Source organism: Panthera pardus, unplaced genomic scaffold (genome assembly GCF_024362965.1).
Source record: "Panthera pardus isolate Hobbes unplaced genomic scaffold, ASM2436296v1 HiC_scaffold_2, whole genome shotgun sequence".
Classification (NCBI taxonomy): domain Eukaryota; kingdom Metazoa; phylum Chordata; class Mammalia; order Carnivora; family Felidae; genus Panthera; species Panthera pardus.
Genome location: NW_026526765.1, coordinates 4670276 through 4731223, shown reverse-complemented (window position 1 = coordinate 4731223; position 60948 = coordinate 4670276). Strand labels below are relative to the sequence as shown.

At 44.9% G+C, this 60948-nt stretch overlaps 1 pseudogene; it reads left to right on the top strand.

The window, feature by feature from the left end:
* The first annotated feature begins 5066 nt into the window (after nt 1-5066).
* Nucleotides 5067-34187, top strand: LOC109267677 (60S ribosomal protein L10a-like; annotated as a pseudogene).
* The last annotated feature ends 26761 nt before the right edge of the window (nt 34188-60948 follow it).

The window sequence follows — 60948 nt, the reverse complement described above, 5'->3', positions numbered from 1 at the left end:
GAGTGAACAAAAGAAATAGGTGTTGTTTTAAGACACTAAGCCTCGGCGTAATTCGTTCTGCATCAAGAAATCACTAAATCTGATTTATGAATAGATTTTATGCTATGGAATGGACTGTATGTAATAGTCTAGAACTGTGGCTTGACTGTTTATTCACAGACACTATTCCTGAAGCACTGGCTGCATGGCCTTGGTGGACAGATGCAATCAGAGCTTAGAACGTCAGGCTCCTTACCTGTAGAGCGAACAGGTTCCATCTGCTGCTTGTATCGGGAGCATGGGTTTCCATATGCAGAGTGGCAATGCCCTTGACAGAGAGCACTCCTCGACAAAGGGTGGCTCCTTGTTTTCCTCCAACCCCATTCCCCACCCCTAGGGGATCGGTGGTTAATTTTTTGGCTTGTTTTCAGAACTGACCTAGACAGGTAACTTGGTGAGAGTCATTGTCTCAGAGAGGAAGGGAGTGCTCAGATTCAGGGGTGGCAGAGAACTACAGTCTTTTGTAGTTTGGACTTTTTTCTTTAAACAATTTGCACAAACCACCTTTCAACAAGAAGATACAGGAATAAAAATATTTTTGGAGAAGTGGTCCAAAGGTCAAATAAAAAATGGATTTTCCGAAGCTAAGTGAATTTCCAAGAAGGGCAGGTCCCATGGCCAAACGTAGGTCTCAGGTTGTTTTTTTCCCCACATTTGCTTGTTGAAGGGAGGGGCTTCATAAACAGGAACACTGGCTCTGAGGTGGGAAATGCGCAGTGTTCCCCTCCTCCCCCCACCTCCCAGGGCCTCTGTGGAGCTCATTCCGTGCCTGGCTGTGCATGGTCTGAACTGGGAGCATGCTTGTCCCTGTCAGCCTGTGGCCCAAACCTCACCTGTGGTGGGTGGGGCAGACACACCAGGAGTCAGACGCCCGTGGAAGCTTCTTGGAGCCAGCCTCCTGACCGGAGGGGCCACTTAGCTCCTTCTTCTGCAGAAAGCAGATAAAGACCTTAGTGACCATCCACTCTCAGCTCGCTCTCTCCTTCTGTGTCAGTCAATGCCAAGGTGAACACTGGGTCAGTGTTTTAGAACTGGATGGGGTCCTAGGTGGCAGGAGTAGCTTTCTGCCATTATCGTAGCTTTGATGGTTAATATTTCCTAAACCTTCTGGTTCACTGTCTTCTAGAGAGGACATTTTTTTTTTTTAAAAATTTTTTTAACATTTATTTATTTTTGAGACAGAGAGAGTCAGAGCATGAACAGGGGAGGGTCAGAGAGAGAGGGAGACACAGAATCCGAAACAGGCTCCAGGCTCTGAGCTGTCAGCACAGAGCCCGATGCGGGGCTTGAACTCATGGAGTGCGAGATCATGACCTGAGCTGAAGTCGGACACTTAACCGACTGAGCCACCCAGGCGCCCCTAGAGAGGACATTTTGAGCACCAAGTGCACTGCAGTCCTTTCTTCTGTGGGAGGGACTCATCAGTGTGCATCATTGCTGGCTTCTAACTCTCCCCCATCCCACTGATGGGCATCTGCTGGTCCATGAATGGCTTTGTGGTGTGAACACTGGGGGTCATACAAGGTGTGGAGGGAGTTGTCTGATCTGTAAAGGTTGGAGCTGGGCTGGAATACATCGTTCCCCAAAGGATAATCTCAGGAATACCAGTGCCAGAGTATAGACAGAAGTTCTCAGGTGGACAGGCCCTGTCCTTTTGCTGCGGGACTTTTTAGAGCCTTTAAAGTACAGTGGCCTGTGATGTTCATGTTGTCCCAAACATTCATGATCTGTGCCTGAGTCTGATGTGAAAGACTGGGGGCCTCATGGGTATCAGTTGGGAAGCCCTAATCTCCAGGGTCTGAGGATGTTATTAAATTAAAAAAATTGCAGAGAAGGACAGGTTTATATTTATCTTCTTTGTCCCTCCTCGTGGCTCTCCTATAAATGGTCTCTGGGGGTTCCTGCTCCTCACTTTCCATGCTACCCAGGCCTGGACTCTGCTTCCTACTGGCTTAGGGTTTCTTCTCTGCTAGAAGGACCCTAATCCTACTGACCTGTCCCTCCACCAGCCTCTTCATCGAACATTTTCCCCTAGTGTCTCATTGTCTCAGAGCCTGGCTCTGCCTGCTGATTTCTCCCTAAGACTTCAAAGATGTCCGTCACCATTGTGCTGGGGGGACTTTGATATCTCTGTGCCTGCTCTGGTGTTCATGGGGTTACCCATGTGGACCCACTGAAGATCTGCAACCAGAGGCTTCAGCTTTTCTCTCCTTGGACCCAAGCATTTGGGAATTTAGGAGTCTTCTTTGGTAAAGAGCCAGATAGTCAATATTTTCAGCTTTGCTAGCCATCTGGTTTCTGTTGTAACTAGTCAGCTGCTACCACACTGTGGAGTGACAACAGGCAGTAGGTAAATGAGAGGGTGTGGCCACATGTGGCCTGAGTGCCATAGTTTTCCAATCCTTGCTCTAGAATATATCATGGGCGCCCTTGGAGCACTCCACTGTTCACCAAATTATTATCTTTCCTCTCAGCCACAGCCTGGATAACAAGCTATAGAACTTGATTTCCATTTTATTTCACCCAAGGATTGGAGCCTATGCCTGAACTCAAACCCCAAGGCATAGGGCCTTGATTCCTGGCTGGCTGTTGAGGGCCTGTGAGTGGAATTAGACAGGGAGGAGATTTGAGTGCAGTATTCTGACTGTTAGGACTGTCCGTCAGTGGAAGCTCATTTGAGAGACCGTGAGTTGAGGGGTCAGTACCCTGACATGGAGGGTGGCAACACCCAGCAATGCTTTCAGGTTACTTTGTTCTGGAAATCAGAGGTGGGTTTTGATGGCCTCGAAGGCAATTCCAGCGCCTGACCTTCTGACGCGGATTCAGAGCCTGGCTTCTCTCCTCCCCACCCCTACGTCCTCCTGAGTGGATCCCTCCCTAGGCTGCAGCTGGGTGTGTGGCCGCTGTGGCTTCCCTTGCCCAGTGCTAACTTGCCTTACTTAATTCCCTCTGCCCAGATCAAATAGAAACAGATGCCTGTTAGAAAAATGAATTGAAACTGGGAATATAATATTGAGTTATTGAGTTATTTTGATGGACTCCAAAGCCTGATGCAGTCACACCTGGCAGCCACAGCCTCCGCTTTGTCTGGCTGCTTATTAGCTTTGGAGTGAGCTATAGCAGAATCCCTTCTTGCTCCAGGGACTGCTTCTTGGCTCTGAGAGCCTGTCACCCTCTGCATCCCTAGCAAATGTTACATGTGAAGCAGGGTGGAGGCATACTGGGCACAAAGCTCTTTTGTTGCCCCTGCTGACACTTCATGGACCTTGTTTGTTCTGAAGTTGCTCTTCTGGCGCATCTAAGCATCTCAGCTGGTGGACATCAACAGATTGGATCCGAAGCACAACGTTGTCCCCGGAAGGGTGTCAGGACTGTGAAGGGTCTGAGTTTTTATCCTACTGGCAAGAGCACAAGTTAGCCTGGCACAGTTTCCTGGAGGCTGGAATAAGATACAACACTCCTGGCCTAGAGACAAAGGAGTTTATTAAACATGGTGGAGAAGTTCCCCTTGACTGCAAGCACCATGGGCACGAGGCAAGTAACTCTGGATGGATGATGGATGCCTGTTCACACAGTAGGTGTTTTATACCTGAAGAACTTGAGCTTAGGGGGCCAGAATCTTTTAGTAATGGCAGTAAGCATGCCTGCTCTTTGGTATGGAGGGAGAGACTACTTCTATAGAGAGTTTCTCAACCTAGGCTTCATGAACATTGTGGGCTGGGTAATTCTCTGTTGGTGAGGACTTTCTTGTGCACTGTAAGATGTTTGCTTGGCAGCATTTCTGGCATCTACGTGCCACATGCCATTAGCATCCTTATCCCAATTGTGACAAGCAAACATACGTCCAGACATTGCCAAGTGTCCGCTGAGGGGCAACATTGCCCCTGATTGGGAATCACTGCTCTGTGGCATGTAAACCATGTTCTCACTATTTAAATATCCTTGAGAAGAATGGGCATTCTTAGAACAAAGGGAAGTCGGTGTCTCTGATCACAAAGCAAGTAGAAACATGAGAGACCCATAAAGAACTGTCTCTCAACGACAGGCAGGTGCATGTCATGTTACCTGGATGGGACTGGATGGCAGTGATCATCAGCATCTGGTCTGTGGCCCAGAGGTGGACTGTAAGACACAGTTATGAGCTGTATACCCGTCCTGAATGCAAGACATTTCTTTGCTCTTATGGATGAACGGAAAGGAATTCGGTAGACTTTTATTTTTACATGTGATTAAGGCCTACTTATTAGTACCCTACTAAGTTATTAAGGGCCAATAAAATCTGGTGTTTCAATCAGACAGGCATCGAATGACAACACTCCAAGTGTTGAAACTCAACCATCTGCTGAGTATTACCATCACAGAGTAAATGTCTAGGATATAAGAATAAGTCTGAATTTTGTTCACAATACGATCATTGTTATTTTTTGGTGGTCAGGTTTTAAGCTTGATAGATTGCTTTTGTGGTCATCCTACTGTGCACATTTGTGATGTGAAGTGTTCAATTGCTTTCTGCTGACAATGGTATAGTGTAAGTGTGATCAGTGTGAGGTTTTGCTGACCATAGCCACTGCCATGAAGGTGGTTTGGTGGCCCTGGTGCTGAGGGTGGTGCCGCCTGCACTGTGTTTTATGATTCGAAATATAAATTTACACTTCAATTGAGTGACAGACTTTTAACATGAGGAAACCATTGGGGGATTTTAACTCCCAGCTTTATCTGTTATACTTGATATTGAAAGTTGATCTTCAGATACTGACAATACATCTAAATAATGTGATTTGTCCACATTGCTGGCATTTTTGTGCTGACTGGATGTGATGGTAACCTGTGACTCATGTGACTGTCAAGCTGTCACGAGTGTAGGGGTCTAACAATGATACTGTAATAGGCATTTGGCTAATTTCCTTCTAGAGGCCAAACATGAGCTAAATAGTAGATTCTGGCCAAATGCTGAGGCTTCTACCTAGTCTAATGAGGACTAAGACAGCTTCTCCTGAGAAACCTGGCTGGTCCACCAACTGGGCACCATGACCAATCTCCCTCTGCAGGTGAGGTGGTCAAGACGGATGGTGCGTTGAGTTGCTTGATGTCTCTCGAGTTGCTTGATGTTTTTACTGGCTGCTCTTCTTGACTTTGATGATAAAATACTATTTATTCAGATTTGTCTTTATTAATATAGGTTTTATTCCATACCTTTTTTTTTTTTTTGTTAACCTGTCAGCATGTGGTGTTGCCATTTAATTTAGTTATATATTTTCTTTTCTTAAAACCCAATATGGAAACTTAAGGACACACACACTACAGTTTAAATAGTATTCCCTACTCTTCCCTTGATCATGGGGTGCCAAGACATTTGGTCAAACATTTTTCTGAATATGTCTGTGAGGGTGTTTTTGGATACGATGAACATTTGAATAGGTAGACTAAGTAAAACAGGTTGCCATCTCTAATGTGGGTGGCCCTTATCCAATCAACTGAGGGTCTGAATGGCACAAAACGACTGCATAAGAAGGAATTTCTTTCACCTTTCTGACTGAGCTGGACATTGGTTTTCTCCTGCTCGGGTATTGAAATTTACACCATTGGCTCTCCTTGTTCTCAGGCCTTCAGACTTGAACTAGAACTACAACACTGGGTCTCCTGTGGCTCCAGCTCGTTGACTACAGATGATGGGACTTCTCAGCTTCCATAATTGTATGAGCCATTTCTTTATCATAAATCAGTCTCTTTCTCTCTCTTGCTCATTTCCTCTATCTCTGTCTCATATTACTCTATTACAAGCAAATATCTGTATCAATATCATCTATGTCTATATCTCCTTTTGTTGGCTCAGTTCCTCTGGAGAACCCTGACTAATAAGAGGGACCATCTAGGGAAATAGAAGTGAGAGAGTGAGAATGTACTTCAGGGAAAGGAGAAACATCAACAAAGGTTTTCTTACTGTATGGATTACCATACAGTAAGGCTGTATGAGACATGTCATGTATGACATGAGAAAGGCTGAATGTCAACCCACTGGAGGCTTGAGGAACCATGATTCACATTTCTTTCAGTGGAGGACAAGTGGCATGAGGACATTTTCCCATGGATTTGCATCTCCCGAGGATTGCCCTGGGACACGGATTTTCCAAACTTCCAAACTATGTCTGTCTGCATGTAACTTACCCAGCACATCTTGCAGCTTTGGGATGCAGAGAAACCGGATGCTGAGATACTAGTGCTCTTAGCCTGGGAGCACTAGTAATGAGATGTAGAGCTGTCCAGAACCGTAGTGCTGAAGTTTCCTGGGCCAGAGGATCAATACCACACAGGTATAATAAAACTACCTGGTTACTTTTAAGATTATAGGGCATAGTTTTATAATATAATGGAAAGCTCCGTGAGGACATAGGGTTTTAAAAAAAGTTTTGTTTATATATGTATCTCCTGTGCCTGATACATAAAGAAAACAATACATTTTTATTGAATGAATAAACATAAAATCAGATGTGTGAGCTCACATTATCCTCTTATAAAGCAAATAATAAGGCTTTTCTGTGTGTTGCCAAGAAGAAGTCTACTTCAGCAGTTTGTTTGTCTCTAGTTCTTCATCACTTGATTTTTTTTCTTTCTGAAGAGGAAAAGGGGTGGGAAAGATGGGCCACAGGTTCTTGTGCTCACCCAGAGCAACTACTCTAAGTCATTCCCACCAGCAGGACTACTGCTGAACTCCAACCAGACAGTCTTCGCCTGTAGGTGGTGATCTTGGAACCAGAGGCAATGAGATACAAGGACACAGGGGGGGTCATTGGAAAGTCCTAACCAAGGGCAATGGGGAACCACTTTATATATTAGGGTGACAAATGTTTGGATGCTCACCTTGCTATTTAATTTTTACAACCCAAATTTGTGATAATCAGCATCTGTAAGGTTTAATCAGAATATGAATTGGAGTGGCTTTGCCTTGTTTTCTGTCTTCATTACTCTTTCTCCCTTGGGTCATCGATGGAAATCTTTCAGTGCACAGGCCAGTGGGATATGAATGCATCCTTTCCCAAGAAACGACTCTGTGTAAGCTTAAAAGAGCTTATTAAATTAGTATGTGAGATATGATTTCATCCACATAATAAAAGCTGCAGCTGCTTTTAAAGAAATGAAATTGTATTGCACATGGTGTTCAATCTTCAGCCCTACCCACACAGGTGCTCTGTTGGAGAGATGCATGGCTCCCAGAGGGCTTCTTCAGGGAGGGACATCAGCAAGGAGACAAATGAGCCTTCCTGCTTTTCATACTATACATGTTTGCTCTTCATTCGTGGAGGTTGGAAGTCATGGATTTCATTACTGCAGTGCATTGAGGGCCAGGGAAAAAAAAATCCAATTTGCTACTGCCTCAATGACTTTGTGTTTTAATCAAATGGATAAGAAAGAGTCATTAACTGATGCTCAGACTGATTAAAATTCCAGTGAGAAGGAAAAGAAATGAGATTGTGACACAGCCTTAGAAGGTCACTTGCTCCCTGGTAGTTCTGCGCCTATAAAGTCTCCCTTGTTCGTTGTTACCATTACTGAGCACCCTTAGCAGCTGTGGACAGTCGGGGTGGCATCCTGACCTTTGTCCCTTGGACAGTGGGGGTGGCAGTCCTGACCTCTGTCCCTGTGTCCAGGGTCTCTGGCTGTGAAGGAAGGTGCCTACCCTTCCTGGGATGATCCAGTGAGTGGACTATATAAATCCCCTTCAATATGGTGATAAAAAAAGTTTCCTTTTCCCTGCACTCATGAATCTTGATTTTAAATCACAGGAACTTTTTAAAGATGTGGCCACGGTACTGATTACCTGTATCCTGCAGGGTCAGTGGAGGTGCGGAAGGCAGCAGCAAATGCATCTGAAAGCACTCTGAAAGCTCTCGAGTGCTACTCAAATTTAGATGCTTGTGATTATTGTTATTATTATTTTTATCTCTCTCATTACTATTGTTACTGCCACTGCTACTATGAAGTTTTAAGATTGCACAAATTTTCCACATGGCTTGTTTGCTTGACAGGCAGAGATCAGAGGGGCAGTTGGTGAATGGGAAGCTTTCCTATGGAAGAATTTCTCGCAGCTGTCTCTGGGTGTAGCCTCGGGGCCCAGGAGAATTCATCCATAGAAGGGAATGGATTCCTGAGCAATTTCACTGATGCCTCCATGAGGAGGTGAAACAGACACTTGTGCCTCAGAGCAAGCTGGTAGCCTGCTTTCTTTGTTCATTCCCTCATGCCCTCCTTCCTTATCCCATTAATAGTGAGTGGCTCCTATGTGTCAGGCACTGTTCTTCCTGAGAGTCACATTTCTCATGATCCAAGAGGGACAAGGAGGAGCACTCATTTCTCAGTGCGTAGCAAGAGCCTCCAAGGGCTGGTAAGATTGGCCACACTCACAGGGCAGTGCACTGAGGCACCTGAGCAGGCTGGGAAGTGGGCCAGACCCGTGGAGACGTGGAGGGGTGGGGGCAGACAATCTTTAGGGAGTAAGCAGGAAATGCATGACTAGAATCAATATCAGAGACAGTTTGCAGAGAGCATGGACAGTTTTTAAAAAGTAAAATAGAAACAGAGGGTATATATAATGGTCAAGCAAAATGCACATTAGACTCAGAGGCCACGGTCAGTGGGAAAACCAAAATAGAGACCTATAGGGTGTAGTGTCCACAGACTTGCTGCCACTGAATAGTGAGCTGGGCTTAACTATGGAGAGCCCTCAAAAAACGAAAAATAGAAATACTAAGGGACCCAGCAATCCCACTTTTGGAAATACATTCAGAGGAAACAAAACCATTATCTTGAAGAGGTCTCTGCACCGCCATAGCAGCATTATTCACAATAACTAAGACATGGAAACAGCCTAAGTGCCCGCCGATGGTTGAATCGATAAAATGTGCCATGTGTGCGCGCTGCGCGCGCACACACACGCACGCACGCACACACACACACACACACACACACACACACACACACACACACACTGGAATACTATTCAGCCATTAAAAAAATTGAGATCCAGAGCACCTGGGTGGCTCAGTCGGTTAAGCGTCCGACTTCGGCTCAGGTCATGATCTCACGATTTGTGAGTTTGAACCCCATGTCGGGCTCTGTGCTGACAGCTCAGAGCCTGGAGCCTGCTTCAGATTCTGTGTCTCCCTTTCTCTCTGCCCCTCCCCCACTCATGATCTGTCTCTCAAAAATGAATAAACGTTAAACAACAACAACAACAACAACAAAAATCAAGATCCTGCCATTTGTGACAATGTGGATGGACCTTGAGGGTATTATGCTAAGTGAGGTAAGTGAGACAGAGAAAGACAAATACCAAATGATCTCACTTATAGGTGGATTAAAAAAAAAAAAAGTGAAGTTCACAGCAAAAGAGATGAGTTTCGTGGTTACCAAAGGCGAGAGATGGGGAGGATTGGAGGCAGATGGCCAAAAGTGCTACCTTCCAGTTATAAGATAAGTAAGTTCTGGGGAGGCAGTGTGCGTCTTGATGACACATAGAGCTAACACTGCTGGATGGTGTATTTGAAAGCTGCTAAGAGAGGAGATGGTGAGTTCTCAAGGGAAAAAAAAAACCACATTTTTCCATTTTCTTTTCCTTTTTTTTTTGTATCTATGTGAGATAATGGGTGTTAGCTAAACACTGTGGTGATCATTTCACAATATATGCAACTCACTATACTACCCATCTTAAACTTATACAGCACTGTATGTTGATTATATCTCAATAAAACTAAAAAAAAAAAAAAAAAAAAAAAGCCCTGGGCTCAGAGCTCTGCAGGGGCCAGTGTGGAAAGGGACGAGCAGGTGGATATCTGGTCTCCATTTCCTGGGTCAGAGAAACAGCCTGTCCAACTCAGTAGTGGGGTTTAGACAAAAGCAACAGGGGCTTTTTCCCTTACCTGTTCGGATACCATCTTGGAAGTCTGTGAACTGACACTTCCACTGTCCCTACCGCTTCTGAGTCTGGAATCGTTCTTGGCTTGCAGTCTTCAGCTGAAACCCAAGTCAGGAGTTGTAATGTCCTGTAGCAGGTAGAGGGACACTTCCTTTTGGAGGCTCCGAATCGCTTGTCTTCCTCAGGGAGGTTCTCATATTTCAGGATTTGATTTAAATAACCAAGGCTCATATCATAACTTTGCTAATTAAAGCAAAATCGATCCCTAACTAGAATCTTATTTTTATTTAATTTTTAAATGTTTATCTTTTTGAGAGAGAGGGAGAGACAGCACGTGAGCAGGGGAGGGGCAGAGAGAGAGAGGGAGACACAGAATCCAAAGCGGGCCCCAGGCTCCGAGCTGTCAGCGCAGAGCCCGACGCGGGGCTTGAACTCACAAACCACAAGATCATGCCCTGAACCGAAGTCAGATGCTTAACTGACTGAGCCACTCAGTCACCCCTAGAATCTTATTTTTATTTTTATTTTTTATTTCTATTTATTTATTTATTTTATTTATTTTTGAGACAGGGAGAGACAGAGCATGAACAGGGGAGGGTCAGAGAGAGGGAGACACAGAATCCAAAACAGGCTCCAGGCTCCGAGCTGTCAGCACAGAGCCCGACGCGGGGCTTGAACTCACAAACCACAAGATCATGACCTGAACCAAAGTCAGATGCTTAACCGACTGAGCCACTCAGGCACCCCTAGAATCTTATTTTTATTTTTATTTTTATTTCTATTTATTTATTTATTTTATTTTATTTATTTTTGAGACAGGGAGAGACAGAGCATGAACAGGGGAGGGTCAGAGAGAGGGAGACACAGAATCCGAAACAGGCTCCAGGCTCCAAGCTGTCAGCACAGAGCCCGACACGGGGCTTGAACTCACGGACCGCGAGATCACGACCTGAGCCGAAGTCGGCCGCCCAACCGACTGAGCCACCCAGGCGCCCCTAGAATCTTATTTTTAAAAAACAGCATAAGAACACTAAAATGATTGTGATGGTAACAACCATCAGGTGGGGAATCGGGCAGGGCCAGAATTCACTGAGCATGCTGAGTTAGCCCTTCTTGCCTCCGTCTCCTCTCTACCAGCCACCTACCAGGGATGCCCTGGGACCAGTCCTTCTGGACCCAAAGCGGGGAGTTCGGTTCTCATGAGGAGGAGGCAAAGAGCACATGGGAGAGAGAGTGCTGTTCCAGCCAGAGAGGTGTTCTGCTTTATTCTTGTCCCAGTGACAGAGTGTCTGTGGCCACCATGTTGCACAAGTGTTGTGTGGAGGGGAACAGCAGCTTCAGGCAGAGACACACTGTGTCAGAAGGGTGCCAAACCTCGGGACTGATAAAGTGTGGTTGTTTTAGGGGCCCCCAGCTGGCTCAGTCCATTGAGCCTCTGGCTCTTGATTTCGGCCCAGGTTGTGATCTCGTGGTTCATGAGTTCGAGTCCCACATCAGCCTTTGCACTGACGGCATGGAGCCTGCTTGGGAGGCTCTCTCCCTCTCTCTGTGTGCCCTTCCCCCACCACTTGTGCTTGCTCTCTCTCTCAAAATAAATAAATAAACATTTAAAAAATGTGGTTGTTCTTCTGTTAATTTGTTCTAACAGTAATAATGGAACATAGCAAGCTCTCACATCACACCTACTCTGTGCCAGGCATTGTTTTATATCCTCATGTGATCGTTGATACAGCTTGCAAAACGCTGAGACTGCCACCTGTTTGCTTAATTCTCCATTCTCTGGGTGACGCATGGTGTGTTTTATAAAATGAAAATATTGTAGCTTTATTTTTATCCATTTTTCTCACGATTCGGGCTTCCATACCAACCTTAACACTAAAGCGTCTAATTCACCCAGGTAGAGAAAATTCGGGGCCTGTAGCTTCTGAGGAACCAATGACCCATATGTGTGATCCTTTCAGATCTGTCTCTTCTCTGGTTACCTGCAAGGCTGTGGATTTGGCCGTGAAGTAGAAGCCCGTTCCTGCAAGGATGAGTTGGAGTTTTGTTCTGTCTTTGAGACACCTCCAGTTTCTTTGAAAACTCCTCCAGAGCATCTTCAGAGCCTTGGGTTTTCTAGTGAAGTTATGGTGGGGGACATCTCAGGGGGTGGATCAGATGGAGCTGAGTAGGGAGAAGTGTCCTCGGCCCATTCACCATCCGGAGGATGGCGGGCCCGTTCATTATGTACCTTCTCTTCTTCCGAAGTCTGAGGTCAGAACTGTGGTAGCCATGTCAAGAGGAAACCACCCTGCTCTTGTGCCTGCAGCCACGTGGGGATGTAGCTGACTGTTCTCCCTCCTGGTCTGTCATGGTACGCAGTGTTCCAAGGAACCTTCTAGGATCTCGCAGGTGGCTTTGGTCAGCCGTGCAGAGAGTGGCTCCGTCTTTCAGGGGTAGACTCACAGGAGCCAAGCTAGCAAGACTGATGCGTGGAACCGGCAGCCTGATTTGTTTAATTGACAGTGAAAATTCTGGCACAGCAGGAGCACAGCGTGGGTGGTTTGAAGTGGGTGTTTGCACACTGTATATCCACAGGCGGTGGAATCCAAAGCTGGTTGGCTGAGTGGTTCCAAGGTGCCAGGCTTGGCATCCATTTCACAGTGGGTACCCTCTCACCACTGGGAGGGAGGCCAAACAACCTTCTAGTGGCCAGCTTCTCTCTGGGTCTCTTCCCTACCTGCCTTCTGGTTGGCGTCCCGTGTTTCTTCTCACATCTGCTCCCTTCTGCTGAGTTGGCTCCAGGAGGCCCGTGGCCCGAGAGCTTCTGCTCTTCAAGGCGATTCCCATCTCTCTGCTCTATTCGTTGCAGACATTACAGACCTCAGGGTAAGACCTCATGGGCCTTCCAGTATCTCAGTTACTGGGAGACGTGTGAACCAGTCCTGGGGGTGAGGAGGTAAGGAAATGTGAACAGTGAAACGGTACGCTCCATTGGAATGCCATGGTGCGTATGTTGGTTCTTCACTGACAAATTTCCTTTCCCTGGTGATTTCCAGGCCTCCCTTGTGGTGCTATCTGAAAATAATCATGCTCATCGCCAGCACGCATGGATGCCCTCATGTGTCAGAGGGCTGGAGGGCACAGGGGCTGCCGAGGAAAAGAACGCCAGTGTTCACAGTGAAGAGGTCGAGGCGTCACAGGAGGCAGCTCCAGGTTCTTGTCCCTGCCCTGTCCTGGCTGAGGCTGGTGATGAATGAGGGAGGGTCCTGGGGGTGGCAAGCAGGTGAACCAGTGTGACAGGATTAGCCTGGAGAAAGCTGACTATGTGTTGGAACTTCTCAGATGTGCTCAGGTGTTTGCTTGCCGTGATTAAAAACCCATTTTAGTTGTTTTCTTTGATATGCTGCCATTCAGTGGCTGAGGTCATCTGACTTTAAGGGGATATATTTCTACCCTCATTGGATGCCTTCATAGAACTCATTTCATTTTCAGTTTAAAAGAGTGGTTCACACATGTTTTTTCCCCCCTTCTGAATTGTCTGTTGTGCAAAGGAAATTGGTTTACCCTGCTGTGAGGGAGGTGTGACTTTCAGTACCACCAGGGATATTTCTAGAGGGTGGCCCCAACTGACACCCTTGGTCCTCATTACTGTTAATTACAACATATCTGATGGGTTATTTCACATCTGTAGCACCTGTCATCCATAGCAGAGGTGATACGGTGTGTGTTTCACTTCTCCAGGGATGTGGGCACCTCTGTGCTTCTTTTTATTTCTTTTTATTATTTTTTTAAGTTTATTTTTTTTTATTTTGAGAGAGAGAAAGAGGTCACAAGCTGGGGAGGGTTAGATAGAAGGAGAGACAGAATCCCAAGCCATATATCCATATCTGTATCTACTTGTCTATTTATCTATCTTATTTATGTACCTGTCTATCTACCTATGTATTGTATGTATGTAGTATAGTATATGAATAGAGTAAATTCTCAGTTTTTGAGCTCAAATCTTTGGACGTTACTTTACATAGAGTGGTTATATGCTATGGGCTGAATTGTGTTCTCCCCAAATTCATACATTGGAACATCAACCACCATTGTCCCTGTATTTGGAGATAGAGCTTTTAGGAGGTAATTAAGTTTAAATAGGTCATCAAGGTGGGTGTCCTAATCCAATAAAATTGATGGCCTTATAAGAAGAGGAGGAGAAAGAGATCTCTGTTTCTCTCCCCACGCCCATGCTCCAAGGAAGGACCACGGGAGGACACACGAGGAGGTGGCCATCTATGAGCCAAGAAGAGAGCCCTGGTCATACCAGCAAGCTGATGTCAGACTCCCCACCTTCAGAACTGTGAGCAGCAAATTTCTGTTGTTGCAGTCTGTGGTGTTTGTTACGGCTGCCTGAGCTGACTGATACACCACGGCTGGTAAATCATTCAACGTTCATTCAACAAGTGAGGACGCCATGCATGTGGGTGGAGGCCATTTATTCCCACCATTAGATTTTGGGAGTAACACTAGTGTTGAAACACAGTTTCTGAATTTCCTATTTATGTTTCTCTCCTGCCTTCGCGTCTGACCTTTGGCCATCACGGGCTCACAAATTGCTCAGAATCACAAGGTCTGCGATGAAGCCGTGGCAATAATTCAAAGGATTTGTTTTCCTACTCGGGCTCTATCCATCTGATTACATCGTAACCAATATTTGCTGCTGTCCCTGTGGACAGAATTTGTTCATAAACTACAAAGAAATTGCACAGCCATGGAAGAAATCAACTTGTTAAATGGGCTGTGGTTTTTCTCCCTAAGCAACAGAGAACCTGTAAAACACTGTTGTGCTAAAAACAAACAAACAAACAAACAAGAAAAAAGGAAAAAAAAAGAAAAGTAAAAGAAGCGGGGGAAGAGACCCCCAGACGCAGAAGAAACATTCTTGGAAACTAAGTTCTCAGACCATTCACGCGCCTCCCCTGCTTATTCTGATAGGGGCTATGGTGGTGTAACTCTCTTTCTTCCACTTGGGACATTTTTCAAGGACGTGTTGGTGAGGAAAAACAGCTCCATCAGCAGAGGCACGTGTGTGTCTGCTGGAATTGATCCATTCCGAAGGCAGCTAACTTGGTCAGCAGATCCCAGGAACCGGGGTGGGTGTCAGGCTCTGGTCTGCTCACCCTCGTGTGTGAGCTGCTCTCTACCTTGAAGAGACAGACGTGGGTGCTTGCTTAGGTCGTCTCTCTGTGTCACGAAGTGACGGGGGGCACACATTTCCCCACAATGCTTTAGAAGAAATGAGTGGCCACGTGACCGGGATCCTCTAGCCAGGACTTGGCCACCCATGGGGTCCCCACCAGGAGGGCACCAGGTGTCCAGGCCAGCACAAACCGTCCCTGTCACCCGAGTGCACTTCCATCTCCTGCACGAATGGAGTGACAACAGTACAGTAAGCTTCCTGACCTCTCTGCCATCAGTGCCCTGTGGCTCCTCGTAAACCTGTCCCTCCTACCGCCCTCACCCATCCCGGTAAATGCCACCCTGGACCGGTGCCACTGTCTGCCACTTGGGTTCTGGGTACCTAAAGGATAATACATACTGGCTTTAGAATATTTTCTTTTTGTCTCCTGGGACTCCATAGGAGCTGGGAAAGTCGTCGTCTCTGGTTTGGCTCAAAAAACAACATTCTGAAATCGTGAATAAAGACAGAGAACGCTCCCTTCCACCCCTGCAACAAGCCACTGTCTCTTCCCCACTTCTGTTCCTTCCCAATGCCTCTTCCCCACTTCTCTTCCTTCCCAGTGCCACAGCTGCTGTCTACACGTGATGCCACCGGGCCCAGGAAACACAAGGAGAGGGGGAAGACTCAGCTTGCTCCTGGGACCTTCCCTCCTGATGGTGCGATGTTTGCTCTGGTATGCCTTGGCCTTTGTCATTCTATGCCCATGCGCATGGCGCATTCGTGGCATGACCCAGCATTTCAGCACAGACGTAATTGCTCAACACCCATTTCACGACTGGCATCCACTGGCTGCACAAATATCATTTTAGATGCTAAATAATGTTTAGGGGCAAAGGGAAGTGAGGATATTCTTGGACAAAAGGGAATGCTCGTTATCTGTTATCCGCTGAATAGAAAGGGAACTAGAGAAGCCTGGAAAGAAACAGCTTTAATCCAATCACACACACACACACACACACATGCACACACGCACGCGGAGTCTCACTAGAGTCTGGGCCGGCCATGCAGTTTCACCTGAAACACGGTTACCAAGACCTGCCTCCTCCTTCCTGCATCTGAGCGACTGGGTGCTGCTGGCCGTGCTGAGGCAGGGAGGGTGACGTGTGAAGGTGCCATACAAAGTGCCCCTCACACGTCCCTCTTGCTCAGAACCCCTCCTTGGCCTGCGTGCGGAGAGATCCAGAGATGAGAGGTTCACTTTTCTGTGCTCCACTGGGCCTTGTCTCTCTTGTGTCTGCTCTCTCCCAGAGCTCCCGAAAGTACCTTGACAGGCACTGCCCTCTCGTTAGGAGGAGTTACGAAATCCAGCGTGAAATCCCGAGCTTGGCCAGGAAACAAGAGACACAGGTCCTCGGCAGACTACCCGCCCCCCACCCCTGCTCAGGACGTTGGAATTAAGAACTGCTCACAGTCCCTGACACCAGCGAAATACAACTCTGAGAGCTTTCTGGTAAAATGCAACATAATTCAGATGACTTTTGAATGTACGCAAGGCTTTCTTTTTCTCTGAAGTTATTTCTTTCAGGCAGAAAATTATTTTGTTAGCGTCTTGGGAGAAAGCAGGTGGAAGCGGCTAGATTAGAGCCCCTCTGTGCAAGCAAAATGATGTGCAGCAACACTGAAATTGCTTTATTCTTTCTCTGAAAACGGGAGGAATAAATCAGGGGGTCGTAAATTTGGAACAGTAATAGTGCAGCCACGACCTCGCCACAGCCAACACCGTCCTTTTCGGGGCTCCCAGAGACGTGGCTGACGATGGGGGAGGCGAGGTTGCAGGTGGCAGGCTCTCCGGTCAGGGGCACGGGGCTGTCTGCTCAGGGGACAGGATGTTTTCTTCAAGCTCCCAGGGGAGAGCCACGTGTAAGTGTCAAAAGTGCGAGCCTGGCGTTTCCTCAAGTTCCACCCTGAGTTCCTGTATTTGGGTCACGGTCAGAAGGGAACAGAATCCAAGAGAGACAGGCTTGAGTTCGACAGACTTGCCAAGTGACTCTCCACAGAACGGTCACCTTTTAATTGAAGACAGTGGCTGCCCAGTGGCAGAGGCTGGGTGAGCCCCTAAGGTGACTGCTGAGAGCCCCAGCATGCAGTGGTGACGTTAAGCCACCTCCATGCCATGTGATCAAGCGTCACCCTTCCTGGGCGTTCAGGTCCTATTAGTTCTGATCAGCCAAAGTGCTCTGGGTGGCTCATCACTTCACATTGAACTGTCCCCTGTGTCTTCATAAGACTTTCGTTTTCTTCTTAACTGCACAGCGGGTCCGTTTGTTTCGCTTTGTGTTTGAAACAGCACGCAAAGCAGTGGGCAGTGGGAGGGAGAGGCAGGTAATGAGCTGTCTGTCAGGGAAGCACCCTGGTTGGGAATCCGGGTTTAAAGCACGGGGTGTGAGGATCTGGGTCCCCCTTCTTGCTGCTGCTGGAGTGGATGGCAAATCCTGGGATGTGGAACAATCGAGGGCAAGTGTGGGCTGAGGGGTTGTCGGCTGTGTCCCCTGAAGCCGGGGTCTATTTCTGGGTGGAGGGAGGCGTGACAGCCAGCCTTCCCAGGGCCCTCTCTTCAGAGTCTCCGCCTTGCCCATCTTGGGGGCGGAGCAAAGAGGAAGAGGACGGGGACGACGCCAGCTGCCGTAGCTGCAGTCTGGCTCAGGCTCAGAGCTCTGGGTGTCCCCGCACCCCTGCCCGGTGGAATAAAACCCACACCCCACTGGCCTGTGTTCCTCATTCTCTCTCAACACGAACATTCATGCCCAGGCCCCGGCAGGTGACAGGAGCAGGACACTACTTGGAAATCATACCTGACACGTGTTTGTCCTTGTGATTCCTTTTCACTCTAATTCTTCTGCCATTGACCTGGACAGTGAGTGAGGCCAAGGCTCGTGGCCTCAGGAAGGGAGGACACGCAGATTTACAATCGTGGCTTTGCGTTCAAGAGTTGTCTTCGGGGAACTCTAGCTGTAGAGTGCAAGAGGTTTTGAGGACAAGGATGGATTTTACGTGATTATTTACTTATTGGGTTTTGGGTTTTGAATGCCAAAGCTTGGCCTTCAGTATTGGGAGTGACGTCCAGAAGCCTCAGAGTATCAAGGCTCTGCCGTCTGCCACACAGACAGTGGGAGTGGGGGTGCTTGCGCAATTCCCCTGCATGGAGGGGGCACAGACCCTCAGGCCACAGGTGCTGTGGGCACCTGACCCTCCCTCCTGAAGGGGAAGTTCCCGTTGGAGAGGGGCATCCGTGCGGCACAACCACCACTGTATGAGGCAGATCTAAGCAGAGATGAATGACGTCACAAGCCCTATCCTTGACCCCACTCTTAAGCCCTCACACTGGGCACAGAGCAGGGTCTGAAGGTTCCCCACAAACATCCGTCGCCCCAGGAGAGACAGGTGCTGATGGAGAATGGCCAGTATCAGGCATGTGGGCTCAGGACCAGAGGCCATGGGAGCACCCACTATGGGAGCACCCGCTAATGTGGGAGTACTGGAGAGGGAGCAGAGCAGAGGCCATGGGAGCACCACTGTGTGCTCCCACCGTGGTGTAGAAGGCACTCTGCCGTGGATGCCAGCCAGGACACGAAATAGCCACAGATCAAGTTGTCCCTCTTCTTGGCATCACGACATCATTACAGAAGTTCACCGGAGCCCAGGTGTCACGCACATAGGGAGGAAGGAGGTGTGGGTGGGGCCGGCTCCACAGGTGCTCAGGACAAAGTGTCAAGGCCTCGGGGTCCATGATGGAGCTAGAACCACCCAGTTTTCAGCTTCCAAGTTTGTGACCACAAATTTCGACCTTGCCACTTTACTAGTTGGCACACAACTACCTTACCTGCCATTGGACGAGACTTTCAGTCAATCCTACAGTCTTCTGGGTCTGGCGGGAGAATTCTGAGTTAGGTTGATACATGATATATTTTGCATCAAGCACACCCACCGTGGACATCGGTGGTGCTCGGCTTATGGAAAAGCAAACGTAGGCCGAGGGAAGTATCTGAAGCTGGTTCTCGGTGGCTGTACAGCACGAACCGAACTGTAAGAAACACACTGTGTGCAGTGTTAGAGCCAGAGGTCTCGGGTACCATAGGGATGAGGGGCTTTGGCTGTGGAGAGTGGGGATGTCCACGAGTCTTCTGGAAGCAGGGCTGTAGGGCTTGACCGACACCCGCTTTGCCTTCTGGGTCCTACCAAGCACAGGCGGCATACTTCTTGATTGGAGACAGTGGCCTTGCCTCCCATCAGCCTCCCCCACCCAGGGCTGTTCCAGTTGCTTCTTCCGACCACACGGGTCCTGTTCACGTGCCTGGGAAGGTCAGCCAAGCCTCCCCATGGCTGCCAGCTGGGCTGCTGGCCCTCTGTGACCTCGGGGGTAGCCTGGGCTCCCCTGCTTTTCATACTTGACTCCGTTCTTCCTTCTTCCCCTTTTCTGGCTGCCCCGTCCGCTGTCAGAGTGTGGGCTTCCCATCCTCTCTGTTCCTTTGCAGCCTGAACGCTGGTTCTGAGAATAGTCCTGGCTCAGGGCCTGGAAAAAATCACCGAGTCAGAACCTCAACAGAACAACTCACACGGCTGCTTAGCGAGCGTAAAGTTGGAGCCGAGAGAGCCGGATATTCTTACGGGTTGTCTCCGATGTGCTGTGGTAGCAAGATACAGTGCCCTTTCCAACTCTGGGGCTATTTGCAGAAGACGAACTGGGAGGGGGCATCTAAAATTGGGGCATCCGCCCTCCCTGATGGGGCCAGGAGAGCGTGAACACACACCTCCTTCCCCTGCCTCCTTATACAATATTCCGCCGCTCACCCCAGGCTGCGGCAGTCACAGCGCGTGCATTACGGGTTCAGGATCGCACTTCATCCATCCCCTTGGCATGACATCTTGAGGAGCCTTCATTGTATCAATGATGCATTCACAGATCTTGTCATCCAACGGATTGCTTTTGGAAGATTTTTGCTGATGAGTGAATCTGACCTCCAGTGTCCGGTCCCGGATTTCCCGATGGGAAGTGAGACCCTGCTGACCCACATTCCCAACCTGGATGGGGACAGGTGGTCTGTTCCCCTTGGGTTCACGGACGCCACCCCTGCCCCTCTGCCCATCAGCTCCCAGTGCAAGTGTGACTTCCTCAGAGAGGTGGTCCCTGAGTCTTCTGACCAGGAAAGACCCTCTGATATTGACCCACACAGCACTGTCCCCCCCACCATAGTGCCCAGCCACCACAGTTTTACCCACATTTTGGGTTTTTTTGGTTAATGTGTGTATTAATGTCCTAGGGCAGTTGTAACAAAGTACCACAAAATGGGTGACTTGGTACAACAGAAATTTATTGTCTCACGGTCACGGAGGCCAGAAGTCTGAAATCAAGGTATCAGCGAGGCTGTGCTCCCTCTGGAGGCATGAGGGAGGCATCTGTTCCAGGCATTTCTTCTGACTCCCTGTGGCCTCAGGTGTCCCTGGCTTGGAGACGCATCATCCCACCCTCTGTCGACACACATGCTTCACACGGCACTTCTCTGTGTCCAAATCTCCCCTTTTATAAGGTCACCAGTCGTAGTGAATTTGGGCCCAAACCTAATGGACTTATTTTAAGTTGTTGATCTCGTAGAGGTCCTATTTCCAGGTAAGATCACATGCTGAGGTACTGGTGGTTAGGATGTCAACATACGAACTTTTAGGGGACATGAGCCAGCCGATAGCAGTATGTTGCCTCCATGAAGGCAGGGAACTTGTTTGTTGTTATTTTCAGGGGAGCCCCCAAACCTAGCATGCTGTCTGGCCTAGAGGGAGTGCCTAACAGCTATAGCCGAATGTATGAATAAAAGAAAGAAAGAATGAATGACTGAAAGCTGATTACCTGAGATCACCCCCACTGCCCTCATGCACCTGCGGCAACCTTGAAAAACAACTACTCACAGGTGTCTTGAGACAGCTCCAACCACACAAGAATCAGGCCTCATCCTATCTATCCTGCCTTTCGTTGTTAGAGAATCTGAGCTTGAGGGAAACCACAGTGAATTAGCTCTGCTCTCCTCCCCCCTGGATTAGTGAATAGTGGAGAGATGTAGAACAATAAATAGAAAGAGTTTGGCCTTGGTCAAGTATAGGTTTGGCAGATTTAGCAGATAAAAATGTAGGATGCACAGTTAAATGTGAATTTCCCAAATATTGCATAGGACACAGTTACACCAAAAAGATGCCTTATTTATCTGAAATCCAAGCTTAACTGGGCACCTTGTGGTTAGTCTGGCAACCCTGGCTGTGGTTGGCATCTTGGCGGTGCACTAGATTTTTGAAAATTATAAGAGATTCCTCTGGAGATCAGAGTAAGAGGTAGGAGAATGGGGACTCTGAGTGAGGAGAGGTGAGAAGGGCAGAGCTCCAGATGGATCTGCTGGGACCAATTTCTTCTGTGTCCAGCTCCTCCTATTTAGGTATAAACAGCTCTAGAGAAGCTTCTCACTCACCACCTCCCCCTCTCCTTCATCCTGTTTCCTCTCTTTCTGCCTCTTCCTTGCTTCCTCTAAGGTAATAGTCCTCCTTGAGAGAGTTAAGTAGTGTGTACCTACACAGTGCTTACACTAAGTACTGCCTGAACAGTCGTAGGGGTTTCTGCTCCATTATCTCTGCAGGTAGCTGGCCCCATGTCAGAGGCTCAGGGCTCACCTGTGATTCCAGGGCATGTGCCCACATGAACAGACCTCTCATTGTTCATGGGATACTGCAAATTCTCCAGACTCAAGGCTAATCTGGGTCTAAATATCCTCTCTGTCTCTTCCTAGCTAGGTAACTAGGCCTATTGTAGTTCTCATCTACAAAATGGCAATAGCAATACATCAACCTTGTATATTGCGAGGATTAAATCCAATAACCATATTAGGGTGCCGTGGATCTAACACATAATACACATTTAAAGATATTAACTATCATCAGCATCATCGTCACTTTACCCATATTACCCTTACGTCTCCCCCGCCCCTAAAAAGCTGATCTAGTTGTTTAAATCCTTATTTCACTGCTGTGGCGGGTACAGTGCTTTCACCAACATTTTGATAAGTTCTCTGGAGGCATACCTCCTCAGGGCTGCCTTTGGTCCAGCAGGAACCTGCTTCTGCTAACTTAGTCGCGTGTAGCAATTATCTTAATCTGGGTAGCTTTGATCTGGACATGAAATTCATCACTCACCCAAGCATTTCGATATGTAGATGACTTTATAGAAACTTTGGGGGAGCATGAGAGTTATTATTGTACTAACACAAACTGAATTTTCCATAGTTGTATTCACAGATTTCTGTACCTTTTCAACTCAGCCCCCACTGTTCTGCCACATTGTCTCCAACCTTCACCTTTCCTGCTCTCTTTCTCTCACCCTGCGCCCCAACTTCCTCTTCATTTCTGCTGAATCTCTTCAAGACTTTGGCCCTCAAAGTCTTACGTTTCTTCCAAGCAGCTTATCAAAATTTTTTTCCTGAACACACTTTCCTTCCTAAGAGAGTCTGGTGCAGGCTACTCAAATGATAAGTTTTACTCAACTACAATTACTTTGAAACACTCAGGGAAGAGCTTGAGCTGCCTTCTTCTAAGGCACATTCTCCCTTTTTGTCTGCAAGAACTATTCTATTTCACTTTCGCTTTCAACATATGGCCCAGAGTCCCTTGCATCTCAGAAACTCAGTGGCCTCTTTAAAGAAGATTCCAGAAACATCTTTCCCTATCTGGGTAGTTCAGTTATCCACACTGCATCATCTCTCATCTCTAATTACCGTCACACATTTTGAATTGCACTTCATGAATGAAAAGCAAGGGTAGAAAAGAATCCCATCCAAAAAAAAAAAAAAAAATCCTTCTCAAGACAAAGTTGGGAAAATGGAAAGGTTTAAATGCGTGCTGGCTGAGAAGCCAGCCTGAAGCAGCCATGGAGGATGGACTTCCCTCCATGAAGTGGCAGCTGGACGGGCTGCCTGGAAAGTTTCCTGTGATTTAGTTCTGAGGCTCACATGTCAGAGTTATTGTTGGAGATTGGATTTGCTTCTGCAGGAACAGCGAGGATTCAGGGCACTGGCGCTGAGCCCTATCGATCTGTTTGGGTGATGTTAGCTCCTGAAGCCAAGGGATGTTCTTGAGGCTCCAGCATGAAAATCGCTCATTTTGACACCTTGGAACCATCCCCCACCTTGCAGAAGTGTGTCCAAGAAAAATAATGACTCTTACGACTCTGAGGGAATATACCTTTGGGTCAACTGAGGTTTCCAAACTTCATTATTACTCTAATATTTTGACATTGAAGAATTGGATTCTAACGTTGGGCTTGGGATCAATGCCAGAGGACTCTAGAAAAGTTATAAATAAGGCTTTTATGGGGTTCATTTCTTTAATTAGGGAGGCTGTGTAATTCCCAGCTCGGCAGCACAGTAGATAGAGTTATGGTGAATTTTCACTTGGTGTGAAATCGACTGTGGCATGGCATTCCCACTAAATGCAGCTTGACGATTCAAGCATAAGCTGGAGGCAAACGTATTCAGCCCGTGTGGCAGAGGAAGGAGAGACGAAGGGAGAACACACAGTGTTGTGTGGGAGACCAGGTATTTCCTGTCTCCATTCTTTCTCTTCTTACCTGACTGGCTTCCACTCTCTTCCTTGTCCCTGACTCGCAGAGTCTGGGGCGAATTTAGGGCCCGGAGAATGCCCTGGGTGAACAAACTATATATAAGAGGCTTCCAGAAGGCTGGATCCAAAAGGGAAGGGATTGGCGGAATGTTCTCACGGAACCACTGAGCCCGGGAGAAGAGGGAAGCTGTCTAGGATGGGGCTGAGGTCAGGGCTGGGCAGCTGGCATGCGTGATGCTTCTCTGCTTCCCCTTGAAGCATTGATGCTTCTCAGGTGTAGTGGGTTGAATGGTGTCCCTTCATCCCCCTCCACCCCCCCAAAAATGCATGGCCAACTAGAACCCCAGAATGTGATCTTATGTGGAATAAAAGTCTTTGCAGATGTAGCTAAGATCTCAAGATGAAATCACCCTGGATTAGAGTGGACCCTGAATCCAATGGAGGTGTCCTGAGAGTAAAGAGCAAGAGACATAGACAGGGAGGGGGAAGCCATGTGAAGACAGAGGCAGAAACTGGAGGGACACGTCTGGAAGCCAAGGGGCCCCAAGGGCTCCCAGTGACACCGGAAGCTACAGGACGGCATGGAGCAGAGTCCCCCTCAGACCCTCCAAAAGGAACCCACCTTGTCAGCACCTTGGTTTCAGACGCCTGGTTTCCAGAACTGTTAGAAAATAGATTTCTGTTGATTAAGCCACTCAGAGAGGGGAGCCTGGGGGCAGGAGAAACACCACTCACCAGCCACAGGACACCCTTGACGCCCCTGAAAGGCTCAGAGCCCAGCGTGGGTCTGGCTTGGGGCAAACTGAGTTTGGGTTTGTCCCTCTCGTCTCCCCCCTTCTCTCTCCTTTCCATGAAGGGCCCAAGCCCCAGAACTTGGCTCTCCTACTCCTCTTCACACCTTCAGGAAACCTAAATGGTCCTGGTCAAGTCCAGTGAGACATGTCTAGGATTATTGCTTTGATTCCGTTGTCAAGCTCTTGCTGAAAACATGATTTATTCATCTTTGTTAGAATAATTCAGTCCCATTCAGAGAATAGCTGAGTGACCACCCTCTCCCTAATACTTTTGTGGACATTATCGTGTGCCCTCCTCAGAACTCTGTGACATGGAATGACTTTTGTCCTTGCTTTGCAGTCGGCAGCGCATGGGGCAAGCCGGTGGTCAGGACACTCATGGTGAGGGTGGGGCCGGGATTTGAACCCAGGTCCACAGAGACTGGATCCAAGGTAGTTGCTTTCTCCTTCCACACAGAGCATTTCATTAATCCACAGGGCCTCTTAGAAATCACATTTCCTTGGCGATAAAATTATAAATGCTCGTTACTGAAAATTTGGAAAACATGGAAGGGTACAAAAAGACTATAAACACCAACTCTTCTCCCAACAGAGAAAAATCATTATTACACTTGAAATACTTAATTTTCTTCCAAACATCATATTATACCTTTGCAAAGTAGACACGGAGTCATTTCATGTAAGTTTATTTTTCACCCTCTCTCCTCCTTAACAATGTGTCGTGAGCGCACTGTGTCCTTCAGCACCGTTTGGAAATACCACGGCTGCGTGGGATTCATCTTGAGGATAAATTGCGATGCTTCCAACCCAGGGTCATGCATTCAAACTTTGTCTAATTTTCCCTTTCAGAAGCAATCCCATTGTGATCATCTTTGTACATAAATGTGTGTCTGTGTTTTTGACTGTTTTCTTGGGAAAGGATCCCCCCCGAAAGGGTCATTTCAAAGTGTTTCCAAAGGCAGCTTTGGCTCCTGGCTACCACGTCGGTGCTTCTGGGGGTTCTTTATTTTTCAAAACAGAACATAAGGAGGTATTACGTCTTGAGATGCGGAGAGAAGCTCTGGTTAGAAGAAGGCTTAGTTGAAGGACATCTCTGTCGATGTGTCTGTTTACTGTCCTCTGGCATCAGATCTGGGTGACTTGGAGTCTCATTTCCTCATGCTTTTTGGAAGCTGGCAGAGAGGTGCTCTCACGGGTCTGGCAAGATGAACAAGCTACCGTGTCCTGAGAGCTCCAGAGGCCCACCTTTCCCCGACCAGGTTGCTTCCCACACTAGAGTGGCATAGATGTCCCCTGGTGAGAGCCGCGTGGAGCTTCCTGGGTGGGTGGGTGGGGGGTGTCCCTGCCTACTGCATGGGAAGGGCACACCCTCTGCGGGTACTGAGCTCAAAGGATCACACGTGCTCTATCACTTCCTTGCTTGTCGATTTTCCAATAAACTGACATCAAATCCTGTCCTATATCCTGTGACATCAAATCCTGCCAATGGCATGACTTGGAGCCTCTTTTGAGCGACAGGGATGGTAACTTGGGTGGAGCTTTCTCAACTTATAAAGTACCAGGTAACCACCTCATATGGGGTGAGTGCTCGTGATTCCTCCTTGGTCCTCTGGGGACCACCTTTTGCTTTGTGACCTCCAGTGTCGGTGGAACAGCTGTTGGCTCTGGAACACTGAGAATGTCACTGGGCTCGTGGGGATGGTACCAGCGACTGGTCTGTGGGAATGGGACTGGCCACATGCACGTGCCGCTCACCGGGGAGTCATTAGTTAACATCAGTGAGTGCTGTTCTTATTCAAGGTCATGGCGCCGCATGAGAGATTTTATACACAGATAGACCAGATACACGATTGCATCTGAATTTCAATAGCAATGATACTAGAAGTAGTCATCATCTTGAGAATTTTCAAATTACAAAGATTGGAAAAGAGGAAAATAAAAATTTCCTTCCAGATAATGTAATTGTGTACATAAATAGATGGTTAGAATTTGTAATAAGGATAGCCAGGTTGATAATGTATAAAAAGTTTTTTGTTTTTTTTAATTGCTGTATATGAGCCACAGAAACAGGCTGGCTGCCCATTAAGCAGTCTGTTTTCTGGGATTGGGCTTTTGGAACTCTACTGCAAATGGGCAGGGGTGAAATGAGGGCTTCCCCTCTCTCCTCCCCACTCCTTACTCCTTCTGCTCCCTTTTCTGCTTCTCACCTCCTGCCCACCTTCCCACCGCTACCCCTCTCCCTTCTGTCCCCTCCTCCTGACCACAGTCTGGACCCCAGTGAGCAGAGCTGGTCTAACATGTGGCTTTGGGAGGTGATGCGCGGGCTTCTGAGAGACGAGACCTCTGTGCAAGGGTGTATGTACCCTCATCACCTGTTGCTGTGAATTCGCCCCTGGGGGTAAATCATGCTTGCTGATGAACTGCAATCGTGTGACCTAGGAGCACTAACCCAGTGGCTGGAAAGCACCCAGGAACACATTATGACACATTCACCTTGCTCAGGTCCTTATCTTCACGTGGGGTTCCTGTCGTGGATACACATTCCTACATACAATGTAGCAGAAGGCCCACTTCAGTTATACTTCAGTGGGGATTGTGGAGATTAGTCTTAATTAATCTTATTTACCTTGAGGTCCTCTAAGGAGTGGTTTTAACTTCTACAAAAGAACAAGGACAGTACTTCTAATTGGGATAATCTTAGTGAAACAGTGTAAAAGAAATCCAAGATTACGTGAGTAATAATTCCATTAAAAGAGGCTTTCTATACATACAGGAAAGCATTATGCTGAAATTAGAACTTTCTTCCTAATTCTCTTGACTTTTAAATCTTTGAATTGTGCCTAAACATTACTTTATTGATGGTGGCATGCCTTAACGTAATAATGTTCTGTTGTAAAATAACCCTTTATAGGTGCAGAGTTTTAAACAGAGAAAGCATTCTTCAGATAATAGGCTTTTATAGGTATTTGAGCCTGTATCTTTGTAATAAAACGTACTTCATCCCCTAGACTGCACAATCTTTTTATGACGTCCATGGGGGTGTTCACAGGTATTCAATTAGCTGTCTCCCTCTCTGAGGGAGAAAGACATTGAGAATTACAGGAAAACAATAATAGCAGATAAGCTACGAAGATTCAAGTGTGGTTCACGTATATGAAGTTTGCTTGTTTGGACTTTTCTGAGCAGAAGTAGCACGCATAATGTTTCCCCGCTAGTGTCCCTAGGTGGCCGTGTACAATGGAGCTAGTTCACGGAAGTTACCCCTTCGTGGTGTTTTAGAGGGTTTGAATTCATGTTGTCTGCTCCTCTGGCAGAGGCCGAGCTGATCACCTCCACTGGCTGTGGTCTATGAATTTCAGCTACCCTCACTCTACCCTCTTTCTGTATTTCCTGAATGTAATAGGATTGTGGAGATTATGACATACACATTCATTGGAGCCTGGCTTTTGGTGTCCATTTGGAATTATCAAGAAGCTTGGTCCATTAGAAAATATGTTGTCCATCGTATTGATTTAAGAAGAGTAATTGACGTGTGGTATTTTGTCCCACTGGAAATACGAGAAATGATTTCTTATGTTGTATTTAAAATTTTTTCACCATGATCACCTGCTGAAATAATAAATTCAAAATTAAGATGGTAGAAACCCTGCCTAAAATTGACAGATTTTTTAAAAAAAAATTTTAATGTTTATTTTTGAGAGAGAGAGAGAGAGAGAGAGAGAGAGAGCACGTGTTGGGGAGGGGCAGACACACACACACACACACACACACACACACACACACACACACACACAGAATCTGAAGGAGGCTCCAGGCTCCGAGATGTCAGCACAGAGTCCGACGTGGGGCTCAAACTCACAAATTGTGAGATCGTGACCTGAGCCGAAGTTGGACGCTTAACTGACTGGGCCACCCAGGCACCCCAAAACTGACAGATTTTTTTAAGAACAAGGGAGATTTGAGAAACCTAGTGTTCCTTGTTCTGGAAGGTTCTGTACCAGGCCAGTTTGGGAGGGTGGCTGTGCCTTCCTCCCGTCCCCTGCCCCTGTGGGGAATGGAGGGCATGGGGCCGCAGGTTATTTAAGGAAGGATGCTGACAGTTTGATTGTGACACACGCCTGTATCTTCTGTTCAGGGTACGATTAGAAAGAGCCCTGATTCTGGCAGGCTCCAGGTTGCAGGTGCGGACTTGTGTGTCCTGTCCTTTGCAGTATTTCTGGCCACAGCTGAGAGGAGTGAGGGACTGTTCAGGGATATCTGCTTATAGCACAGAGCAGAGCCTCAGATGTTGAATTTGCTTCTGAACATTTTACAAGGAGCCTGGCATACAGTGTCGACAAATATTTGCTGAATGAATAAATAAATTGTCTAGAGTGTCTCTCCTTTTTTTAACCCTTCATTCACTTAAAAAAAAAAAATCTTTTTTTCTCCTGAAGTAGAATGCACACACAGAGAAGTGCACAGCCATAAATGTGGCATTTAGGAGATGACACTGTGAAACATCCCCGTGTCACCTTGTCACCGGCCACCTAATTCAGAGAGAAGACTGTGTTGGTCCACTCAGGCTGCTATAAAAAAGTACCCGCCAGGTGGCTTATAAGCAACAGAAATGTATTTTTCCATGTCCTGGAGGGTGGAAGTCTGATTTCCCGGTACGAGTGTGGTACCAGGCGTTCCAGATCGCAGACTTAATCGCTCTGTCCTCACCTGGAAGAAGTGGGGAGGGGGCTCTCTGGGCCTCTTTTGTGAGCACACTAATCTCATTGGTCAGGGTTCCACCTTAGGAACCTCATCACCTCCCCAAAGCCCCACCCCCTAATTACATCACCTTGCTTATTTTCAACAGACGGGTTTTGGAGGGACGCAAACATGCAGATCATAGCAAGAATGTTTGCAGCCCTCCGGAAGCCCCTCTCCTCCTCCAGATCACTGCCCTTCCCCTCCCCTTAAAGACCATCAACATGCGGGACGCCTGGGTGGTTCAGTTGGGTCCCCCTCATGCTCTGTCTCTCTCTCTTTCTCTCTCTCTGTCAAAAATAAAATAAAAATTTTCAAAAAAAGACCATCAACATGCTGACTTTTGTCAGCTCCTCTTTGCGGGTACACCTGGCAGGCAGCACCCTGAGCCCACAGGCCGTTCTCGGTAAATGGAATCAATCAGTATGTTTCCCTCTGCGTCTGGCTTCTTCTGTTCCCTGCACGTGGGCGATGGTCACTTGCATTGTTGTGTGTGGTTCTTTAGCTTTCGTGGCTGTTTGGTATTCTGTTGTGTGACTGCACAACAAATTATTCAGCTATCGTGCTGTTAATGGACATCTGGGCTGTGGACATCACGGCTTTGGCTCTTATAAAGATCCCTCCCTAAGCGTCACTCTGTGTGGCCCCTCGTCACCTGTGCGTGTGGCTCTGTAGAGGGTACACCCAGGCAGTGCTGCCCCTGGATCAGGGCAAGAGGGCCCCGTGCTGGGCTGTGCATAGAATAACCACAGCAAACCACACATTTATTTAGGGACACACGGCATCTTTCCCATTCAGCACCTGTCCCTCTGTGCAGCGTGACCCTTAATCCCAGACCTCTTATCTGGTGACTGACACCATCAGGCCCCCACATAAACTTCCTCACATTGGATCTGTGTTTTAAGAGCAGAGAAAAGGCTCTGAGTGCCAGAAAGGGGGTGTGAGTTGCCCCAGGCTTTGCAGTGAGGGAGCTGCTAGAGGGGCTTGGTGGAGTGCAGGTGTAGTGAGCCATGATGGGAAGCATGATGGCAAATCTACTCATTGGCTTATGGAAGGATTTCAATGCAAGAATTCTGAGTAGCTTTATATGTATAAAACATTTAATAGGATTAAATTATAGTTTAGAAATTTATGTAATTACAGCTTTATTTGTATAACTTGGATATAAAATTCTTGACTTTATTAATTATAATGTGTGTTTGACCTTTAATTTAAAAAATTAATTTAGGGGCACCTGGGTGGCTCAGTCGGTTACGTGTCTAACTCTTGGTTTTGGCTCAGGCCATGATCCCAGGATCGTGGGATAGAGCCCTGTGTCCGGCTCTGTGCTAACAGTGTGGAGCCTGCTTGGGATTCTCTGTCTCCCTCTCTCTCTCTCTCTCTCTCTCTCTCTCAAAGTAAATAAATAAAAGTAAAAAATATTTTGAAAAATTAGTTTAAGTATTTTATGAAAAGAACTCTTTGGGAAAATACAAGTATTTTAAAATTATAAATTCTTGGGGCGCCTGGGTGGCTCAGTCAGTTAAGCGTCTGACGTCGACTCACGTCATGGTCTCATGGTGCGTGAGTTCGAGCCCTGCGTTGGGCTCTGTGCTGACAGCTCAGAGCCTGGAGCCTGTTTCAGATTCTGTGTCTCCCCCTCTCTCTGCCCCTCTCTCTCTCCCTCTCTCTCTCTCTCTCAAAAATAAACACTAAAAACATGTTTTTTAATTATAAATTCTTTAAGAAAAAAATTTTTAATGTTTATTTGTTTTTGCGAATAGGGGAGGGCAGAGAGAGAGAGAAACATAGAATCTGAAACAGGCTCCAGGCTCTGAGCTGTCAGCACAGAGCCCGATGTGGGGCTGGAATCCACGAACTGCAAGATCATGACCTGAGCCGAAGTCAGACGCTTAACAGACTGATCCACCCAGGTGCCCCCAAATTATAAATTCTTAACATGATTTCAAAACATTTACAGACTTCCATATTTCATGATTTAATTTATATTTTGGTGGTAGTTTATTCAAATGTATACATTCAAGTAACATTTTATTGTATATTTTAATCTGAAATACATATTATAAGGTAAAAAGTTACTTTAGATCATGGAGAATAAAATGTAAATTAATTTTTGTGTATTTGTGGAAACAGAATATGGAAACAGGGCTCAGAAATGAAAAGCTAAAAAAAGAAGTAAGTTTTTCAGAGGGTGCCCTGCTTAGATTGAAAATGTAATCTGGAAACAAGGAAATTAAGCAGACTTTTGTCAAGTGTGACTCACATGAAATTTACAAACAGGATATTATAAATTTTATAATTAGATTTAATTAATGAAACAATAATGAAAATGAGCATAAAGTTATTCTCACCAAATAGAAAAAGAGGTCAGATAAAAATCTCTTTTATTTGTTAGTAAGGGAAGATTGAAGTTTGTTTTGGATCAAACAATGGAAATGGAAAAGAGTAATTCTTATCAAATCTGCAACCAGAAGCCGCAGACAGAGCCCCGCCTGCTGCCGTGATGAGGTGACATTCACGACATTGGTAAATTGGGCAAGAACGTGGAGACCTCCGCACATCGTCTTGATAGTGTGTGAATGTTTCTAGCAAACAGTTTGATTCAAATTGACGAATCAGATTTTCCCTTCGGTAGGTCTGACAGAACACTTAGTATTTTACATCAAAATTAAATTATTTCTAGTGGAAAAAGAAAGTACAGAGACCAACTTTTATAGTTTAGGTTTAAAGGCAAAGTATTTTATTTTTGTGGGTGGTGTAAGAAAGTGGTCCAGTCTTTCCCGGTTATTGTGGAGCCAGTCACTGTGAGCAGAAGAGTCCCCCCAGGGCACCCTGTACCAGGTGACGTGGTGAGTCCCTCATGCCAACCAGCACAAGTACAGGAAGTTTTTGGAGATGGTGAAGCTGTAGGTCAGCTTGAAGAACTCTGACCCTCAGAAGAACAAACGCTTCTCAGGCATCATCAGGCTTAAGTCCATTCCCTGCCCTATGTTCTCTGTCTGTGTTTTGGGGGACCAGCGGCACTGCAATGAGGCCAAGGCTGTGGATATTCCCCACATGGACATCGGGACACCAACGAAACTCAGCAGAAATAAAAACTTAGTCAAGAAGCTGGATTAGAAGTATGATGCCGTTTTGGCTTCAGCAGATCCCACGAATCCTGGTCCAGGACTGAATAAGGCTGGCAAATTCCCCTCTTTGCTGACCTCCCATGAGAACATCATGGCCAAAGGAGATGAAGTGAAGTTCACGATCAAATCCCAGATGAAGAGGGTGCTGTATCTGGCCTTGGCCATTAGCCATGTGAAAATGACAGATGATGGGCTTGTGAACAACATCCAGTTAGCTGTGAATTGGTGAACGTCCGGGGTTTATACATCAAGAGCACCATGGGCAAGCCCCAACGCCTACACTAAGGCACAGCTTGATAATCCCTAGTGCTGTCAAACAAACAAACAAACAAACAAACAAACAAGTAAGTAAAGGAATAAATAACGTGGCCCAACTCTTTCGCATGTCGCTGTCCAGTTTTCCCAATACCATTTGTTGAAGAGATTGTCTTCTTCCCATTGGATATTCATTCATGCTTTGTGGAAGATGAGTTGACCATATAGTTCTGGGTCCATTTCTGGGGTTTCTATTCTGTTTGATTGATCTATATGTCTGTTTTTGTGCCAGTACCATACTGTCTTGATGACTATAGCTTTGTAATATAGCTTAGGTCTGGAATTGTCATGCCTTCAGCTTTGGTTTTCTTTTTCAAGACTTCTTTGTCTATCGGGGGTCGTTTTTGGTTCCATACACATTTTAGGATCGTTTGTTCTAGCTCTGTGAAAAATGCTGGTGGTATTTTGATAGAGACTGCGTTGAATGTGTAGTTTGTTTTGGGTAGTGTCAACGTTTTAACAATATAGGATCTTCCAATCCATGAGCATAGAAAGTTTTTCCATTTTTGTGTGTCTTCAGTTTCTCTCATAAGCGTTCTATAGTTTTCAGAGTACAGATCTTTTGCTTCTTTGACTGTGTTTATTCCTAGGTATCTTACGGTTTTTGGTGCAATTGTAAATGGTATCAGTTCCTTGATTTCTCTTTCTGCTTCACTATTGGTGTATAGAAATGCAACCGATTTCTGTACATTGATTTTGTATCCTGCAACTTTACTGAATTTGTATATCAGTTCTAGCAATTTTTTAGTGGAGTCTTTTGGATTTTCTATATAGAATATCATGTTGTCTGTGAATAGGGAAATTTTTACTGCTTCCTTGCCATTTTGGAGGCCTTTTATTTCTTTTTGTTGTCTGATTTCTGTGGCTAGGACTTCAGTACTATGTTAAAAAACAGTGTTGAATCACTAAATTGTACACCAGAAACTAATATTATACTGTACGTTAACAAAATTGAATTTAATAAAAAGTAAAAAAAAAAAAAAAAAAAGAAAGGCAAAGTATTTTGTAACTTTTCTACTTTTTATGACTTAGCTTTCGCCACCATGTTATTTGTGGCTGGAAACATCCGAGTTCTTAATTATAAGAACACAAAACATCCCAGGGCTCCTGGGTGGCTCAGTTGGTTAAGTGACCCACTGCAGCTCAGGTCCTGATCTTGCGGTCCGTGAGTTTGAGCCCCGCGTCAGGCTCGGTGCTAACAGCCTGGAGCCTGCTCCTGATTCTGTGTCTCCCTTGCTCTCTGCCCCTCCCCCACTTATGCTCTGTCTCTCTCTCTCTGTCTCTCTCTCAAAAATAAACATTAAAAAAATTTTAAAAAAGAACACAAAACATCCCTTGCACATAAAAATCACACAAGTGTAATTACTACCATGAAAATAAATCTGTACAGCAAACAACCAAGAATCTTCAAGAAAGACACGTGAACATTGAAATACATGGAGGTGGTGTTTCTTAAAGAATATTCTGTCTGAAATACATGGAGGTAGTGTTTCTTAAAGAATATTCTGAGCCTGGGTGGCTCAGTCGGTTGAGCGACCGACTTCGGCTCAGGTCATGATCTCACGGTTTGTGAGTTCGAGCCCCACGTCAGGCTCTGTGCTGACAGCTCAGAGCCTGGAGCCTGCTTCTGATTCTGTGTCTCCCTCTCTCTCTGTCCCTCCCCTGCTCATGCTCTGTCTCTGTCTCAGAAATAAATAAATATAAAAAAAAATTAAAAAAAAAGAATATTCTGTCCAATATTTAGCAAAAATGATAATGTTTTCTCTGTGTGATGCCACTAGTACAATATTTATATAAAATGATAGACATTTCTTAGTTTTGTACATATGATTTCAAAATTAGATGATAGAATGGTTGAATGTGGAATATAGAAAAAAAATGAATGCATATGAACATGATCAAGGATGGAAAATTCAAGTGAGATCCATATTTTAATGGATAAAACAGTGAGAGAAAAAAATCATACATAAATGTTTAAAAAAGTAAACACTACTCACTTAAACTAGATTGTACCAAGGACAAATGTCCTGTCGAACAACTAACGTTTTTGGTATGTGATGTTAACTATCATACAAAAGAAAACAGGGACTTCAAAAGGAGTGGTTATGTCATTGGTTTTATATCTGTTGTAAAATGTATAGGTTTTGACTTAGGTAAGAGACAAGATAAATACTTTGAGTTTTAGGCATTGATTTAAAAGATAGTTGAGGGACTATGGTAAAGGCACTAAGACTATATTAGTCAAGAGGAGAGCTTACAAACCAGAATTTTAGCTGAAAATCCATTTGTTACTGGGAGTCATGACTCAATTATATCCATAGTGACATATTTGTAGCAATGAATGCAGTAATTATATATGCTATTTTCTTTATCTTCCCAAAGGTGGAATATCTTATCAAATTTGACCTTTCAATCATTCTCAAACACCTGAAGGGAATACCAAATAGATGCCGGTAGAGAAATCAGATTTTATTTTGACGAGATATCATATTTATTAGAAGAGTTAAGTAAAACAACAAATGACTCTCAACTAAAAATTAATATGGTCCTTAGCACACAGATCAAATAAATGTTGAATCTGCATCCTACACAGTTATGGGGTATGAACTCATGCTTGCTAATGATATGTAGCAAAAAGCATACACAAAATCCAAATCCATATTTAGGTATAAATAGTTTTGAAATGTTTTTGTTTAAAAAAGTGGACTTTGCTCATGTGATACATGCATGGAAGGTGCCAGTCCAACAAAACTTGAAAACTTAGAACCAAGAAATGAAAATGTTTGCATGCGTATGAAAAAGAGTGTGCATTTTTACGTGTATTTATTTTTGAGAGAGAGAGAGAGAGCGAGCACGAGAGAGAGCGGGAGAGGGCAGAGAGAGAGGGAGACACAGAATCCAAAGCAAGTTCTAGGCTCTGAGCAGTCAGCACCGAGCCCGACGTGGGGCTCGAACTCACAAACCGTGAGATCATGACCTAAGCTGAAGTCAGATGCTTAACCAGCTTAGCCACCCAGGCACCCTGAAGCAGAGTGTGTATTAATGATTCTAAAACTAATTATGCCCATTGTGACTTAGGACACAGTCTCAAATGAAGAGAGATTTGAGTAAATTAAGCTGTGTTCTGTCAATTTGGTTTTCTTTATAATGTTCCAGAATTGAACAATTTAAAAGAGCTTACACAATTGAGTTAAGTAAGAATTAAGTAGATAAAATAAATGAAAGATTAAGGAATTTCTCGACTGTATATTGTTATAGCTTATTTAAACAAACCAATACTGATGTTACCATTAACGCAAGCTCACGCTTTTTTCAGAATTTCTTACTTTTTACCAAATGTTCCTTTTCTGTTCCAGGATCCCATTCAGGATACCACATTTCATTTAGCTATCTTGCCTCCTTGGGCTCTGCTTTTTTTTCGGGCTTTCCTTGTTTTTGATGACCTTGACAGTTTTGAGGAATGCTGGTCAGGTATTTTGTAGAATGTCTTTGAACTGGGATTCGTTTAATATTTTTCTCACGATTAGACTGGGGTTATAGGTTTGGGGGAGAAAGACCACAGATGTCAAGTACCATTTGTACCCCATCATATCAAGGGAACACACTGTCAACATGACTTGTGACTGCTGATGTTAAGTTTGAGCACTTGGGGAGGTCATAATTTTGTTTCTTTAAAGTTACCCCTATCCCCGCGTACTCTACTGTATGTGAGGGAAGCCCATGCTTGAGTGGAGAGTTATGCTCTACCCCTTAGAAAACAGAGTTATCTATTTAAGTTGTTTGGAATTCTTGTGCATGGGAACTTTCCTGTTCTCCTCCATTATTTATGTATTTGATCATTTTTTTTTATATCAGTGTGGACTCATGGATATTTATTCTATACTTTGGGTCATTATCTAATACTACTTTACTCACTTTGTTGCTCAAATTGGTCCAGCTTTGACCATTGAGAGCTATTTTAATTGGCTCCAGTGACTTTTTGCTATACCCCCTGGACATAGGTTTTTTATATTTTTTTATTTTATTTTTTTAACATTTATGTATTTTTGAGAGACAAAGCATGAGCAGGGGAGGGTCAGAGAAGGAAGGAGACACAGAATCCCAGGCAGGCTCCAGGCTCTGAGCTGTCAGCTCAAACTCCTGGACTGTGAGATCATGACCCGAGCTGAAGTCGGATGCTTAACCAACTGAGCCACCCAGGTGCCCCACCCCGAGTCATAGTTTTAATTAATTAATTTTATTATTATTTAACACTTCCTTGCCTCTTGTACTACAAGATGCTCAAGGCTCCTCTTGTGTATTTCTTGCCCCAGTCCTAGAATCAACCATTTCCTCCAAGGATCCCTGGGTCGTCTCATTACAGAATGTATTGGAAATCAGGATGTGGTGCTGGATGTGTTTCTTCTTACAGGGTGGTGGTGTTCCTGGGTTCTGTCATCTGGCAGAGAAAGGAAACATATGTGAGAATATCAACTTGTGCATAAACACAGATCTGTAAATATTTCTTGGTGAAGCCATTTGCATCTATATTAAGCTAACCATGAGTGTATGTCTCAACTCTCAACTGTTATGACCTGGGTCATTCTAACATCCTAGATGAAGTTGGAAGCTTAATTGACTGAGCCACCCAGGTGCCCCATCTTTTATCCATTTTAAAAATTGGGTTATTTTCTAATTTTTGACTTTTAAGCTTCTTTGTGTATTTTCAGTAGAAGTCCTTTATCAGATAGTGTTTTGAAAATATTTCCTCCCAGCCAATGGTTTATATTTCTATGCACTTAATGTGTGTTTTTACACAGCAGAAGTTTTTAATTTTCATAAAGTCCAAGTTAAGAATTCAGTTTTTTCTTTCATGGATCATACTTTTTCTGTTGAATCTAAAACCTCATCATCAAATTCAAGTTTTCATGGTTTTTCGCCTAGAATCTCTTAGAAAAGTTTTATGATTTTGCATTTTTCATTTAGAGCTAATATGAGTTAATTATTGTTAAAGTTGTACGATCTCTGTTAGATTTTTTTCAATATTGACATCCAGTCGTTCTAGCATCATTTTTGAGCAAAACTATCTTTTTAATATTGAATTTCCCTTTCTTTTTTTGTCAAAAATCAGGTAACTATATTTTTGTAGCTCTATTTATTGTCTTTCTGTTCTGTTCCATTGACTTGTCTATTTTTTTATTAATACTATGCTGTCTTAACTTATGTGGTTTTATAGTAAATCTTGAAATCAAATAGTGTGAGTCCTCTAACCTCATTCTTCTTTTTTAGTATTGTATTGCCTATTCTAGTTTTTTTTGCCTTTTTCTATATACTTTGCAATTCGTTTGTTGATATTCCCAAAATAGTCTAGTGGGATTTTGATTGAAAGTAACTTGAATCTATGGATTGGGTTGGAAAGAATTGTCATCTTAATGATATTGAGACCTCCCATCAGGAACATGGGGTATCTCTCCATTTATTTTGATATTTTTTGATTTCCTTCATCAGTATTTTATAACTTTTTGCATGTAGGCCCTATATATATTTTTGTTAATTTATACATAATTATTTAATTTTTTGTTGGTATTGTATTAGTTGGTGTTTATATTCATCAGGGTTTGTAGAACCAACAGGATGTGTGTGTCTATATCTATCTTCCTATCTCTCTCTCTCTCTCTTTCTCTATCATCTCTCTATCAGTCTTCATCATTACCACCTATCTATATCTATTATCTATGTTTCTATGTATCTATCCGTCATCATCATCATCTACCTATTTTCCTATCATCTGTTGAGAGAGGTTTATTTTACGGAGTTGGCCCACATGATTGTAGAGTCTTATTAAGTCCAGAATCTGAAGGGTAGGCTGGCAGGCTGGGAGCCCAGGGAAGAGTTGCAGTTTGAGTCCAAAGGCAGTCTGCAGCTAGAGTTCCTTCTTCCTCGGAGAAGCCCAAACCATGTTCTATTAAAGCCTCAGCTAATTGGATGAGGCCCGCCCATCTTATGGAGGGTAATCTGCTTTGACTCAAAGTGCAATGACTTAAGTCTTAATGTCACCCCCAAAACACCTTCACAGAAACATGCAGCATAATGTTTGATCAAATATATAGACACTGTGGCTCAGCCAAGTGGACACGGAGTTAACCATCAGAGTGCTTTTAGATTTGAAACTCTAGTTGTTTATTGCCGGCTTATAAGAAAGCAATCGACTTCTGTGTTTTAAGCATGTACTGTGAGACCTTGTTTAACTTGTGTATTTTTTTTTTAACATTTATTTATTTTTGAGACAGAGAGAGACAGAGCACGAACAGGGGAGGGGCAGAGAGAAAGGGAGACACAGAATCTGAAACAGGCTCCAGGCTCTGAGCTGTCCGCACAGAGCCCGACGCGGGGCTTGAACTCACAGACTGTGAGATCATAACCTGAGCTGAAGTCGGACGCCCAACCGACTGAGCCACCCAGGTGTCCCTAACTTGTGTATTAATTCTAGGCCTGTTTTTGTTGTGCTTTTCTACATACACAGTTATGTCTGTAAATAAAGACAGTTTTACTTATTTGTTTCCAATCTGCATATGCATATTTCTTTGTCTTTCATTGTTGCACCAGCTAAAACTTCCAGCGCCATGCCGAACATGAATGGTGAGAGGACATCATTGCCTTGTTCCTGGTCCTAGGGGGAGAGTGTCTGGTCTCTCATCCTTAAGTAGGATGTTAGCTTTAGTTTCTTAATAGAGGTTCTTGATCAATTGGAGGATGTTCTTCTCTCTTCTTAGTTTGTTGATAATTTTACCATGAATAGGCATTGGATTTTGTTAAATTATGATCAAATGATTTTTCTTCTTTAGCATGTTCATATGAGAATTGTATTGATTCATTGATAGATTTTTGAATGTTGAACCAGACTCATATTGCCTACAATCAATCCCACTTGGTTTTGGTATATAGTTCTTTTTATACATTGATGGGTTTGATTAGCTAACATTTTGTTGAGCATTTTTGCATCTATATTCATAAGAAATATTTTTCTTAACTTTCTTTTTTAAAATGTTTTTGTCTGGTTTGGGTATTAAAGTAATGTTGATCTCATAGACAAGTTATGAAGTGTTCCTTCTGATTTTATTTTCTAGAAGATATTATGGAGAATTAGTATTATTTCTACCATAAATGTTTGGTAGAATTTACCAATGAAACCATCTGGAACCAGTGCTTTCTTTTTTGAAAGATTATTAGTTATTGATTCAATTTCTTTGGTAGATATAAGGATAATTATGTTGACTATTTCCCTTTGTGTGAGTTTTGTTATTTTGTGCCTCTCAAAAAATTCCTTCATTTCATCTAAGTTATCAAATTTTGGGGCAAAGAGTTGTTAATAGTATTCCTTTATTATCCTTTTAATGCCCAAGGAATCAGTCTTATATTGGTGACTTGAATTCTCTCTTTTCTCCCTCTCTTCCTCTCTCTTATCCTGGCTAAAGGTTTATCAATTTTATTTATCTTCTCAAAAAACCAGCTTTTTGATTCTTTGATTTTGGTTCATTGATGCTTTCTCTGAATCCCACAAATTTTGCTGAGCTGAATTCTCGTTTTTATTTAGTTTAAAATATTTTAAAATTTTTCTGAGACTTCTTTTTGGTCTATGGGCTTTTTATAAGTATGCTGTTTATTTGTTTGTTTGCTTGCTTATTTATTTATTTATTTATTTTTCATAAAAGAATTAAGATTTTAATTTAAATGTACATATATTCTTTTTTCTGAACAAAGATGCATCTAGAAAGACATACATTTAGTTTGATATTATTTAAGTTGGGAAACTATATTTGCAACTCAAGAAAAATGCTTTTGTAAATAATGATAAAAAACAAACCTTAAAATATAAGACTTACACATGCTTTTAAATTCATTTGTCAGGAGGGATACAGAACTGAAACCGTAAGATCTGCAAGATGAATATTTAGTGAGGGAGTCTCTTTTTTTTAATACATTCCAGAATTTTTACAATAAAAACCTAAAAAGTCAGGGAGATTGTTAGACTAATCTTGTCCAAACGTGTTATAAAATTATAACATCTTACATTATCTAATGTTTTCTTGCTGCCAGTCTTAATTTTAAGACCATAAGGTATAATCTGAAAAAATTTAAAAACAATTTCCAAAGTTTATCCAAAAAAAAAAAAAAAAGAAAGAAAGAAAAAACAAACACCCTATCTCAGTGGCCAAGGTCAAATCCGATTATGGTATTTTAACCCATTAGCAAACCTGGTATCTTCAATAAGTATGCTGTTTAATTTCCAATTGTTTGGGGGAAATTTCCAGCTATCTTTCTGTTACTGATTTTTAATTTCATTTAATAGTAGTCTGAGAATATACTTTGTATGATTTCTATTTTTTTAAGTTTGTTAAGGTATTTTTCATGGCCAGAATGTGGCTTATCTTGGTGAATGTTTCCTATAAACTTGAAAAGAATGTGTGTTCTAGCATCACTGAATGAAGAATTCTAAAACATGTCAATTAGATCAAATTGATTGATGGTGCTGTTCAGGCTGTCTATATATTTACTGATTTTCTGCCCACTTGATATATCAATTACAGGCAGGGGGTATTGAAGTCTCCAACTATAATAGTGAAGTTGACTATTTCTTCTTCCATTTCTATCATTTTTTTCCTCACAGCTTTTGATGTTTTGTCATGTGGCATATTCATGCTTATCATTATGTCTTCCTAGAGAATTGGCTCCTTCCTCACTATTTAATGTCCTTCTTTATCTCTGTTAATCTTCTTTGTTCTGAGACCTACTTTCTCTGAAATTATTATAGCTATTCCAGCTTTTCCACCTGTTCATGTTAGCACGATATAACCTTCTCCATCCCTTCAATTTTAACTTGAGTCTTTCTTTATATTTTATGTAGGTTTTCTTTTTTGTAGACAATATAGAGTTGAGTTTTTTTTTTAATTCCGTGTGAGAATCTCTGTCATTTAAGGAATTTCTGAAGCCATACACTTTTTTTTCTATTGTATTTATTTTTTCGTTTTCTTTTTCTTTTACTCATTTAGCCCATCCCCCCTTCCACAACCTGTCCAGCAACCCTCTGTTTGTTCTCTATTAAGCGTCTCTTATGTTTTGTCCCCCTCCCTGTTTTTATATTACTTTTGTTTCCCTTCGCTTATATTCATCTGGTTAGTATCTTAAATTTGAGGCCATACACTTTAAAGTGATTATAGATATATTTGGATTTTTACTGTTTTCAACCATTTATTATTATTATTATTATTATTATTTCTTTTATTTCTTTCTTTTTCTGCCATCTCTAGTTTTAATTGAGCATTTTATTTCCTCTCTGGGCATGTCAGCGTGTTACTTCTTTTAATAATTTTTAGTGGCTGCCTTAGCATTTACAACATACATTAAAAATTTTTGTTTTACTTTATTGATTTATTATTTTTTTTGAGAGACAGAAAGAGAGAGAGAGAGAGAGAGAGAGTGCAAGTGGGGGAGGGGCAGAGAGAGGGGGAGACACAGAATCTGAAGCAGGCTCCAGGCTCTGAGCTGTCAGCACAGAACCTGACGTGGGGCTTGAACTCATGAGCTGCGGGATCATGACCTGAGCTGAAGTCGGACGCTTAATTGACTGAGCCACCCAGGTGCCCCTCCAATACACATTTTTAAGTAAACTGAATCAATCTTCCAACAGCACTATAGCCTACCATGTATAGTGGAAATACTTCTATGTGTAGGACAGGTACTTTTATAGGTAATGTAATTCCTCACGCCTACCCCTTGCTACACTCCTGTCACTTAAGTGCTGTAATCACAATACCAAATTACTCTTATTCCCTTAAGCAAAGAATTACCTTTCAGATCGATCAAAAATCAGAATAATAAAAATATTATACTGTCGTTTATTTCTTCTCAGATGCTCTTCCTTTTTAAACAATATAGACCCAAGTTTCTAGTCTATATTGTTTTCTTTCTTCCTAGAGAGAGAACTTCTTGTAACGTTTTTTCCGGCGCTGATCTCCTGACAATGAATTTCCTCAGTTTTTGTTTGTCTAGGAAAGTCTTCATTTTCCCTTTTCTTTTGAAGGATAATTTCCTTGAAGGACAGATTTCTAGGCTGGTTGGTTTTTTTTCTTCCAACCATTGAAATAGCTCACTTCTGTTTTCTGATGAGAAGCACTGCAATTCTTATCCATGTTTTCGTAGAGACAAGACTTCCCCCTGCCTTCTTTCAAGATTTTCTCTTTGTCTTTGGTTCTATACAGGTTCAGTGTGGTACGTCAAGGTGTGTGTGTCTGTGTGTGTGTGCGTACACATGTATTTTGGTATTAGTACTGCGTGGTACTTTCAGAGTTTTCTCAATGTGTGGCTTGGTATTGACATTAATTTTGAAAATGTCTGAGCCATTATTACTTCATATATTTCTTCTGCCCAATTCTTTCTTCTCCTTTTGCTATTATGACTTTTGAAATTGTTTCAAAACTTTTGGATGTTCTTTTCTGTTCTGCATTTTTTTTTTTAAACTCTTTTCCTCTTTCAGTTTGGGAAGTTTCTATTGATTCTTTTTTATTTATTTTTTTACTTTATTTTTATTTTTTTATTAAAAATTTTTAAATGTTTATTTATTTTTGAGAGAGAGAGAGAGAGAGGAGAGAGCATGAGCAAACAAGGGGCAGAGAGAGAGAGACACACACAGAATCCGATGCAGGCTCCAGGCTCCGAGCTATCAGCACAGAGCTCGATGAGGGTCTCGAACTCATGGACCATGAGATCATTACCTGAGCCGAAGTCAGTCGCTTAACTAACTGAGCCACCCAGGCGCCCCTCTGTTGACACATTCTTAAGCTCACTGATTGTTTCCTTGATTGTGTCTAGTTTACTGATGAGCCCATCAAAAGTGTTTTTTCATTTCTGTTACCGTGTTTCTGATTTCTAGCATTTCCTTTCAGTTCTTAGAATTTCCATCTCTCTGCTTACATTAGCCATTGTCTTAGTCTTTTCAGGCTGCTGTAACAAGATGCCGTGTATTGTGTGGCTTTTAAATAATAGAAATGCGTTTCTCTAAGCTGTGGAAGCTGGGCGTCTGAGATCAAGGCACCAGCAGATTCGGGGTCTGATGAGAGCCTGCCCCCAGGATGGCATCTTTTTGCCATGACTTCATACAGTGGAAGGAGCAAGGGAACTGTGTAAAGTCTCTCTTATTGGGGCAGCTCTGCCACTTGGGAGGGCTCTGCCTTCATGACCCGATCACCTTCCAGAGACCCCACCTCCAGACGCCATCACACGGAGGGTTAAGATCTCCACATAGGACTTTTGGGAGAGCACAAACATTCAGCCCATAGAATCATCCACTTCTGCCTGTTGTCTCTTTACCCACTTAACATCCTAATCAGAGTTGTTGAAACATGCTAATACTCAACATACGAATCACAGTTATTTAAAATTCTCTGGCTGCTAATTCCAACATCTTTGTCACATCTGAGTCTGATCGTGATGTTGCTCTCCTTGTTTCGTCTACTTTCTCTCCCTCCTTTGCGTACCTTGCCTGTTTTTTGAAGGCTGGGTAACAGGAATGGAGGCAAATAGGTCTTGGGTGTGAAGGTTTATGTTAAACTGGTTAGGAGTTGGGCTTCTTTTTCCATGTTTGCTCTAAGTGTAGGTGCCAGGGTCTGAAAATTCCTCTAGTTTTGGTGTTTTTGTCTCTGCTGTTGTCTTTAGCATCTCTTGGAACTCTTCCTGGGGTCTGTTTCGCAGTGGTCTTGGCTCTGTTCCGCCGTTCCGCTGGGGTCCCGGAGCGGTTGGGGGGAAGGCATAGGGGACGGGGAGTGTTCACGTGTTGTGTGGTCTGCTTGGGTCTCAGTGACTCGGCCTGGGTCTAGGGGCTGTGACTTTCACCACTGTGTCTCCGTGGACTCATCCTTTCCCCCCACGGTTCTTCCTCGATTCCCTCATTTTGTTTTCTGGAAGTCTGGCCCTGTTGGCTGCTCTTCCCCCTCGTGAAGCAGAAAGGCTCGCAGGGGTCTGGAGCAGGATAGAAGCACCTGACCCATCTGGGATAAAGTTTTGGGGATGCATTGTCCCCTGGGGAGTACACCTTTGCCAGGGAGAAGGTCTGGGCATATTTCGTGATGATTATTCCTCCCTTCTCCCTGCCCTGGCGGGGGATCCTTCTCAGGGCCTCACCGTAAAAACCTGGTGTGGCTCCGGGTAGTAAAGCCCATGAGAGTGTGCTCCCCCCAGCCCCCAAGGTGTGGGTTCCGGGGATTTCTTACTCTTCTGGGAGTCCACACTTAGCCTCCAGCAGTTCAAATCGCCGTGTAAGCGTGTCTTCCGGCTGACGGCTCCAAGGGCTTCTCCTCCAGGCAAACAGATCTTGGTTGCCCATCTCTCCGGTTGTGACCGTCTCTCCAGATTTGGGGATGGTCCAATCAATTTTTCTTCCACCTCAATGTTTCTGTTAGGTCCAAGCAAAGTTTTTGGTTTTCAGCAAAGGAGAAAGTTGCACAGCTACGCCGAATTTGGGCTCCCTCTTACTCTGGATCTTAGGAGTGACAGAACTGAGAGCAGCCGCGTTTGTTTTGTTCCCACTCATCCTGGCCTTTAATCCTCCACGAGCTTCCTTTTGCTTCTGGGGCTGGTACCCATCTGTTTCCCCTCCCTAGTCCCTTGTCCCTTGTAGCCTTCCGGAAAGGGATATAAAAGTCATTCTTAATTGTAGTTCCAGGGTAGAAAAAGCTGATCTTGCATTAGTGTCTTAAAAACGGGAAAAGGGGACACACAGCACAGAGGTCTTTCTGAGGGGCAGCCACAGGACTTGGTGACCAGTGGGGTGGGAGGAGGGTGATTGGGGTGTAGGCAAAGCAGGAGAAAGGACTTTAGGCTGTTTGGGTGGACCGATCGTTGGTTAAGTATGCCCTGAACATATCTGATGAATTGGTAGATACTTCCACGATGACGGGAATATCAAGCGGGCAGCTGCAGCTAAAACAGAAGCATGGCCGTGATCACATCGGTGATTTTACAAGGTGACCTCAGGGGGGTGGAGAAAGGGCCCATCGAAGCAGGTCACTGGGAGATATTTTGCGAGCAGGTAGATGCCAGGCTTCTCTCGTCTCCCTTCTCCTTGACAGAGAACCAGGCAGGACGAGTCGGGTGTTGCTGAGACTGAGCAGGAGACACAAGGAACCAGCAGCAGAGTTGCTCATAGGTCTCGCTGCAATGCTTTGTGGGACAAAGAAACTCAATAATAAAAGCTTCACTTTCAAAACGCAGCAGGCTTCTCTTCGGAGAAATAGATGCTATTTCCTTTGTTTTCTTTCTTTCTCTTTTTATCCTGCACTAACAGGACACAGAATTAAGGGTGAGCCTCGCGCCGCAGGCTGGGGTGATAGATACAGTTGTTCTCATGCCTGTGATCAAATATTGAAGGTGCACTTGGGGAAACTGATGCCAAGGTGGAAGCTGCAAATGAAACGTTCTGTGCCTCGAATCAAGAGCAGGCTTTGAAATCCCAGACCCATCGCCCCGCTGCTACGTGAACTCTATTTTGGAATTGTGGGAAATCAATACGGAAAAGTATATACGCCGGGAACAACGTTAAAAGATCTCTTCACTCCCCTGAAAACGCCAGACTTAAAGTGTTCCCACAGTTGGCGCGTGGTCTGGGGGCAATGCCGCGATCAAATCTGAACCACAAGACCCACACCCTCCTTTCTGAACCTCCGAGTCCTGTGCCGTGCGTGAGCGGTGTTGGTCCAGAATCCGCAGTCACTGGGGCTCATGGGAGCACGAAGGAGCAGGTCGAGTAAAAATTTGGACAAAAAAGTGAACCTCAGATTTTTATAAAAAGAACTCAGGCTTCCTACTTTTAAATATATGGATTAGCCCCAGCTGGCCAGAGAAAGTGCTTGACTTAATTACAGGGCTTGACTTAACGAGGAATAATTCTAATTCGTGTTCGTATTTCGGTAACCCTGTTTACATTAATGGCCTGTTCAGATACGTCTGAGAACAATTGACTTTCTTGAGTAGCAAGCTTTTCTTCATAATTTACACATTTTAGCTTAGACACTGCTTTTTCACAGGTCCCCAGGAAGTGACCTTTTGTGCCGGCCCTTTGCAGATGGCCGCTGGCAGTCCCATGCTCTGGATGGCGGGGACAGTGATGGATGAGCGTCAGCTCCCAGGACCCACTGCCAGAACCCCCAGAGGTGCCGTCTCACATGCTGATTAGCTAGACAAGTTTCCAGCTCCAGGAAGACCCTCCTGCCCAACTAGCCCCATGTACACAGTTAGCACTGACTGAGAGATAAATACACATCAGTCCCGTCGTCAGGCACCATGGGTCTAGTCGGTGGAGGGAGATTGTGCAGTCGAGGCAGTAGGACCCACGGCGCAAGTCAGCACAGGTTCTGTGCGGTGGGGGCCGTGGGGGGGGAGTCGTCAGTTCTGCCTTTGGTGGAAGCGGAGGCTCAGAGAAGTTACCTGGAAGTGACTTTTGGGTTGAATTATGAGAAAGGCGTTGGTTGAGAAACACCAGGCCCCAAGACGAAGGAGCGATGATGGCCCGGGACCATGGGCATGAAGCAGGTGCTGCCTTCGGGGAGCCTGTCAATAGCTTAGTGTGGTTGGATAGTGGTAGCATTTGCGTATGTGTGTGTGTGGGGGGCCCTTCATCAGGGATCGTGATGGGCGGGGAGCAGACAGACAGCAACAGGAGGCGGGATCACGGGGGGGTTTCAGTGCCACAGCAAACAATTCAGATTCTATTCTAGTGACCCTGGCAAGCGAGTTGATGGCCTTTCAACTTTGTGAAACGCTTTTCACTTGACGTAATTTTGGACTTCTGAGAGAGTTGCAAAGATAGCACTCAGTTCCCGCACACCCCTCCTCTGACTCCGTCTCATGTCCACATCTGTGTGAGGCTGGCACACGCAACAGAGACATTAACCCCGGTCTGATATTATTAGCTCAGCTACAGATGAGTCAGATTTCATCAGGTTCACACGTATGTCCTTTTCTGTAGCGGGATCCCGTGAGGGGCTCATGACCTTTTCGTCCTCGTGCTCCCCCGTCCTTCATAACTCGTTCATCTCCCTGACGTGTTTGGAGACTATTGGTCAGGTATTTCATAAAATGGCTTTCCCTCCCCTGCCCTCCCCTCCCCTCCCCTCCCCTCCCCTTCCCTTCCCTCCCCTCCCCTGCCCTCTCCTCTCCTCTCCTCTCCTCCCCTCCCCTGCCCTCCCTTCCCCTCCCCTCCCCTCCCCTCTCCTTTCCTTTCCTTCCTTCTTTCATTTTTGAGCACTTTCTTACCTCATGGCACCACAAAGTGCTCCAAACTCATGTCGCGTTGTGCTTCCTTTGCCCCTCACTAACTTTGCTTTCTAAGCAGTGAGTGACATGACTGAAATCCCCTGACGTGACAAGATCCGTGTTGGAAAGATCCCCTATACAGAGGATGGACGGGTGTGGAAAGGTGCGACTGTGGCACTGATCGGGCTGGAGATGAAGAAGCTGAGGCCAAGTCAGTGGCATCAAGGGAGGAGGAACCGGGGGTGCTGGGAGGAGGGGAGGAAGTGGCTGTATGTGACGAGCAGGTTTCTGTGATGATGGGTGGACGCGTGGTTGGTTCCTGGGACAGGAAACACGGGAAGGGGTTTGGCTTTGCTCTTTCGGCCTCCAGTGGCGGTGTCACCACACCCGTTTTCGGTGCTCTTCTTCTGGGCTCTTTCTGTGTTGTCTCCTCGGTTCTCTGGATCCTCTCCTTTCTTAGCACAACTTCCCTGAATTGCCTCACTTCGTGCAACTGGGATGCTCACGGCTCACGTAGCCCTTTGTGTCTGAGATTTGCAAGGATGACCTTTCTTGCCCTGCCAGGCACCGTTGTAGGCAACGGGAGGCAACTATCATGGCCAGCTAACCGCTCTCCTGAAGCTGGCAATTCTAGGACACGTAATAAACAAGTGAACCAATAAACAGCCCAGAGCGTTCTAGCTAGTGGAATAAGCGTGATGCCGGGCACACAGTGAAGTAATCTGATGGAAAGGGACTGAGGATGGGAGAGGGGTAACCTTGACTGAGAGGTCACTGCAAGTCCCGTTAAAGAGGGGCATTTGAGCCAAGATCTGCAGGGAAGAGCCAGCCATATAACTATCCAAGGAAAGAACATTTCAGACAAGGGACTGGCTCGTGCACAGCCCCCAAGAAGAAGGTGAGACTGGGTGCACATTATAGGAACAGAGAGAAAATCCACGTGGCTGAAAAATGGTGGACCGGGTGGGAGACAGCAGGTGAGATCACATGGGAGACATTCCGGGTGGACTGGTTGGCCGTAGGAGGATGACGAGTTATATTTTAGGGGGAGGAGAAAGCCATTGAAGACTTCTACCTTGAGGAATAACCTGATCTGATCTATGTTTTTAAAAATTCTCTCTAGCCTCTGTGGCCCCGGGGTTGTAGGAAGGCAGCAGTGGGCGCAGGGAGACAAGTCAGGTGAGAGAAGGGGAGGGATTTGAACAGGGGACAGAGATGGGCAGAGGGCACGTGGGAGACATGATGGCAGCATTTGCTGATGACGTGGGAGGAAAAACATCAAGGATGAAATCTAAGTTTTTGGCTTGAGCAACTGGGAACTGAGGACAGCTCACTGGGGGGCAGGCGTGGGAGGGGCAAGTCTGCAGTGAGGGGATTAAGCCTGTGGTCCTGGGCATGTTGATTTGTGATGCTGATTACGAGTCCTGGCAGGCAGGTTGAGAAGGCAGCCCTGGGTGTGGTGCTCGGGTGAAATATTGAGACTTGCCAGTCTGAGGGTGGGGTTCCAGGCCTTGGGCCTGGAAGGGGTCGTTGTGGGAGAAGGTACAGATGGAGAGCTTGACTTTTGTGCCTTCAGAAACCCCAGCCCCCAAACGATTGCTTTAGCCACACAAGGTGGTCAACTTTACTCACCTACAAATAAAACTACAAGGTCCTGATAATAAAGAGAATATGGTTAAGATGGGACAAAAAATGGAATTAAGTGATTGCAACACCAAAGGCTAAGAAACAGCTGCCATGCCCATAGTCCGTTGTCTCGGGGACCAACGAGAAACCGCAGGGATGCTGGGCCTGTCCCTGTGCCTGGGAGTCACGAGGGGAGCAGCAGGGGACAGAAGCAGAGCCATGCTATGCAGGAGATGCCCTCAATCTAACTTCTCCTAAGGAGAATATTTAAAATAAGGTTCCTTGGTTTTGTCAAAGCAGGAAGGGTGACAGAGGAATCTAACAGGGGACAGAAGAGGGGGGGCCTCGGGAAAACAGACGGAGGGTCTGGGGCCAAGGCTCAGAGCCACCGCTGGGAGGTCTGGGCAGAGTCACTGAGGTGATGGTGGCTGAGGACTGGGTCAGTCTGGGCAACCAGAAAGTGAGGATTTAAGAGGGCAAGACTGGGGAGGTCCGCATAATATGCAGTTTGTCTGAGAAAGTCTCGGCGGGATCCTGTTCTTCTGAGGTCTTTGCTCCACAATGGCCTATCCAAGGCAGGAATTAGGACCTCAAGAGGAGGCACACTAAAGATGAGCCATTCAAGGTGCACCAGAATGTGTAACGCGACATTAGGAAGGGATTGGATTGGCTCTGACGGACACCGTCCTGGGTAGGATTATCTGACCCAGGGACACGTAGGCATTGTTACTGTGAGCGGCAGATGCCTAACTTCCTGATTTCAGCTCTTCCGCGGTGGGATACTTCACCAGACAAAATCTAGTGGGATGTGCCTGAAAAACAAATGTTGGAGTTCGGAATGCTAAGAGAAGATGAAAGGAAGGAAGACACGGATTGCTGGAAAACGGTGCTAATTTTCCATTTCATGGGGAAGGCGAAAAATAAGCGAGGAAGCAAGTTGAAGTGTTAGAAACTCAGCTGAACTTTCCTGAAAATAGTGGCAAAGAGAAGAGGGAAATAAAACACAAGAGGCCTATCCTCCCCCCCTCCCCCCCTCCCCCCCCCCCCCATTTCAGGAACAGAACCGATGTCGCGGAGACATGCTAAACAGAGCCACCGGGGAGCAGAGGAAGTGTCTCTAAGAGCACATGGCATCTCTAGGCTTAGAGGGGGCAGATTCCAGAGGCACTGATAACTGGTTCATGAGTCCACTGGGGGTGGTTCTTCAGCAGGAGCACAGCTGGGGATGAGGGGGAAGATGTCCAGTGGGGAGTGTTTCACAGTCTTCCAACTCCACGGCAGGAAGGGACGATGGCCATCATTGTGACCCAGCCGAACTCATAAGAGAAACCATTACATATGAGACAGAGCCCGTCATCGCTGGGACCCTGGGACGGGAAGGAGAGGGACGTCAGGAGGAAAATGGAGATTGAAAGCATTTGTATGTGCAGGAAGGGAAGGGGCCTCTCAAATGAGACCCAGAGATGGGTTCCCCACTGCTGCCAATTTCTAATCTTTGCAGAAGGGACATGTGTCTGAAAATGTCTGAGATGAAGAGACAGGACACATGTCCCCCCTAAGTTTGGTAAATGCGGTGTCCAAAGCAAGCATGATAGAGGACTGTATTCATGCGGGCTCAGGTCACAGGGTGTAGACTCAGCATTCAGGGCTGGCTGCACGTGCCCTGTGCTCGGAAGGGCCCTGCACTTGTTCTGATGCGCTACGTGGTCACCGGTTTGGAATTATTAATCATTTCATATTTGAACGTGGGCTTTGTAAGTGAAATCTGATGGGACAGTGAAGCATGCATATGAACAGAGAAAATCTGTGCGGCGAGCACACCGTTCCCGGCCACCTTCATCACGTGTAATGTTGGCTGAGCCCACGAGGCCAGAATTCTCATGGACTCTCCATGGGTGGGGAGAATTTTCTGACTTTTCTGAATTTTCTGCTGTGCCACCAGTGCTGAGATGGTCGTATGGCTTTGGTTAACTCTTTAGATTCTTAAAAAAATTTTTTTAAATGTTTATTTATTTTTGAGAGAGAGAAACACAGCACAAGCAGGGGAGGGGCAGAGAAGGAAGGAGACAGAATCCGAAGCAGGCTCCAGGCTCTGAGCTGTCAGCACAGAGCCCTACGCGGGGCTCGCACCCACAGACAGTGAGATCATGTCCTGAGCCGAAGTCGGACGCTCAACCTACTGACCCACCCAGGCGCCCCTCTTCGGATTCTTTAAAGAGTGAAGATTGTGAGCACATTGGGGTTGAACGGACCCAGTCTCTGAGGTCTTGAAGGACCCATGACAACTTTTAAGGCAAATGATTCAGGCCCGGCTTCTGGAAAGAGCCTGATGTTGCTGGCATTTGAGAGAGAATGGAGCAAACTAGAGTATTTTTTTTCCCCATTCTAATTTCTCTAAACTTAAATGTTTCTTTAAAGTATTTCTTCAGCTTTTACAATTTTCCTTGGAGGTTAGGTTTTGGATTTTAATTCCTCTGGCTTAGAAATTTTTTATTTTCATTTCTCTGGATTTTAACTTAGGAGCGAAAGGGAATTGAATCTTGGGATGTTAATCCTGAGAAGTTAAGTGAGAGGGTCCGTGTTCAACTCGGAGGCATCTCTGGACTGCAGGTGTTTTATTATTATTACTTGTTGTCACTTTGCTCACCACACCGCCCGACCTCCCCCTGGTCTAACGCCAGCATCCCGTCCACCAGGCGCCCACACGGCACACAGCCACGCACGCGCTGTCTGCTCCGATCACACTGGGCCCCGCGATGCCCGAAGAGGCACACACTGTCCCCTCTGTCTGGACTATCTTTCCCTCCTCCTCTGGCTTGCAAACTCAAAGTTTTTTGCCAGTATCCCTTCTTTCCTATGACTCGCTTCTTTGTCTCCACTCTCAGTCATTTTGCCGGTCTCCCCTGGGGGCAGAAAAGGGGAGTCCTGCTGTGATGTGTCTACTCTGACCCCGCAGCTCTGCATTCCCTTGGCCTTGGGGTTGCCGGGGCCTGGCCTTCAACTCTGCCCTCGTCCAAGGTTGTGTCAGCTCTAGAGGAATGACGTGCATCACACGCACTGCTGGTTTCTTCGTTTACAGCGGGTCACCTGTCTCTTTAGATGCCACACATCTCCCGAGCTCTGACTACTTCAGTTCAGGCCCCTTTTCGGCATCAGCGTCTCTGCTATCCTGGCAGCTGCTACTTGCTTTTCTGTCTCCTCTCTCCACGCTTCTCCACCTGCCGCGTGCTGGAGAAGACGGACCCACATGGACCAACTCTCCTCCGTCTTCCCACTGGATTTGGCCGCTGGCGCTGGCAGATGGTCTTTTGGTTCCCACCTAGGAGGTCTCACTCAGCATCTCAGTTAACTTCTCTCTGGGTTTTGGAAGCACCCCAGCCCTTTGCCTTTGGGTCTAGTTGTTAGGGTCTCCTGGTGCTCCCAGGCTCAGGGTGTCGGGTCTTCCCCTGTTGGGTTTTCTTACCTCTGCCCACATCTCTGCAAATGCCTCCCTACCAGGCTTTCTTCAAGTACTTGTTGACATGCTGTTGCTTGTGGGGACCCAGACTGACATAGTTGAGCAGCATAATCGTAATCATAAATTAATAATAATTATTAATATTTAACATAGTATTTTAGTAATTATTTATTATTGTTATAGAAAAATGAGGTGAATTCTCTTGAAGACTATTTCATCAAGACCTTTGTTTTAGTTTTCTATTGCTGCATGACACACCAAACTTAGTATTTGAGAACAACACCCATTTATATTATGTCCTAGCTCTGTAGGTCTGAAGCCCAGACTCAGCTGGGTCCTCATGGAAAAAAAGAGCTGCCGACACATGCCAACATGTGGGCAGGGACTTGCTTCCAAGCTCATTCAGACTGATGGCAGAATCCAGTTGTTTGTGCTTGTGGGACTGAGGTCTCCATTCTCCTGCAGGCTGTTAGCTGGGGATTATCCACTCAGAAGCAGCGCTCATGTTCCTTTGTACTTGACCTCTCCGTCTTCAAAGTCAGCAGAGAAGAATTTCTCTTGCATCAAATCCCTTTCAACTTTGAACATCCTTCTCTAGGAAGAACCGTATCCATGTTAATGGCTCACTTGATTAGGTTAGTGGTGCCATTTCCACACCTCATCACTTGGCCACTGCCCCACCATAGTTACAGGGCCCTCCCAACTCAAGAGGTGGGGGTTCTACAGGGCGTGTGTGAGCCATTGCTGGGTCATTTCAGAAATGTGCACACCACAGACTTGACGAATCATGATGGATCACCCAATTTCTCACTTCCCCAGTGGCAATAACATGTCTCCCTTGGATTTTGAGTCTTTTCCTTGGAAAGCTGTGGACAAACCCATCTACCTTCTGGATCTTTGTCCTAGCTTTTGTGTGCTCCTGGTTCCTATTTGGAGACTTATTGCCCTCGTAGGAGGTGTTTGGAAAGGAATAGGGTGGTTTTTATTTCCATCACTACCGAGGGGCCTACCAGCAACCTGGTGGGCTTTGACCAGGGGTGCTGGACACACTCATGATGTGAGAACCCTGCACAATACTTTCTCCTGCCCACGTGGTTTATCAGGAGAGAACACTATACCACAGATTAGGTTTCTGCTTCCTCAACTGTAATTACATTCCAGCTGCTTCCAGAATATGTCCAGGTTATGCTTTGGGCAAAAACTTTTGCCTGCCTTTGTATGAAGTGACCATTTTTAGACAGCGTGTAAATGGGCTCTGGGAAACCGAGGGAAAACAAACAGCTCCTAAGTGACACCAGTAATAGAGGGCTGGAGCTTAGGCTGAGGAAGAGAAAATGATTCTGGGAGAGTTTTTCTATGGCTACTTGATGAAAGACCCATCACATCACTGTCAATACCAGGTCCTACAGGATGAATGTGGAGCCTGGAAAGACTGACCATTCCCCAAGTCAAAATAGCTCTAGCCGCATTATTTTGGGGGGTCCCCCAAATCCAGTGTCTCCCTAGGATCTGTCTCGCCTTTTCTACCGCTAGTTCCAGTGACCAACAACTATTTCTTGAGTTTATATCATGAACCAGGCACCGTCCTAATTACCTCTTGATTAAGATTTGCCTTTTCGTCTTATTTAGTTTCTGTCTCCCATGCTAGGCCCACTCCAGTTAATTCTGTATTCTGATAATCTCAAGTAATCATGTCAGGTTATTGACCAAAACCCTTTAGAACTTCTCCTGTGCCTTCTGTGGTTAAAATCCTAGAGGGCAAGACGCAGTCTTCTCCAGCATGATTCCAAACCACCTTTCATGTCCTCCCCGCAACTTCCAACCCACTGCCCTTCTGGAAGGATTAGCTTCCCTGAGTTTGCTTTCACCTTTACTGTGTTTAACCCATGTCTCCTTCCTAAAATGCGTCCCCTTTCCCCTAAAACATTCTACCCCTTGAAATAGAACTCATCCTACAAAACCTTGCTGAATAGTTTGTCGTTCATGAAACTTTGCATGTTTTTTTCTAAAGAGATAGAACTTGTTCCCCGTTAAAGTTTGAGGGGGGTTTTCCTCCCTCTGCTTTATGTTTCCTTTCCTGTGTCCTTATTCAGAAAGTGTTTGTTGAATTGAAGTCACTGTGTGGTTGCTATAGGTCTCTGACTGTTGAGTATCGCTGCGTACAGGAGAGGTGCCTTTCTTCTCTTGGGACTTTGAAAATAGGATGTGACACATATGTGGCATCAGTAGGTTAATATATGTAAGTGGCAACCCTCCCCTAGAATTGTCAGATTACAACCGCACGGCGCTTTCTCACGTGACATAGGGCTATTCACCCACACACATGCTTTCAGATAGAATCTACGATTGTTGTGTTTTATGGCTCCTACAGCATTTTAGCCTAAGCTGTTTTGTTTGATGCTCTTAATACTATCCTATGAGGTTGTGTAATATAAATAATACATAGGAATTGTATCTGTTGAAATAAATTTCCTACAGTCTCAATATCAATGGAAATATAAAACCTTTCTTATTATGCATTGTAAATAACACAAATGACATACAATATCATGGATGCTTACCACTGGCTTTTTTACTGACCACGGCTAACAGATCTATACACATACAGAGTCTGTATGTGTCACATAACGATGCGTGAGCTTTTACTCAACATATGTTTTTCCTAAAGTGAATGTGTCTTTGACCTTGGCTGTTTGCATTTGAGATAGGAGAAACCGATGGCTTCCATTTATTAGTGTTGTTCAGTGAATAGCATGGCTTTGGAGACCATTGACCCTTCATACTGTGGTCTTTAGCTCAGGAGAAATTGGTTTTTCCTGTATGTTATCAGCTAATATTATTGTAATTAAAGATTATTTTTTTCTCCATATCTCTATTTTATAAAGAATGAAAAAGCAAAGCCTAAGAAACTGCCTGAGTTGCCACGTTAGGGGCAGGTGTTGGAGAATCTGGGAGAGCCACCACAGCAGTGACCCCCATTTGGGGGCCATAAGGGCTGAGAGAGATCTCTTGCAGCCCAGCTTTCTCATCAGGAAGCAGCTGGAGCAGAGGTGCCAAATTATTTTCTTCCAAAAAAGTATCCTATGCTGGGTGAAAGTTGTTCCAGGCTCCCCCTAGAGTGGTAACGAGTGGGGGATCTGCAAGAAATGAAGGCTTTGTCTGGCTCGTACTCAGGGCAATTCTTCTCGTGCCCCAAGGCTGGGCTCTGAGCGTGTGGACTCCCACGTCTCCTGTTCCCTTTGTAGGTTGGTCTCTCCAGGAGGCTGACTCTGAGACAGAGTTCAGGGTGTAGGACATTTATTGAGGAGGTCCCTTGGGATCAACAGCTGTGGAAGGGTAAGGGGGGAAGTAGGATTGGGCAGAGGGAGAGCTGGGTTGAAATGCAGCCCGAGGATGGCCTTGGCCAGCTCCACGAGAGCTCTGAAGCAAAAATGGCCCATCACAGTTGTCTTGAATTAGCTGAAGTAGCCAGTCATTTATACCCTCGCCTCAACCAGGCATTAGATGTGATCCTGTTCTGGGGAAGGCATGATCTCGGGTGAGGAGATTGAGTATAGACCTTCATGTCCCCTGTGTATGAGCTAGGAAATGGTGCCCCTCTGGGAAGATGCAATTCCTCTGTGCAACAGTTGGGACCCTTACCAGTTTTTGGCCCTCACTTGTCCAGGAAAAGTGACTTTGGTAGGTTAGCCCCTTCTGGTGTCTCTGAGGTTCAGACCCCTGATAGGGGAATTGGAAATGTCTAGGGGTAGGATGGTCTTGGGGGACTTGTCCATAATCCTAAGCATCCCAACTCAGAAACCCAAGAGTAAAGGTATTGGAAGCCATGTCCTTGAGATATGTTTCTGAGAGCATCCCACCTCCTTGAGATTCAAATAGGCAATTTGCCGTCAGACTGGATCCCTTCTGCCTGGTGCATCAAGCCACATTTAAAGAGACCAGAAAGTCTTTTCATATTCCAAATAAAACTTATCAGTAAGATTCCAAAGGAGGTCAAAATGACTCTCTAATTGTTTAAACACAGAGCTGACACTATGTATAAGCAGAGTTTGAGATAATCATTATCTTTGCCAGCTCTCGGGGAACTTCTGCTGTCGACTTGCTGTTGCCTCCATCTGAATGAGTGACATTTACAACCTTTAAACACAGGAAGAGGAGCTGTACCTGCCTTCCGGGTGACGTGAAGGTCCATGGAAATGCCAATCACAAGTGGAATTACTTCCATCCTCTGGATTTTATTACCCTAGGTTAGCTTTCTATTTCCATTGAAAATATTCCAACACGAACCTCAGATTGATACCTCTTTCACAGAGCTTCTATGCAGAAGTACATTTTTAACTACTTGTTAGAAATGATCCCTCCATGCACCATAATGACATTGGATTAATCCAGGTTCACATGATACACACGCGCGCGCGCACACACACACACACACACACACACACAGATTTAGAAACCAAATAAAACATATATGACTATGGCCACTTATATATGACCATAGAATTAATTGTGAGTAGTTAGAGTTGCGAGGTTCCTTTGAGACCCTTCTGTTTGAGATTATTTTAACAAACGGGGAAGAAGTAAGGACCTTGGAGATTAAACCATTACTGACAACCTCACGACTCTGTGTTCACCCGTTTCATAGAGCGTTTCACGTGCAGTAGATTCCTTTCTGGTGGCGAAGACGGCATTTCTTATTGTGCGTGATGACGGTGGTGGGGAGGAAACAGGAAGCGTGCAGTTTATGGTTGTGGCATCAGACAGTAGGGCTAACAGGTAGACTCGGCTACTCCCCTCTGCCTAGGGTTTTGTTCCCGTTGCACCATGGCATGTTTCAATTCCAGATTCCCCCAGTTGGAATGTTGAAACTGTCGTTGCAGAAATACCCTTGTTGTCCATAGCCCCCCACCCTGCTTTTGTGCAAGGCTGCGGTCATCGCTTGGGTGGTGAGCACACCTATACCTGAATTAGCTTTAGGCTGTAGGGGCTCTGGGGGGAGATAGCATTTCATTTATTAATTAGAGATAAGGCTTGGATTCTAGCCTTTTGGATGAAAACCGGACATTGTCTTTTGTATGTGCTCTTAAATGATAATTTTAGGAAACGGTGAAATAATGATTCTCAAAGACGTAAAATTAACACGCATCAAAGATTTTATTTCACTCCTTAATTAACGAGGGAATCAGTATGAGGTTCTAACTGGTAGGTAGTCAACTGTCAGTAATCAAGCGCCTCTCCACCAGACGCCAGTTGCTTCTTATGGGCGTGAATCACTAGCAGTGTCATTACTGTGTCACCTACATAGTTGTAGAGACAGGGAAAGGCGGAGATCACCTGGAAGGGCGCCCTGCACAGCAGTGCAGATTTGCTCATTTCGAAGTCTTTTACGCATTTTCCTGACACTATATTTTGAATGCTACCTTTGGACCCGGCTCTAATATTTCACAGAAAGTTTGCCAGTGAAGTTAAAATGCTTACGTTTTTCTACATTGAATTCATGTGGAGTTAACCTAGTAACAGAGTAATTGTTTTCACACAAATATTTTTGTTAGCGAAAATCATAACTTACTTCTTTCAACTGGATGTGTTTGGAATTAATTTTTAAAAAGTACATCTAGGTTAGGATAATATAGGAGTTTGGGATTTCCATTCCCAACCTGCACAGGTTTATTATTATTCATTTTATTTTATTATTTTATTTATTATTTTTGTTTCCCTTCCCTTATGTTCATCTGTTTTGCCTCTTAAAGTCCTCATATGAGTGAAGTCATCTGATTTTTGTCTTTCTCTGACTAATTTTGCTTAGCATAATACCCTCCAGTTCCATCCATGTAGTTGCAAATGGCAAGATTTCATTCTTTTTGATTGCCGAGTAATACTCCATTGTATATATATACCACATCTTCTTTATCCATTCATCCATCGATGGACATTTGGGCTCTTTCCATACTTTGGTTATTGTCGATAGTGCTGCTGTAAACATTGGGGTGCATGTGTCCCTTCGAAACAACATACCTGTATCCCTTGGATAAATACCTAGTAGTGCAATTGCACAGGAAATCCATTAAAGTCACTAATGGTGCATAGTAGGGAAACTTTGGGTGGAGGTCGTGAGAGTTGTATGTTTGTTTTTGAATGGCTGTATGACCTTAAACAGTTTTTTTTTTTTTTTAATTTCACTGGACTTTGGCTTCTTCATCCATAAATAAGAGTGGTTTTTTTAAAGATTAATTAATTAATTTTTTAAAATTTACATCTGAATTAGTTAGCATATAGTGCAACAATGATTTCAGGAGTACATTCCTTAATGCCCCTTACCCATTTAGCCCATCCCCCCTCCCACACCCTCTTCTGTAACCCTCTGTTTGTTCTCCCTATGTATGAGTCTCTTCTGTTTTGTCCCCCTCCCTGTTTTTATATTATTTTTGTTTCCCTTCCCTTATGTTCCTCTGTTTTGTCTCTTAAAGTCCTCATATGAGTGAAGTCATACGATCTTTGTCTTTCTCTGACTGACTAATTTCGCTTAGCATATTACCCTCCAGTTCCATCCACGTAGTTGCAAATGGCAAGATTTCATTCTTTTTGATTGCTGAGTAATACTCCATTGTGTGTGTGTGTGTGTATATATATATATATATATATATATATATATATATATATATACCACGTCTTCTTTATCCATTCATCTGTCAATGGATATTTGGGCTCTTTCCATACTTTGACTATTGTTGATAGTGCTACTGTAAACATGGGGGTGCATGTGTCCCTTCGAAACAGCACACCTATATCCCTTGGATAAATACCTAGTAGTGCAGTTGCTGGGTCGTAGGGTAGTTCTGTTTTTAGTTTTTTGAGGAACCTCCATACTGTTTTCCATAGTGGCTGCACCAGCTTGCATTCCCAAGGAAGAGTGTTTTTAAACTCATGATTCTTTCAGCACAAGATTGAGTGATTCTCTCTACCATCTCCACTGTGAGTGCTGAATACTGGGTATGCTTCTCAGTGGATGTTACACAGTCCCAACCTGGGGTCATCAGAAGCATCTTAGAGCCCTGGCCCAGGGACCACTCCCCTCCCCAGCTCTGCTGGATCTTTCTTTCTCCCATCAAATTCTCACTTTTGCTTTTGAGAAAGACATAAATTTACTCACCAAGGTACTCCTCTTCTAGAACACTGAGAGCAAAATACTTAACCAGTGGACACCCTTTTTTCCATTTCTGTGAAAAATGTGAAATGCCAAATAACTCCGAAGTAGGAAACAAAAATAGTCCCTCACTGTGCCATTCACACCCTTCCAGATCATAGTTTCCTCAGCTGTCCAATCAGCAGATCTAAATCTTTCATATTTGCAAGTTTTTATTTCAATTCCAGTGAGTTAACATACAGTGTTACATTAGTCTCAGGTGTACAGTTTAGTGAGTTAACACCTCCATACAACACCCATTGTTCATCAGGACAAGTGCCTCTTTAATCCTTATCACCTGTGTCACCCCCTTACCCCTGTCCATCTCTCCTCTGGTGACCATCAGTTTGTTCTCTGCAGTTAAGAGTCTGTTTCTTGGTTTGCCTCTCTCTCTTTTTTTTCCTCTTTGCTCCTTTGTTTCTTAAATTCCACATAGGAGTGAAATCATGGTATTTGTCTTTCTCTAACTTATTTCGCTTAGCATAATACATTCTAGCTCCAGCCATGTCATTGCAAAAGGCAAGATTTCATTCTTTTTTATGGCTGAGTAATATTCCATTGTGTGTATATTCCATATATATATATATATCTCTTCCTTATCCATCCATCAGTCGATGGATATACACCATGTCTTCCTTATCCATCAGTCGATGGACATTTGCATTGTTTCCAT